The sequence below is a fragment of the Macrotis lagotis genome, chromosome 2, assembly GCF_037893015.1.
Source record: "Macrotis lagotis isolate mMagLag1 chromosome 2, bilby.v1.9.chrom.fasta, whole genome shotgun sequence".
NCBI classification, from domain to species: domain Eukaryota; kingdom Metazoa; phylum Chordata; class Mammalia; order Peramelemorphia; family Peramelidae; genus Macrotis; species Macrotis lagotis.
Genome location: NC_133659.1, coordinates 289,610,607 through 289,680,277, shown reverse-complemented (window position 1 = coordinate 289,680,277; position 69,671 = coordinate 289,610,607). Strand labels below are relative to the sequence as shown.

General features: G+C 44.0%; 4 protein-coding genes across 6 annotated transcripts in view; all 4 read left to right on the top strand.

The window, feature by feature from the left end:
* Positions 1 to 3,504, top strand: part of ERBB3 (erb-b2 receptor tyrosine kinase 3) — a 16,757-nt gene extending 13,253 nt beyond the window's left edge. Inside the window, exons 19-28 of the mRNA XM_074226409.1 lie at positions 15 to 113; positions 335 to 520; positions 654 to 809; positions 1,036 to 1,111; positions 1,296 to 1,442; positions 1,595 to 1,692; positions 1,782 to 1,961; positions 2,077 to 2,148; positions 2,343 to 2,631; positions 2,812 to 3,504. Of these exons, the coding sequence (XP_074082510.1) occupies positions 15 to 113; positions 335 to 520; positions 654 to 809; positions 1,036 to 1,111; positions 1,296 to 1,442; positions 1,595 to 1,692; positions 1,782 to 1,961; positions 2,077 to 2,148; positions 2,343 to 2,631; positions 2,812 to 3,344 (1,836 nt within the window). The 3' untranslated portion in view covers positions 3,345 to 3,504. The remainder of the gene's footprint in view (positions 1 to 14; positions 114 to 334; positions 521 to 653; positions 810 to 1,035; positions 1,112 to 1,295; positions 1,443 to 1,594; positions 1,693 to 1,781; positions 1,962 to 2,076; positions 2,149 to 2,342; positions 2,632 to 2,811) is intronic.
* A 1,519-nt stretch (positions 3,505 to 5,023) lies between these two features.
* On the top strand, positions 5,024 to 10,400 carry PA2G4 (proliferation-associated 2G4). Its single transcript, XM_074226410.1, has 13 exons — positions 5,024 to 5,248; positions 6,256 to 6,384; positions 6,633 to 6,738; positions 6,890 to 6,959; positions 7,126 to 7,218; positions 7,994 to 8,057; positions 8,293 to 8,371; positions 8,462 to 8,540; positions 8,665 to 8,798; positions 9,305 to 9,399; positions 9,546 to 9,673; positions 9,800 to 9,853; positions 10,068 to 10,400. Exons 1-13 carry the CDS (start codon positions 5,161 to 5,163, stop codon positions 10,131 to 10,133), a joined length of 1,185 nt encoding a protein of 394 aa, XP_074082511.1. The 5' UTR covers positions 5,024 to 5,160; the 3' UTR covers positions 10,134 to 10,400.
* Positions 10,401 to 18,810: 8,410 nt separating this feature from the next.
* On the top strand, positions 18,811 to 26,774 carry ZC3H10 (zinc finger CCCH-type containing 10). 3 transcript variants are annotated; one of them, XM_074226408.1, is made up of 3 exons: positions 18,811 to 18,917; positions 19,191 to 19,339; positions 20,760 to 26,774. In XM_074226408.1, exon 3 carries the CDS (start codon positions 20,804 to 20,806, stop codon positions 22,097 to 22,099), a length of 1,296 nt encoding a protein of 431 aa, XP_074082509.1. In that variant the 5' UTR covers positions 18,811 to 18,917; positions 19,191 to 19,339; positions 20,760 to 20,803; the 3' UTR covers positions 22,100 to 26,774. The 3 variants fall into 3 exon arrangements, with proteins under 3 accessions (XP_074082509.1, XP_074082508.1, XP_074082507.1); XM_074226407.1 differs by having other exon boundaries at positions 19,191 to 19,412; XM_074226406.1 differs by having other exon boundaries at positions 19,191 to 19,416.
* A 9,366-nt stretch (positions 26,775 to 36,140) lies between these two features.
* Positions 36,141 to 57,172, top strand: ESYT1 (extended synaptotagmin 1). The gene is made up of 31 exons (XM_074226405.1): positions 36,141 to 36,579; positions 38,272 to 38,313; positions 38,542 to 38,676; positions 38,790 to 38,863; positions 39,012 to 39,084; positions 39,260 to 39,349; positions 39,644 to 39,699; positions 45,071 to 45,194; positions 45,307 to 45,483; positions 45,660 to 45,742; positions 45,917 to 45,965; positions 46,300 to 46,386; positions 46,479 to 46,571; positions 46,884 to 46,955; positions 49,348 to 49,434; positions 50,044 to 50,193; positions 50,387 to 50,542; positions 50,995 to 51,171; positions 51,321 to 51,403; positions 51,523 to 51,571; positions 53,257 to 53,346; positions 53,459 to 53,554; positions 53,714 to 53,785; positions 53,877 to 53,963; positions 54,128 to 54,268; positions 54,401 to 54,543; positions 54,752 to 54,850; positions 54,946 to 55,077; positions 55,164 to 55,269; positions 55,375 to 55,424; positions 56,289 to 57,172. Exons 1-31 carry the CDS (start codon positions 36,214 to 36,216, stop codon positions 56,326 to 56,328), a joined length of 3,279 nt encoding a protein of 1,092 aa, XP_074082506.1. The 5' UTR covers positions 36,141 to 36,213; the 3' UTR covers positions 56,329 to 57,172.
* Positions 57,173 to 69,671: the final 12,499 nt, after the last annotated feature.

The following is a 69,671-nucleotide window of genomic DNA, read 5'->3' as shown; positions in this document are numbered from 1 at the left end:
CATCATTATCCCAGGGCATATGGATCCCAGAGGGTGAGTCCATCAAGATCCCAGTCTGCATTAAGGTCATTGAAGACCGGAGTGGACGGCAGAGTTTCCAGGCTGTGACTGATGTGAGTGGGGAGATGGTATGCTGTATGAAGCCTGGGGGTGCCATAAACTCTGGGAAGAGCAGTGTAAGGAAGGCTGATGTCTGTGGGGGAAGTAGGGGGGGTGGGATTGTGGGGTTAGAAACAATGGTATGTCTCTGTTATCCTTATTAATGTTTGAAAATTTGTTTGTGAGAGTCTGGGAGCACATCTGTGCTTTGGCTAAATCACACTCTGTCCTCTAGCACATGTTAGCCATTGGCAGCTTAGATCACACCCACATCGTTCGGTTGTTGGGGCTATGCCCAGGGTCATCCCTGCAGCTGGTCACTCAATTTCTGCCATTGGGATCACTGCTAGACCATGTACGACAACATCGAGGAGCTCTGGGACCACAATTATTGCTCAACTGGGGTGTACAGATTGCCAAGGTGAGAGGTCCCCAGAGGGTACATATCAATTAGATGGGGGGGGGGCGGAGAACGGTTGACTGAAGCCCTGATAATCCTGGGCTGACTCTGGATTTTAGTATCCCTTCCCTGAGATTCCCTTCTGACTTTATAGGGTATGTATTACCTGGAAGAACATGGCATGGTGCACAGAAATCTGGCTGCCCGAAATGTGCTGCTCAAGTCCCCAAGTCAGGTGCAGGTAGCAGACTTTGGGGTGGCTGACCTGCTACCACCTGATGATAAACAACTGCTACACAGCGAGGCTAAGGTAAGGGGTAAGAAAGAGATACAGAAGGCTCTGGTGCCAAGGTAATAGGAAATGGTCAAGAAGCTGTTTACTGTGTGGTGGGCTCCAAAGTGGGTGGGAAGAAGCCCAATGCATCTGACAAAGACTAAAGGGGCATTGATATGGGGGGGGAGGGTGTAAGGGGGAATCTCAGGAGATTGGGGGCAGAGATTAACTGGTAATATCCCTTCCACTCCCAAATCACCAGACCCCAATCAAGTGGATGGCCCTGGAGAGTATTCATTTTGGAAAATACACACACCAGAGTGACGTCTGGAGTTACGGTCAGTACTTGCCCTTCACATAACCATCACCTTTCCCGCACATTTTGAATGTCTTTCAAACTCTCAGAGCTGCCCTGCTAGTCACTTTCTAAAATTACCTCCAGATTCTCATCTTTTGTCATCCATTTCACCATCCTACATGTTTGCCTGCCGCCTCTCCCTGACTCACATATTTTTTGACCAGGTGTGACAATATGGGAACTGATGACATTTGGGGACATACCCTATAAAGGGCTTCGCTTGGCAGAAGTACCTGACCTGCTGGAGAAGGGAGAACGTCTAGCTCAGCCTCAGATTTGTACTATTGATGTCTACATGGTTATGGTTAAGTGTGAGTCATCAGTTCACTTGGGATCTTTGCCCCCCCCCCCCCCCCCCCCCCCGTATCTTCCCTGATGCCCAATCCTTTTGATTTTTGACCTTCTACTGGGATGTTATTAGCCTCAGCTCTTTTTTTATGCTCCCTTTGTTTCTCAATCCAAGGCTGGATGATTGATGAGAACATACGACCTACATTTAAAGAATTGGCTAATGAATTCACTCGTATGGCCCGGGATCCACCACGATATTTAGTTATCAAGGTGAGAAGGCAGCCCTTGGATGGAGATAAAGGGGAGGAAGACTAAAGCCCTCAGTCACTATTAACAACCTATCCCTCAACTTTGAACAGAGGGACAGTGGTTCTGGGCTGCCTCCTGGTGCAGAGCCACCTGCTCTAACTGACAAGGAACTGGAGGAGGCGGAGATGTTGGAGCCGGAACTGGAGCTGGAACTGGAGGAGGAAGAGCTGGCAAACACACTAGGCTCTGCCCTCAGCCTGCCCATTGGTACACTGTCTCGACCACGTGAGGTAAGGCATTATCTTTTCCCCCCTCCCAAAATAGTACAAGTCTATATATAAAGAGAACTGAGGGGTTGTTCACAAGTATTCCTGTTCTGAGATGCCACTCTTATCTTCTCCCCAGAGTCAGAACTTTTTGAGTCCTCCTTCTGGATACATGCCAATGAACCAGAGCAACCTTGGAGGGACTAGACAAGTAAGACTTGGCCAAACAAGTGGAAGTTCATTTGTTTGGGGGAGACTGAAGATCCCTGGAATTTAGCAAGGGTCCATGGAAGAGAAAAAAGACGTTTGACTTTGGAGGCTTGAACTATAACCCCCAGGGGCTCACCAGGTGGCCCAAATCTGTCTTTCCTTTTCTATGAGTTGATGTCTTTTTCCTTCCTTTAGGGGTCTCTCATTCGTGGGAGTGGTGAACAGTGCCCCTGCCCAGTGTCTCTACTCCAGAGTCCACGAGGACGACTTGCATCAGAATCATCAGAAGGCCGAGGGACAAGCTCTGAGGCTGAGCTGCAAGAAGCAGACTCTGTGTGTGGAAGTCGGAGCCCTCGGCCTCGAGGGGATAGTGCCTACCATTCCCAGCGCCACAGCCTGCTCACCCCACTCACACCTCTCTCCCCACCAGGACTAGAGGAAGAAGATATCAATGGCTATGTTATGCCTGACACACACACCAAAGGTACCTGAATTTGGGGGGGAGAAGGGGGTCTTCTGACCATGTGGTCTCTGCATTCTCGTCTGAAATTTTTTCCCTATCCTAGTAACCCTTTTGTTTTTGCTGTATCGGGGAGTTTCTCCACAAATACTCTGGATACCTCTCCCAGCCCTAAATGTTCCTTCACTACTCCTACTATCTCAGGTATTCCCTCTTCCCGGGAGGGCACGCTGTCATCATCTGTGGGCCTCAGTTCCATTCTGGGCACTGAAGAGGAAGAGGATGAGGATGAGGAGTATGAATACATGAATCGGAGAAGAAAGCAGAGTTTGCCGAAACCTCCACGGCCCGGATCTCTGGAAGAACTGGGCTATGAGTACATGGATGTGGGATCGGACCTCAGTGCCTCCCTAGGCAGCACCCACAGCTGCCCACTCCACCCTGTACCCATCATGCCAGCTCCAGGAACCACTCCTGACGAGGATTATGAATATATGAATCGTCGAAATGGCGGAGCAACTGCTGGGGGTGATTATGCAGCTATGAGGGGTTGCCCAGCAGCTGAACAAGGCTATGAGGAAATGGGATCCTTTCAGGGCCCTGGGCACCATGCTCCCTGCATCCACAATGCCCACCTCAAGCCCCTTCGAAGTCTAGAAGCCACTCACTCTGCCTTTGACAACCCTGACTACTGGCACAGCAGGCTTTTCTCCAACACCAATGCTCAGGGGACATAACCCTTCCTCTCCCTGCCCCACTCAGGAGGCTTTTTATGGCAGCTGGCACCTCTCGAGGGTACCCCCTCTTTTCTACCCTCACAGTACTTCCCTCTTCCCAGTGATCCCTCTATCAGATTCTCCTTCTTGGAGGGAGCTTTTTAAATAGCCCCCCCCCCCCCAAACAAAATGTATGTGGTATTGCCAATTCTGCACTTTCTTCTCTGGCTCCTCCTTCAAAAGATCTGGTAAGGGTAGGAGGGTTTCCTCTATACTGTGTGCCAAACCCAGCTCCCTTAGGGGGAATCCCTGGAGATATGAAGAATTAATCTCTGTGTCCTTATTCCTCTGTCCAGATTTTCCAGTTTGGTATTTCTGGGCTCTTAAGTAAGCTTCTGTACAGTGTGGCTACTTGGTAGAGGGGGGGACAATTTATTCCGCAACTACCCACACAAGGCTGGCAAAAGACAGGAGCTGGATCAGCTACTTACTACCTCCCCTATTCAATACACCCAAAGGATGGAGAGAGGAAGGAGGGCGTAAAGAAAACTATGAAGGCAAGAGTGTTTGGAAGTGATTTTTTTTTTTAAGTTTACCATAAGTCTGACCAAAGTCCACACACATACCTGAAGCTGGAGCGATAGAGAAGGCTGAGCTGAAGGGTCTGTGCGCGTGAACATGATTATATCTTCATATAACCCAAAGACCCCGCTACCGAAAAGCAAATTCACAAGATTGCCTTAAAAGTAATTTTCCCGGGGCCATGACCGAACTGGTGATAGCGGGACGCCTCCAGTTGGTCCGGTGGGAGGGTCCCGACTCCTCAACATCCATCTCTTTGGGGAGGGGGATGGAGAATCTCAGGTGAGTCGCTGAAGGAGCTGTAATATTTTTTTTTGGTTTGTTTTTATACATGTTTGAATAAAAATGCCAAAGTTTTACCGTCTCTCTATATATGACTCCTGGGGGGTAAGGAGACCCCCCCCCCTTCTTTCACTTCTGTCCCCGCCCCAAGTCCCTCATAGGGAATCGAGGACATCGATAAGCATGTAGGAACCAAAGCCTAATTTTAGGGCTGGAAGCGCCCACCCCGCTCCCCTTTTGTGCTTTACCGAGATGGGCGTTAGGGTGCGCGGTCCGCAGCCCGCTGGGCCCGGCCTCTGCGGGTCCTTCTCGGTCCGCCTCCTCGGGGCGGGAGCCCGCGGCTTCCAAGGCTGCGAGGTCGGAGGCCTGGGTCGGGGGAAGCGTTGCCCGGGGGAGCTCCGCCCGCCTTTTCCCTTCCTCTCGCGCCCCGAACCGGCCCAGCCGGCCCAGCCGGCCCCGAGGAAGCTCCGGCGCCCGGGCCTCCCTCACAGCCCAGCCAGCCCCGGGCTCGCCCCGCCCCCTCCCGGTCTCCCGGGTTCCTGCAGCGAGGCCCTCTGGGAGTCGTAGTTTTCCTGCCTATCGAGAGGGCGGGGCTCGCCCGTCGGCCTTCCTCCCACTTGCCGCCGGCCGCCCGACTCTTCCCAGCGTGCCCGGCGTGAGGACGGGCATGCGAGGCGAGGCCCTGAGGCCTGACCCGGCGAGCGCGAGGCGTGCCGGGGGTTGTAGTCCCGCCGCCGCCGAGTATCGCTGGGGAGCCGCGGTGACGAAGACTCGCCCTCCCAGAGTGCCCCACGCCGGAGACCGCGCGCTTGCCCGCTCGCTCGCTCGCCCGCTCGCGCCTGCCCGCCCGCCCGCCCGCTCGCGCTTTCTCGCTCGTTCGCTCGCCCTCCTCCCTCACGTACCGCGGGGGGCTCCGGCCACAAGCGGCGGCGGCTGAGCGGGAGGCGACCGCGACGGCGAAGGCGGCGGGAAGATGTCGGGGGAGGACGAGCAGCAGGAGCAGACGATCGCCGAGGACCTGGTGGTGACCAAGTACAAGATGGGGGGCGACATCGCCAACCGTGAGTGCGGCCCGGGGGGGGGCGCCGGGGCGGTTGGGGCGCCGGGCAGTTGGCAGCGAGGGAAGGGCGCGCCCTCTCGGGCTCCCCCGCGGCGCCGGGCACGTGCCGCCCGGTGCCCCACGCGGGGCGCTGCCGCCCCGCCGCTGCCACCAGCTGCCCCGCCACGTGCTCGCCGGGGCCTTTTCTGGCGGGGCCTCCCCGAGGGGCCCCTCCCCCGCCGCCGGCCCCCCGAGACTGACACGGCGGCTGGGGGCTCCCCAAAGCCGCGGCGCCTCCTTTTGTCCTAGGGGCCCCGGTGAGCCGGCTCGCCCCCGGCCCCGCAGCGCTTCACCCCCTTTGGGAAAGTCACTTTGTTTTTTAATTGAATCACAAAAGAGACGGATCCACCCTGGGCTTGGAGCGCCTAAGAGCCTTCTCCAGAAATTTCCCTATCAAAGACTTTTTAAGAACTTTTTTTTTCAATGTGGCAGCTGGGAAATGGAAAGATTAGGGAAGCAGCCCTCTGAAAGTCGCTGGTTCTGCTGAGTACTTCTGACCCGTGTGCCCTCCGCACTCAGCTTCTCCCAGCTTCGGCTTGGGCAAGTTTTGTGAGTTGTGATTCGGGAGGTGGGAGACGTTTAACAAGGCATCAGTCTCCGTTTTCAGCTCTGCTTTCCTTCTGTTCTTGATGCCTATAAACAAGCTTCTGGCGTGCTTTTCTTACACAAAGCTTTTCCTTGGTTAAGTTCATAAACCCTGTCCCTACTACATCAAAGGTACCACCTTCCCAACGTGGAGGAGGAGAGACTATTGCTAGAGTTATTTCTGCATCTGTTCTGTTTTGACCAAGAGCTGAGAAGGGAGCTGTTTTTCCTCAGGAAAGGGATATAACTTATTTTTTGAGGAGTGTGTGTGACCTAGAGGCATTAAAAAGGCTCAATATCCAAGTTATTTTACTAGGGTTGTGCCCAGGGCTTATACAGCTGAAGTGGTCAAATTCTAAGCAAGGTACTTATCTATCCTACCAGGAGTCCTGAGGGTGGTGGTAGAAGCATCAACCTCAGGTGCATCCGTGCTGGGTCTCTGTGAAAAGGGTGATGCCATGATCATGGAAGAGACAGGCAAGATCTTCAAGAAGGAAAAGGAGATGAAGAAAGGTAACAAGCCCTTCACTGGTTCTTAAATTTTTCCCACTCATATGTTCCAAAACTTACATAATCATCTCTGAGGTTGAAATGTTTGGGAATATAGGTGGGGCAGGGGACCAGAGACCTGTCTGACTGACCCACTTCAAAGTGGCTAATCCTGGGTGGAGTTTCTGGTGAAGGCTCTTTTCCCATTTGGCTTAGGGTTACTTGCACTAGGGAGAAGCAGCTGCTTGGGTTGACAGCCACTTTTTTTACAGGTATTGCCTTCCCTACAAGCATCTCGGTAAATAACTGTGTCTGTCACTTCTCCCCCTTGAAGAGCGACCAGGACTACATCCTGAAGGAGGGTGACTTAGTAAAAATGTAAGTCCCTGAGTAGTCCAAGGCCCTCCCTCTTCTCAGCTTGGGTTCAGTCTCCCTTGCTGCAGTGCCCCGGCCCATCCTCAACCTGTTTGGAGGGGCTTGTCTTGTGTGGAATCAATGTTCCTAACATTTTGCTCCATCTGTCTTTTAGTGACCTAGGAGTCCATGTGGATGGTTTCATTGCAAATGTGGCCCACAGTTTCGTGGTTAATGCATCTAAGGTGCGTGGCTTGATCTTGAGATTCCCCTTTGGGTGTGGGTAAAGTACCCCTTTCCTAATTCCTTCCTCTGATCATGAAGAAAGAAGCAGTTACTTTTCTCCCTGCTTACTCTAGATAGGCATGGCAAGGTTCAAGAAAAGGTACTGATGGCTTCTCTTATCTGCAGGGCACTCCAGTGACAGGGAGAAAAGCAGATGTGATTAAGGCAGCTCACCTGTGTGCTGAGGCAGCCCTGCGCCTGGTCAAGCCTGGAAACCAGGTAAGGGAGGGTGTTTTTTTAATACAACTATAGGGAAGTTTGAACTTTGCCCTCACTCCCATAAACTTGAGTCCCAATATGAATTGGCAAAATTTCCTAAACCTAAAAAGGGCTTGTTACTTTTTTTCATTTCCTTTTCCTTCTAAAAGATCATTCCTGTCACCTCCATGATCATGATCATTATTTTCTGTGAGTGTGTAACCTATTAACAGCTATTCTTTTGTCTCTCTTCCCTCTTCTCTTTTCCTTCCTACTACCTTCATCATTTACATTGTATTCTGTTGCTTTTGCTTTCTTTCCTATCTTCTTCCTTTCTATAACTGAAATGGTTGAGTGAAGAAATTGATACTTTTATTCTCCCTTCTGAGTGGCATGAAAAGTTTAATATGAATGTAGCTTTAGGATATAAGGCTGATAGGTAAGAGAATGAAACAATTTAAAAGTCATTGTTCTAGGATAGTAGTTTTCAGTATGGTCCCCCATAGCCTTTCAGGAGTCTGTGGATCAAAACTTTTCATAATGATACTTAAAACATTTTTGTTTCCAATATAGTAGATGTCAATAGATAATATCCAGATAAACAAAAGTTCTTTGAGACCTCTTGAAATACTTGAGAGGGTAAAGTAGTTCTGAGATCAAAATAGTTTGAGAATCAAGTCACCCTAGAGGGGTTCCCATTTTTTTCCCCTTTCTAGGGGGAAGCAGGGCTGCAGTGGTGATTTTTGACTTGTAAGTTTCTGCTATCTTATCCTGATTTTGATCTTGTGCCTTTTAGAACACACAAGTTACAGATGCCTGGAACAAAGTTGCCCATTCATTTAACTGCACACCAATAGAAGGTGAGGTTGTGAGTTGAAAGATCTGTATGTCCAGAATAAATGTTCACCCAGGAGATAAGATTCAGAGAATCTCTCCTGGCCCAGAGCAGTGAAACCTAATTCCTGAATTCAGGATCAGGCCTCCCTTTGTTGTCTGCTCTGTGGAGCTTCTCTTAGAAACTGAGGGAGGTGGGTTTTGACAACTTCCTTGTGTAGTAGGTACCAAAGATTAACTCCCTCTCTCCTCTATTTATAGGCATGTTGTCCCACCAATTGAAGCAACATGTCATTGATGGAGAGAAAACCATCATTCAAAACCCCACAGACCAGCAAAAGTAGGTTCAGATCCCTTAGCTAAATCTTTCCATATTCCTTTTTAGTCTCCTTAACCCCAGTTATAAATCCTCTTTTTTTCTTCTCAACAGGAAGGACCATGAAAAGGCCGAGTTTGAAGTCCATGAAGTCTATGCTGTGGATGTTCTTGTGAGCTCAGGAGAGGGCAAGGTGAGCTTTCTCCAGGAGAGAAAAAGGGAAGCAAAAGTTGGAAGGAACATGATTCCCTTCTCAGGAAGTAATCTTTGTCTGGAGAGCCCAACGAGGGACCTGTCTCTTGTTTATTCCCTGATAGGCCAAGGATGCAGGACAGAGAACTACCATCTACAAGCGAGATCCTTCAAAACAGTATGGTTTGAAAATGAAAACTTCCCGTGCCTTTTTCAGCGAGGTGGAGAGGCGATTCGATGCCATGCCATTCACTCTCAGGTACCTGTCTTGGTGGGGACAAGTCTGGGACTGGGAGTGACTCAGCCATCCTGCACACACACACACACACACCCATCCTTCCTTGTATCCATGACCTGCCTTGACTTGTCTCCCCCAAGCCAAAAGTATGTGGAGTAGGTGCATATTTAAGGATGGATTCTTAAATTCAGAGAAAACTGTTAGGAGCTGATGTTAGTCTACAACTCTTTCTCTAAATCTTTATTCTCAAGGTTCAGCTCAGGTGCCACTTCCCTAAAGCCTTTCCTGATCTTCCCAGTATAATCTTCCTCCTCAAATTGCCCTTGTGTTGATTGTGTCCCTGTTGTCATCTATATTCTCTCCCCGCCCTCATATAAGCGCTTTGAGGACCAGTAGGATTTTTATTTTCTGAATACTCAGGACCCAACTTAGTACCTCAGATAAATTAGATGAATAGATAGTTGAATTATTGAAATCACAGACAGGATGGTGAAGAGGCCTAAATCCCCAAATCTTCTCAAATATAGGGCATTTGAGGATGAAAAGAAAGCCCGGATGGGTGTGGTGGAATGTGCTAAACATGAGCTACTACAGCCATTCAATGTTCTATATGAGAAGGAAGGTGAGTTGTGGCATGGTGTGGGGTGTTCCGTTCTTGGATCTTACAGCTTGACTTTGGAGCTGAGTAACTCCAGGATGGGGGCGCTCAGCAGAGGAATCTGACCTTCCAGCCCCGCAACCCTCTCTTCCCTCTTCCCTCTTCCATAGGGGAGTTTGTTGCCCAGTTCAAATTCACAGTACTGCTCATGCCCAATGGTCCCATGCGGATAACCAGTGGTCCCTTCGAACCCGAGCTGTACAAGTCTGAGCTAGAGGTCCAGGATGCAGAGCTAAAGGTAAGTAGTGTTTGGGAGGAAGGATCCAGGAAGGAAAATGAAGGAGAAAGGCCTAGGGAAGTTCAGAATAAGAAGTAGTGAGTTTTTTCCCTTATACATCATCTGCTTTCTTTTCCCTTCCTCTAGGCACTCCTGCAGAGTTCGGCTAGTCGGAAGACCCAGAAAAAGAAAAAAAAGAAGGTTAGTTATAATTCTCATAACTTGGGTACATAATTTTCATGCTGGTTGACAGTTCTCAAAGACAAGTAAAGATGGGGATGGTGGAGGGATTCAGACTCTTTAGTTGGCCCTCATATACAACATTTGACAGGTTTCTTTTCTGCCCAATCCCCCTAAATTGACCTAGACACTAACCCAAACTGTTAGAGGTTTTTAGTTGTCCTTTCCATTCCAGGCCTCCAAGACTGCAGAGAATGCCACCACTGGGGAAACAGCAGAAGAGAATGAAGCAGGGGACTGAGATGGTTTCCATCTCCCTAACCCAGTACTCCTCCCTATTTCCCCTCCTACTATACCCTGGGCTCCACAAAGAGCGGTTCATCTTTTCCACCCAGGACCACTGGCAGAGCGGGGAACCTCTCCCCTCATCCCAATCCCTACAACCAACCCTCCTTCCAATGATTACCAGCTCCAACTGACTCTGGCCTTGGGATGCTAGGACTCCTGGCCATCGCAGACTACTTAAAACAGAAAAAAAGAAATTGAATAATAAAATCAGGACTCAAAACTTGTCTTCAATCCCCTCTTTCTAACCTTTTTGTATTGCTCTCTGCTTGGTCAAGGTTGATGGCCTAGCTCTACAGGGAGAGGCAGATGGCCGATCTAGCTTATGCACCGCCACCACCTTGCCTAAAATTTTTTACTCTCATCTTTCCTAGTGGTCAGTATCTTACTATTTGTCTGGGGCATCAGCCCCATTCTGCCTCTTCAAGTCTTTGTTCTGCCTCAAAATGGGGTTGGGGAAGTGTCTTCCTCTATTTTCTCATTTTGATTCTTATGTAGCAGAATCCTATTCAGATCCAGACTGTCTGACCAGGCCCCTCCCATTTTGTAGGAGCTGGAGCCTGTAATTTTGGGATTCTCTTCTGTTGTATGGATCCTCTTGCTTAAATTTTTAGTTTTTGCAAGGACAGGATCTACTTGTTTTCTCAAAGAACTATAAAGAGATGGCCCTTCTCAACTCAATCTGATTCCTGGAATTGCCCATAGTTCCCTGACTAGAACTGAAAGCCCCATCTGCCAGTTTGGTTCCTGTGTGTGGTGCTCTAACATCCCTCTTCTGAGAGAGGGTAGGAATCAGGGGAGCAGATTGACTCTTAAGGAGGGCTCCTCCTTTCTGAAGCTCTTGACTTGGATTGTACAGATTTTTGGGGCTTTGTGGGTTGTTGTGGGAGGGGCATTTAGTAAGTGGGGTCTTGGGGAGCTGGGGCTCCCAATAACTCATGGGGTTTTTAAACGCACCAAGTTTGCGTCAATAAAAGAAATTGGATTTGCTGATGATTTTCTGATGTGCCATTTGTAATGCTGCTCAATTGGTGATGGGGTGGGGGTGGGGGGGATGGGGTGGTCATGGTAGAAGATATGTCTTGAATAAGCAAATTCCAGTAAACTGGAATAGGTTCCCTAGGATATGATAGCTACCTACTATCCTAACATGAGGGTCATTGATACTATTTTAAGTTATATTCTGTCCTCCTTGGGAGCAATGAAAGAATAAAAATCTCACCAATTTCTCTGGATTAGAATTTAACTTGTCAGTAGGAAGTGGGAGATTTATGGTTTAATTTTTCTGGAGTGGAAATGTACCTCTTGCAGAGTCCTCTTGTTCAGAATAGGATACCCTTCCCCCCCGGGAATGTTCTGTTATTTTTTAAAAATAAAACTGATGAGTAATATTTGTGTTGAGTGTGTGGATGGATTTGGTTGGAGGGAGGGCAACAGGTAGATGAGTCTGGGAGTCCCAACATGTTTACTGCCAATATGAGAGTGCCTTGGATCTTCATGCCAAATCCTGTTCTGATAGCATTAATAGCTATGATCTGAGTAAAAGCACATAAAAACTTGAGAAACTGGGAAATATAATTGTTGAGTGACAGAATCTGGATCCAAAAGGATCTGTTATCTACAATGATCCTGATGTTTCCTCTAATAAGAATAACCAGTGCCATATTTTCATTTGGTAGTTGATTTCTTCACCTAAATATGACTAGGGAAGATGCAAATAAATTTGATGTGCTACACAAGTCCATTGTACCCAGATGCAGCTTGAGGTTCATGAGCTTAAGTTCCACTTCTAATACTGTTCATCATTCAAATGGAGAGTTCAGTTGTAGGTTGATAATTTTGGAAAAGCATTCAACTGAATTCTGTCCAAAGGACCTTAACTATAATGGTGAGAAACCTGGTGATGTGAAGAAGAGTTGAATCGACAGAAGAAAATTAACCTAGGGAAATCTTATAGCAGAAAGGAGAATCTGGGAATCAACTAGAGTTTAAATTCTGCTATTTAAGAGTCAGGAAGATGAGTTCAAATCTGGTCTCAGGTGCTATTTATGTGACCCTCAGTAAGCTTAACCTGTGAAGTCCTTGTCTCTAAAAGGAGCTAACAATAGCATCTACTTCCTAGGATTATGAGGATAAAATAAAGTAAGATAGTGTTTACGAAATGCTTTGCAAACATTATATGTATACATATACATATGTATATATATGTATATACAAATAATGCATACATATAATTATAAGTGCTAGCTAGCATTTAAAGTCTTATTACCTGGGCCTCAGGATTTTGAAATGGAACCTTAGGGATTATTCATTTTCTTCTGTCTGTAAACTAAGGGATCTATCTTTAAGGTCTCTTAAAGCTCAAAATTCTATGAAACTATGAAGTATTTTAAGTATTCTCAGGAGATACTTAGATTTATTTTTCCTGACCCTAAGGGGCACCACTAAAAGCTACAAGTTGAAGAAGATGGAGAAAGGATGAATGGCCCAAGTAATCCAAGTAGCAAAGAGATTCCCTGGTTATAAAGCCAATACTCTGCACACCAAACTGGCTGGTTCTGGGTCAAAATGGGAAACTACCTCAGGACCAGAACATTCCATTAAGAGGAGTGAGCTATTAAGTTCCTAATTAGAAGAGATCTTCATGGATGCCTATGTGCTGGGGGACATTTAAGGAGTGATTCATGCCTCAGGAGGCTGGACTAGGTGATCATTTGTTTCTGTTTTGCAATTCTAGCTTTGCCAGTCAGAATTTCTTTTCTTTTGTAGAAGGGTATTTAGTTTCTATTCTGAGTTTAACAAATACAATGACCAACTTGCCTTTTTTAATCCTTTGTTTTGCTCCTAAACTTCAAGTGGTTAAGATGAATGAATGGATGAAAGTAACTGATAAATAGCAGTAAGAGTGATAGAAATACTAATTCAGCCCAAAGAAATACTAATTCAGCCCATCAATGTGTGAAGAGAGGGGGAAGTAGGGGACTGCTAAGCACTGGTTTCTGATACAAAAATGGAAGTTGAAAGACAAAATGAAAACACATGCTATATAAATAAAAGCTATATAAATGCTATATAAATAAAAGCATCATTAAAATTGTCCATTCCTTTTCAGAACTTGTTTTCCTGTCTTCCTATTTACCTTGGGGAAGATGATTTCCCTTTAAGTTTCTCCTAAACGTTGATCTGCTTCCTTCCAATAATTAAACTTTGAGAATGCTCCTAATAATAATTGAAATTTATATAACTGGTTTATAATTTAGATAGCACATTACTTATTTTGTGTCATGTGACTTTTGCTAATCATACCTGTGAAGGAGATCTCTTTTACAGATGAGGAAACTGAGGCCTAGAGAATGACTTGCCAAGAAGGCTCTGTTATGTCCCTTCTTCTCTGGACATACTCTCATTTATCACATTGATTCTCTACATTCATCTCTCTTCTCTCTCCTGAGCTACAGTCCTGCATCACCAGAGGTCTACCAGAAGTTTCAGATAAACTGATACCTGTTTTCATCTCAAAATCAACATGTCCAAAGCAAGATCCCAAAACTCCTTGTCTTCCACATTTCTATCAAGTGCACCACCATCCTGGTCATTAAGAGTCCAAACTGATATTCTCCACACCTCAATCTCTCTCCCCATCCAATGCAGATTTTGCTTTGTCCACCTCTATTACAACTCCTTGGTCCACTCCCTTTTCATTCACACAATCACCACCCCAATTCAGCACTTCAGCACTTCACCCTACTATAGTAATACTTTGGATCTATTTCTCAAGCCTTTCCCCTCTAATCCACCCACCATAGAACCCTCAGTGCATCTTTCCTAAACTAATGTCTGTCAATGATTATTAATGCCAATATTGTGCTAAGCACTGGGGACAGAAAGACAAGCCTTTTTCTCGAGGAATTTACAATCCTAATGAGAAGACAACACACAGAAGATTAAAAAGGTGGGAAAGATAACTTTGGGGGGAGGGGAAGATAAGCAATGTAGGAGAAATTTGAAGTACAGCTAGAACAGAATGAAGAGATGGCTGGCTTGGGCACCCTCTTTAAAAGGAAGCTTTAGGAGGAGCATGCCACTCCTCCCTCAACGGGGGCCCCCAAGAACTCATCAGAGGGGACTGATGAGTGTATTTCATAAATTTTGATGGCTCCTTATCACCTCTTAGCAAATAGAAACTCATCTGTTTGTCATATAAAGCTCTTGACATCATGCTACATTTCCTGTCTCAGTAGACCATCATCCCCTGCCCGCCCCCCCCAACCACCACCATTCATTCTAGTCCTAGCCCTTTTTGAAGTTCCTCATACATAACAATCGTGACTGGAATGCTGTTCTTCCTCCTCATCTTGTCTTTTAGAACACCTCCTGGTCTCCCCAGCTTGTAGCTCCTTCCCTGCCCACTTCCAATATTACCACATATTTAAGAATGTGTACTCTTTAAGTAAATTTCTTGACAGGAAGTACTTAGCTTTGGTCTTTATAACTACAACACCTATTAGCACCATGCCAACTTAGAATTCCCTACTTCCAGAAGTGAACCATCTCAAAAACAAAACAAAAAAACAAAAACAGAGGGGCGGCTAGGTGGCACAGTGGATAGAGCACTGGCCCTGGAGTCAGGAGGACCTGAGTTCAAACATGGCTTCAGACACTTAATAATTACCTTGTTATGTGACCTTGGAGCAAGTCACTCAATCCCATTGCCTTGCAAAAAAAAAAATGAACGATCTACTGGGATAGGGAGGAATACACCAGGCTTTACAAATAAAATAGTGTGTAAACAAAATAAAAAAAAATAATTTAGGGAAATCAACTGCAGGAATCAAGAAAGATCTTTTGAAGGTTGTGACAATTTGGCCAAGCTTTAAAATCATCTTGCAATTCCAGGTAGAAGAGATGAGGAGGAAGCAGAGATTACAAAGTCAAGGAGGCAGATGGTGGTCTATTGGACATTATAGCAAGTAGACAGGTCATTTTGATTGGAACAGAAGGGGAGAAATGTGTAACCTGACTGGAAAGATGGGCTGGAGAGCCAGATTGTAAAAGGATTTAAATGTCAATCAGGATTTAGGGTTTTCTCCTAGATGTAACAGAGAAACTTTACCAACAGAGAAGTAATGTCAGGACTATGCTTTAAGAAAATCCCTTTGGGAGCAGCTAGGTGGCACAGTGACGCACTGGCACTGGAGTCAGGAGGACCTGAGTTCAAATTCAAACTCAGACACATAATTACCTAGCTGTGTGACCTTGGGCAAGGAACTTAACCCCATTGCCTTGCAAAAAAAGAAAAGAAAAGAAAATCCCTTTGGCAGCCATGCGGAAGATGGATTGGATAAAGGAGATAGGAGGCTGTTGAAATAAAATGGGCAAAAGATGTGAGAGATGATTCTGAGAGAGAAGATAGGAAAGATATTGAGAAGATGGAATTAAATAGCCAAGGCAGGGCAGTTAGGTGATGCAATGGATAGAGCATCAGCTCTGGAGTCAGAAGGACCTGAGTTCAAATCCAGACTCGGACACTTTAATAATTACCTAGCTGTGTGACCTTGGGCAAGGCACTTAACCCCATTGCATTGGGGAAAAAAAAAGACGAGGGGATTTGGGGAAGATGGCTGAGCCTTCCTCTCATGTGAACTGGTCAAAGGAAGTATGCACATACAGTTGGGTGCGAAACTAAAATTCATCAGGGAATGAGAAGAGAGAATTAGTGGCAGAGAGATGGGAGGGAAGGGTTAGACTCAAGTAAAAAAAAAAATCTAAGAATGGGCAAAAATATTTGTATCTCCTTTTGACACATCAAAAGTGGAAATGTGAGGGGAAATCTGGGGAATAACAAGTTATAGTATATAAATGTGAGGGAATATTATTGTACTGTAAAAAATGGAGATGGTTTCAAAGAAACATGGGAAGATTTGTATTGACTGATGCAGAACTTATAGACCCAGGATAACAGTGCATTCAATGACAGCAAAATGTCTAAATGACACCAAAATTCTAAAGAATTAGGAATTATTATCAGCGTATTGACCAATCACATTTCAAGAGGGCTGATGATGAAACATGCTTCCCATCCCCTGACAGAGGGTTGAAGGATTCAGAGCACAGAATGAGACATTTTTCTTTGTCATGCCAATGTATAAATTTATTTTGATTAATTATACCTGTGCAGAACAGAAGTTTTCTTTCATTCCCAAATCGGAAGAGGGAACCGTTGGCCGGTAGGGGAGTGGGGAAGCTGGTTGTGCGGAAAGGGGGAAGAGATGGCACATTTTTCTGATTTTAAATATCTACGTATAATTTCTTTAAAAAAAAGGATTTGAAAAAAAAAGAAATATTTGTTAGTTTTGGAAATTTTTTTTTTTTAATTGTTAAGTACCAAGGACTGAGACTGAAACGCGATGCAGGTAACTTCTGCCCCTTTCTCTCCGCGGTCCCACGTTACTGGAGGCTGGACGCCTCTCCACGTGAGTTAGGACCATTCACGGTAAAATGGCGGGTAGCTACAACGGACTACAACTCCCATGAAGCAACGAGATTGAGGGCGGAAGTGACCTCTCCTGACCCCAAAGGCGGGCTTGGGAAACGGCAGCTGCTCCAGTATCGGAATAATGGGGAAAATCTGGATAAGGACAGCGAAGGAAAAAAAAAGGTCATTGCGCCTAAAAAGCTGGTTGAAGCGTTTGCGGCCACTCCTGAGGGAGTTCTCTAAAGATTTTCCGTAGGTTCTTGGGGTAATCGGAGTCCCACGACGCTTAAGGGAAGCGAGTCCGCCGCCATTATCCCTTGCCGGAGAAACTCCGCCTCCCCCACGTGAGGGTTTTCGGAAGGAAGTGACGACACGATCGCTTTGTTAAATAAGACGCGCGAGCGGCGTTCTCTCTCTCTTCTTCTTAGCGCCATTTTGTCGAGTGAGTGCTTTCCCATTTTTCCTCCCTCCGAAGCCGGAGTTCACAATCCGCCGCCATCCGGACTCGGCGTTTGCCGCCCGCACTCCATTCTAACCTTGTTGTTTTCCTCTCTCCCCACAGCTTCCTTTGCGCCATGAGAGCCAAGGTAAGTGGGGCTGCCGACGCCTCTGGGCCAGATTAGTTGGTGTCCGGGAAGGGAGGCCTGCTTGGCCTTAGTGGAGAGGCGGGGAGGAGCGACCCGTAGCTTGGCGCTTTGCCCTCGGCCCTCCAGTGTCCCAGTGGCCGGGAGCCTGGGTGAGGAGCAGGGAAGGAAAACCTTAGTTTTCGAGGTAGGAAAAGGGGGGCAAGTAGTGGCCGGGACAGGTAGGGGAGCACTGGGTTTTGTTGGACCTGCCCAGCCTCCAGATACGGTGCTTCCTGAGTTGCCTTCACGTTCTCCAACAGTGAGGCGAAGTGACGAGAAGATAAATGTCATGAGCTTCCCCGGGTGGACACGGTTTTAAGCAAAGAATTATTTATTTTAGCAAAGGTTTAGAAAGGACTGCTTTTGTTTTGGAAAATATAGGTATTGAACTCAAAAAAAGCGAATTCAGTTGCTTTCTTTGGGGACTTAAAAATTCTTACTGGTACTAACTGACTCTTTTATTTCTACTTCGGTTTGTTTTGGACTCCCAAGTGGAGGAAGAAGCGAATGCGTAGGTAGGTAGAGCTGCTTAAGATGGGGGTTTTCCGGTGGGGGTAGTGGTTGCAAAAAACAACTTTAATCGTTCATGAAACTTTTTTAAATCCTGAAAAAAGGAGACAAAAACTGGGTTGGTTTTTATTGCATTTTTTAAAAAATGCTGTTGGAATGATTGCTGTCACTAGGATCGAAAGTAATTCCATCTAAAAGCAATCTCCACATACCTCCATTTTTGAGTTGCACGCTGACTGCCTCAGAAAAGTTTGGGAGCTTTAACTGCTTCCCCTTTACAGGCTGAAACGCAAAAGGAGAAAGATGAGGCAGAGGTCCAAGTAACCAGCCGCTACCAGCCACAGGAGCAGAGATGGAACGGCCTTTGGTGACATTCTTGGGAAGGCAGAATCCTTCAGGAGACAGACATCATCATCCGCCCTACTAAAGACTCTACAAGCTCTGCTATCTGATAAAGGACTCTATTTGACACACCTCCCTGGCAAAAAAGGACATACCATCTTTTAATGCAGATCCCGCCTCCCTGCCTCGTGATTGTGCGCTTATAGGACTCTTGTCATTCCGGACTGGTTGTTTTCCTTGTGGCTAAGTGTAGCACATCTGTATAATAAATCCTCAAAACTTTGAAAAATATGAGCTTGTGGTTATTTTAATACCTTGTTCCCTAACCTCGATGCTAGTGCTTCCGAGGGATATAAAGGGCACTGACGGGATTGAAGGCTGATTGGAGGGCAGGGCACAAAGAGGTGCGGCTCTGCGAGGAGCCCTAGCGGTGGAGCCAAATGTGGGAGATTTAAAAGAGGGTAGTTGGGAGCAGCTCTTGGAAAGGAATAAACCGTGGGCGCCTCCGGGCACTTTGGGGGGCCGCCGGTTAAGATGGAACCGGGTTCGCGTTACTTCCTGGTCGCCGAGACGCGGAGCGTCGTGTTGCCATGGCAACGCGCGGGGCCTGCTGGGAGCTTCCTGGGCCCGAGGTCGAACGAGTCTGGTTCCGGGGCCGCTTCCTAGAGCGTCGCCTCTTCCGGAGGAAGCGGAAGTGGCTCTTGGTGGGCGGCTCTTTGTCAGAGTCGGAGGAGCCGGCTGGCGGTACTGGTGGCTTTGGCCGGGACGGCGGTGCCTCCGGGTGCAGGTGAGGGAGGGGAAGAGCCGGGACCCGCCTGCCCCGGCTCGGCCCGCTGCGGGCCGTGGGGCCGCCGGCCGAGGCTTCCTGGCCACGAGGACCCCCCCCCCCGGCTCAGCGCACCCCTTTCCCCCGCCGCGTGACGTCACGGGGCCCCTGAGCAGGGGTTGCAAGGCCCTCGGGGGCCCGCCGCGCAGACTCCTCCCGCCCCGAAGCCGTGGCTCTCCAGGCCCCGTCCGGCCCCCGCCCCCTCCCGCTCTCAACCTCACTTCCCTTTGGCAGGTAGCAGAGGACAGCCAGAGACCCTGGAGCCCGAGGAGGGAGCCGCCCAGGGCCCTCCGCCCCGCTGGACGCCGCCACTCGTCTCATGGAAACCCGCGGGGCCCCACGGAGGCCCTGCCGCCCGCCCGGGGCCCGCCAGTGATGTGCAGGTGGACCCCGCCGCAGACCCAGGCTTGCCCTGAGCTCCCCTAGGTCTCCGTCCCGGGACGCTTGTGACGGGAGGCAGGTAGCAGCTCCCCTCAGCTTCCAGGACCTCCTTAGCGCTTCTAGCCGCTGTTGACATGAATTCTCACTTTAAATGCAACCATTCAATGAAATGAAATACCACTGCCCTTCACCTGCTGCACCTTGGCCCAGTTACAACCTTATCCACCTATCTGGAAGAGGGTTAAGGAGGGACCAAGTTAGACTATTGGGACTAAAGGCAGGAGAGGCGGCCCTGATTCAAGGGAAAGAATGATGGTGCTGCCAGCCCTGAGCAGCAGAGGGGGCCTGAGCATCACATGGAAAATACTCGGGGTGTAAGACATGGCAACAGAGATGGCAAACCTGGGCCAGAGGGTGGGGCAGGCAGTGGACTTGATAGTGCAGATGTCCCTTGAGGAAAGAAGAAGATTTGAGAGGATTTTATAGAGTCTATAAATAAATCAGAACTTTGTGAGCGTGAGAAGTCGCCTGGCTTAGTGTTAAGTCAAACCTCTCATAAAATCCATCTGAGCCAGGGTGGGGTTTTGATGAGTAGGAGGTGAGAAGGGGTATTTGGTGGTGAAGGAGGAGGGACTGAAAGGTTTCTCTGGAGTTGACAGGGTTCAGATTAACTTCCTCCTCCCATTTTGGCCTTGTTTACCAAAAAACTTTTTTCATCTTCAGGGTAGGGAGACAACAGCTGCCGAATCTCTCTCCTCCCCATGTAATAGACACCCAGAAACATTTAGGGGCATCCCAAGCTGGTGACATATCTCCCTTCTTCCAAGATTCCAGAAAGTCTGGAGATTTGGAATATAAAAGCTACCACCACTTTGGGAAAAGTCCAGAGTAGGTCTGAGCACATAAATGCGCTTATTGTCCTTTTCCCTGGTGTCCCCAGCATCCTGTCTTCAACTCTTCACACTCTTCCCTCTTCCTCCCCGCCCCCCCACTTGTTCAAACTCTTATGAAAAGTTTTGATTTCATTCCAGTGACTTTAATAAGGTCAGTGAGGAGGGAGGCAAAATCCTACCTTACCTTCCCTCTTAGGCTAGCCCTCATTAATCAGCAGATGGGTAGCTTAACCCTCTCCTGATCCCCCCCCCCCCCCCTTTTTCCTTCTCCTCTGCCCAGAATAAGCAAGGAAAGTGAATCATGCCCTACAAGATCAAGTATACCAGGGTTAGGCAAGTCCTCTCCTGAGGACTTTTCATGTCTAGGGGTGGGCAGCAGTTGCCATCTTTAAGAACAGTAGGCACAGAATCTACTAGCAGCCCCTTGGACCAGGCTCTCACTGTGAAGATCAGAGAGAGGCCGGGTTTTTTCCCAGGGATCCCTTTCTCTGACGCTACTCTCCTTTTTTTCCTCCTCTTTATCCCCAAGGGTGGCAGAAAAGGAAGAAGCCACTCATTTGGAGTGGGACCAGAATGCCTGAACGAGACAGCTACACCAATGGCACGGGGGGCAGTAACGGCAGCTCTGGAGGTGGGGGCAGTGAGGAAGCCGGCGGAGCCGGGGCAGGAGCTAATGTGGGCAACTCGGATGCCATATGCCGGGACTTTCTGAGGAATGTATGTAAGCGGGGCAAGCGCTGCCGCTACCGCCACCCGGACATGAGTGAGGTCTCCAACTTGGGTGTGAGCAAGAACGAGTTTATCTTCTGCCATGACTTCCAGAACAAAGAATGCAGTCGTCTGAACTGCCGCTTCATCCACGGCTCCAAGGAGGATGAGGATGGCTACAAGAAGACAGGTGAACTCCCCCCACGCCTACGGCAGAAAGTGGCAGCTGGCCTGGGCCTCTCCCCAGCAGATCTCCCCAATGGCAAAGAGGAGGTTCCCATCTGCCGGGACTTTCTTAAAGGGGATTGTCAGCGTGGTGCCAAGTGCAAGTTCCGCCATCTACAGAGGGATTTTGAGTTTGAAGCTCGGGGTGGGGGGGGCACTGGTGGAGGGGGATCTACAGGGGCAGTGCCCACCAGCCGTCGCCATGATCTTTATGACACATATGATCTATCAGATCGGAGCTTTGAGGACCATGAGCCATGCCCCAAACGTCGTCGGGGAGGGGGTGGGTGCCCCTCAGATGGTTCCCACTTTGAGACATTTGAGTACAGCCTGGCCCCACCTCGAGGACTGGAGTGCCGGTTGCTAGAAGAGGAGAATGCTATGCTCAGAAAGCGGGTAGAAGAGCTAAAGAAGCAGGTCAACAACTTGTTGGCCACAAATGAAGTCCTGTTGGAGCAGAACGCCCAATTCCGTAACCAGGCCAAGGTCATGACCCTGAGCTCCACAGCGCCAGCTACAGAGCAAACATTGGCACCCAGCGTGGGCACTGTCACCAACTATAACCATGGCATTGCCCAAACACACACCACACTCAGCAGCCAGGCCCTGCAGCCTAGACCTGTGTCCCAGCAAGAGCTTGTAGCCCCCACAGGTGCACCAGCAGCCCCACCGACTAATGCAGCACCTCCCACAGCCCCACCACCCCCTCACTTGAATCCAGAGATCACACCGCTCTCAGCTGCCCTGGCCCAGACAATTGCCCAAGGCATGGCCCCACCTCCAGTTTCCATGGCCCCTGTGGCCGTGTCTGTAGCCCCTGTGGCTGTTTCAATGGCCCAGCCACTGGCAGGAATCACAATGAGCCACACCACTACCCCCATGGTGACTTACCCCATTGCCTCACAGAGCATGCGCATTACTGCCATGCCTCACTGACAAGGGCACTGGACACTTCTCTGATACTGCCTTCCTGGCAGAGGGTGGGAGCAGAGGGCTCATTCTTCTCTTCATGTGCATGGAAGAGAGCTCATGAGAGAATGAAGAGGATAGCAGACTTAGGAGTACTGGGTGGTTTTTCTCCCAGAAGAGGTGAGGGAAGGTTAGATTTTCCCCAGCCTTCTAAGAAGCACACCTTTAGAACTTCCCTCCAGCCCACCCAGAGGGGCCTACGAGGGAACCAGAACTTCAGGCTGCCGGAGAGGCAGGGATGACTGAAGGGCTTTTGTCTTCCCAGAAAGACTTAATCAATGGGATGTTGAGCTCTCCCAAACACTGCCCTCTCCTCCTGTACCTTCACAGACTCCAGCACTGATATTTGAAAATGAACCCAAACCCTATAAAGGGTGGGTGATGGGCGAGCAAGGAGAATCAGAATTCAGAGCTTTCAGAGGCGTTGGTCCATTCTCAATATGAGGATTCCTCTGGACCCAGGGTTGGGGAGAGTAATACCAGGAGGCTCTAATGTTTCAGGGCAGTGGGCTAGGGAATTGTTAATCCAGGTGGGGTTAGGAGTCCACAGACCAGGGCCCCACCATTTTCCAAAGAAATAAAATAATTATTTTTAACAAAAAGAAGGCAATGGAGACTTTCTGGGAGGTTCTGATTGGGAATCCTATTTTAACATCTGAACACAACCAAATATGGGCAGTGTGGAAATGGCTTTTTTAGGGGATAGTGAGATGAGCTGTGGATCCCAGAACTAAGGTCTCTCTGGATCTGTAAAGATTCAAGTTGGAGGTAAAGGGACTGACAACACATGGTAAGGTTTAAAAATAACCTGTCTGTATCTTGAATGCAGTGTTCTTCCCAGGCAGTCTTGCTGACCAGGGCTCCTAGGGTCATTGGTGGAGGAGGGGCAGTGAAAGGTATTGCTGGGAAGCTGGGATGGAGTGTTCATCTAGCTGACAGATTCTGCCCTTTCCTCCCTGACTTTGAAATAGCAGGTGCTGGAGAAGTTGGGTGGGGGAGGGGGGTGATATCTATGGCAGATGGATTGTATGTCACACAAGGTTGCATTCCCTCGCCCACTGCATCTGTGAAGTTGAATGACCACTCTACTTCAAAGGCCAGTATTTTAGGCTGTAAGACCTTGAGCAGTATTGTGATAGGTCATTTCTTAAAAGATTAGTGTCCACTATTCAGAAGAGAGTTCTGTCACCTGTAAGGAGGACTAAGAAGGGGGCCACTGGCGAGTTGAAGCCTCCATAGTTGGTTGAACCAAGGGGAAAAAAATGTAAGTGTCCTCTCATAAGACATCATATTTGTTAACAGAATTGGTTGAACTTTCCTGCGGTAACCTTTAGAACTTTTAAACTAGACCAGAACCCCTGATTTCTTCCTTTCTCTGGTTGTTGTCCCCATGATCACACAGGTCAAAAGCCAAAAATAAACAGAGATCCCAGAAGATTGGAAATTGGTCAGATATTCCAAAAGTTTTTAAAAATAATAGATTTTGGAAAGTAGACCAGTAAGCTTGGCATCAATCGCTGGAAGAATTCTAAAAATGGATTATTAAACAATTGTTTATGAGCACTTGAAAAAGAATGTGGTGTGCACTAGGAGCCAACATGGGCTCATTGGCAGGGTGATGTTCCTGTCCTGTTAATCTCTAACCCTGGCTACCCCCTATCATTTGCCTTCTCTTCTGCTCAGAAGCAGGGGAGTTTCTGGAGGAAGTCACAAAACTAAACTGACTGTCTCCCCCACAAAATTTGTATTCGACTCAATTTTCACTACTTCACACGCACACCAATCCTTTCACTTATTTCTTTTTTTGCTTGTTCCCTCAAGCATCTGTTCTAAATCTCCTAGTCCTTCCTCAAAAAGTGCACCTTCTTTACAAACATCACTAAGAAGACTGAAGCCATCTACCGAGCACTCCCTCATCTCCACAATTTAAAATATTTCTTCTGTTCTCTGTCATCCTTTGAGAGTATAAGGGCCTTGAGAGCAGGAATTGTTTATTTTTTGTTATTTGTATTCCCCAGCACTCTGGACTATAGTCACTTAATGTTTGTTGAATGTTGTATTCCTTCTAGAAATGAGGTACATCTTCAGTGGTCAAAGCCAACTCCTTTATGCCCTTTTCCGCGTTCCCTTCACTCTCTTCCAGGACCTTGCTGCAATGACCCATCTCTTCATTGTTTCAGTGTCATTTTCATTTCTCTAAACATGCTCAGGTATCCTAATGAAAACCCTCCTTCACCTGTACCCTATTCAGTAAACTGCCTTTCTGTCTCCTGTTCCATACTAATCCAGGAGAGAAAAAAATACTGACCCTTCTTCAACACGCACTCCCTCCTCAATCTGCCTTCCAGTTGCATCTGAGGTATTGAAACTGTACTCTCTAAGGTCACTGGTGAGCTAATTGCATAATCGAGTAACTGTTTCTCAAATCTTTATTTTTCATCCTACAGCTTTTGACATTACTGATCACTCCCTCCTATTTATTCCCTAAACCTTTCTCTTCTGGGTCATTACTCTCTCATAGTGGCTCTTCTACCTTTCTGGTGTATTTTTGTGCTTTCTTCAATACTTCTTAATCTTTCACCCTCTTAAATGTTTATAGCACTCAAGATTGTCCTTGGTTCCTTCTTTTTCTACTATCTCAATCAGCAAATTTGACTCCTAGGTCTTACAATTACTGCTTCTATGTGGACGACTTCACTTCTTGATCCTCATTGTACAAGAAGTTTACCTAGACTCCCTTAGCTGGAAATAATTACTATTTCCTAAATCAAGAATTCTTAACCTTTTTGTGTAAATAAACACCTTTGGCAATATGTTGAAGGCTACTGACTCCTTTTCAGAGAAGTATTTAAAGGCATTAAATAAAATACATAAGACAACAAAGAAAAACAATTATATTGAAATAACAGTTGTCAAAATATTTTAAAAACAAGTTCTTGACCCTTCCAAATTAAGAAACCACCCCATCATGGGGCAGCTAGGTGGTATAGTGGATAAAGCACTGGCCCTGGAGTCTGGAGTACCTGGGTTCAAATCCGATCTCAGACACTTAATAATTACCTAACTGTGGCCTTGGGCAAGCCACTTAACCCCATTTACCTTGCAAAAACCTTTAAAAAAAAAAAAGAAAGAAACCATCCCATCTCTTCCATGCCCCTCTGACATCTTCGATGTTTTCAATCATTTTCTTCCTGGTATTATATATACTTGTGTAAATGCCTCACCCTGTCTTATTATACTAGAATACTCCCCTTGAGTGTGGATACTGTAATTTCTGTTTCTGAGCACCTAGAAAGCACAGTGCTTAATCAATGATTGTTGAATTGAGCTAAAAACAAGTCCCAATAAATTACTTTTATTTTTTCTTTTTTAAAATAGGATTACCAGATTGGTAGAGCAGACACAGTATCTTGATTTTATGAATGCATTTGATAATCACAATAGTCTTGTGGATAAATTGGAGAAATAGGAGCTATACATAATATTATTTAGTTGAGCATAACCAAAGTGTTGTTTTTTGGCCAAAATGAAGGCATTCTTCAGGATTGAAGTGACTTAGATAAATATATTTATTAGTAACTGTGTGAATGACACAGAAGGAATTGCTAATTTGTTACATGACAGAATCAGAACTAAGTTTTTTTTTTTTGGTAGGCTAAAATTCTGGGCTCTATCTTTTTATCTAGTCCCCTGTGACTAGAATGTACTCCTTATCTCTGACCCTTAGAATCTCTAGTTTCCCTTGAGGCTCAAATCAATCCTCATCTCCTACATAAAGTCTTTCCTGTTTTCTTAGTTGCTGAGGCCTCTTCTCCCTCCTTTTGCCCCCCCCAATTACTTTTTATTTCATAGTACACACACACACACACACACACACACACACACTTAGCAGGCATATTTTGTCTGTAATCCTTGAGGAGCAGGACAATTACATTTTTTGTCTTTGTATGCCACACACACCTTGCAAATATTTGACATGTTGGGTCTGATGCTTTTGATTGCTTGAGCCAAAAGATTAAATTTCATAGGAATTCATCGATTAAATGAACATTTACTGAACATCTCTACTGTGTGTAGAAACTAATGGTAAGTCCCTGAGGATGTATAAAACATGGTCCCTCCTCTTGTTCATTTTATGGTCTGGCTGTGTGTCACAAGTTTCTAAAATAATAATGGATATATATGAGAGAGATGGAAAAGTCCTACCAATTAAGGGATCAGGGAGAAGATAGTTAAGTTGAATTTTAAAGGACAGAGAGATTTTTAATTGAGGTGGGGAAAGCAGCATTCCATATTCTGAGAACACTTTGTACAGACAGGAAGATACCAACCTCATAATGAAGGTGGCAAGGTGGTTTGATTAGAATATTCTAGTAGAGAAGTACCATTAGCCAATTGGAGATTCAAGTCTGTAACTCAAGAGATGCCAAAGCAAAAGATAGAGATTGGGTAGTTGTATATGTAATAATAACAAGTACTTAAGTGCATTTTTGTTCATGTATTCCATGATAGCTAATGCTTTGGGAGCAATGTGATTGCCAGGTGAGAAAGAATAGAACCAAGATAAACTTTGTAAAGTAGCCTTCTTAACAAATCAGGATGAGGAAAAAAGACAAGACTGGTTAAAGAGGTAGGGAAATGAAGAAGCTAAATGATGATCCAGAAAGATGAAGGGATCATAAATGTCAAATACTAAAGAAAAATCCAGAAAAATATACCATTGTATTTCATATGATAATTTTTTTTCAGACCAAGTCTTCCTATCTTGTCAGTAACCACTCACTGATGGACCCCACTTGCTGATCAGCATGAACATTTTAGCTCTGTGAATGAGCTAGACTGGCTTGCCTTTCCTGAGGCAGCTTTGTGTCCCATTCTTTTTTTTTAATTTTTGCAAGGCAAATGGAGTTAAGTGGCTTGCCCAAGGTTACACAGTTAGGTAATTATTAAGTGTCTGAGATTGGATTTGAACCCAGGTACTCCTGACTCCAGAGCCAGTGCTTTATCCACTGCGCCACCTAGCTGCCCCTCCACTGCACCACCTAGCCACCCCTGTGTCCCACTCTTCAATTAGTGTAGACATCTATGATCTTTTCCCTACTGCACTTCAGTTTTGAGTCCCCCATAAAGAAGTGATACAAGTATGTTCCATCATGCCTTTGATGACTGTAGTTTTTATGGAGTGGTAGAAATGGAAATCAAGTCACAAGAGGTAGTAATAAAATGACAAGTTGAAGTAACTTTAAAAAATTTACTATGATGGAGAGGATTTTACAGCAGATGGATGGTTTGAGGAAAGATTTTAGGATATTTGTAGGAAAATCAAGAGTTAAAGAGCTTAAAGATTCATGAAAAGGCAACAGGCAATGTGAAGTAGAGAAAACATTAAACCTTCAGTCAAGAGAGATCTTGGTTTGAATTTCTTGCAGTGTGATCTTGGCAAGTCACAGACTGTTTGAAACTCAATTCTCTCATCTGCAAAATTGAGATAATAAAGTGCCACATAAATATAAGCTATGACTATGAGATGAATTCTGGACAGAGTCAGCAGGAAGAGATTGAAATAAAGGGTGGAAAGATTATGCTTAAGAATTTGTTCTGACAAAATACAACTCTTCATCACCCTGTTTGGGGTGTTCTTGGCAAAGATATTGGAGTGGCTTGCCATTTTCTTCTTTAGTTCATTTTTTTTTTGCAAGGCAATGGGGTTAAGTGGCTTGCCCAAGACCACACAGCTAGGTAATTATTAAGTGTCTGAGATCGGATTTGAACCCAGGTACTCCTGACTCCAAGGCCGGTGCTTTATCCACTAGGCCACCTAGCTGCCCCTTCAGTTCATTTTACAGATGAAGAAACTGAGGCAAACAAGGTTAAATGATTTACCCAGGGTCACATAGCAAGTATTTGAGGCTAAATTTGAATTCATGAAGATGAGTCTTCCTGATTCCAAACCCAGTACTCACTATGTCACCTAGCTACCCCCTTCCTTTGATACAGAGAAAAGAATGGTTGAAAATAATAATACACAAATAAATTTATAAATAATAAATAAAAAATAAAAGAAGAAGGATGAGGAAATTTAGACAGCCTCCCATTTCTCAGAGTGAAATAGGAAGCAACCTCTATCTCTTGTAAACGTGAGGGGTGATTGGAAGTTTGAGGAGAGAAGGAAAAGTTTAGAGCAACTCCTATTGGAGTAGTGAGAGGATAATAAGAATAGAATAAAATGACTGTCAGGCAACAGGGCCCCATAGGAGCTTTTGCACTATAAATTTGAATGAAATAAAATTCTTATGTTACATTTTGTAAGTTCCATGTGATGCTTTGTATGTACACTACATAGCACATTGCAGCAAGGGCAGTCCAAATCAGCTCATACTTCAGAAAGTCAATGTGTCACCATGCTCATTTTCTAAATTGCCCTCGGAGTGGCACTTTTCTTGAGTTTCAAGCTAGCCCAGTAACTCTCTCAAATCCTCTACCCTGTATGTCTGTAGTCTTCCTACAAGCTGTGTTATCCTCACTGACCACCAGATGATGCTCAGCCTACAAATGCCTAGGGTGCTCCTCCTAGGAGGAGCCACCACATGTCCCTTCAAGTAAGGCCAAGCAACATTAAGACCTAACATTGGTGGAGTTCAGATTTTAGTCCAAATGACAGAAATTTGAAATCCATGACTTGATCTGCCACCCCCTATCCAAAAATCTCTTTTCTCAATCATCAATACCTCCACTCCAGTTGACAGTGGACTCAAACTATATGGCTAAATAACCTAGGGGAATAAGGTAAAAATGAAAGTAAACAGATTATGCACTCATCTCCCAATTGCCATCCCAATTCTGCAGGGAGCTGGGGGAAGTTCTCAAAACACCCACACTTATTAAGAGGTTGTAAGGGATGAGGGGGCACATATGTGTCTAACCTGGAGAACTTCTAGTCTTCCCCACTCTAGTTCTAGTTCCATAGTACAGATCTTTTGCCACCTCAGTTTTCTGAGGCTGAAGATTCAGAGGAAGGATTAGTCATGATTTTGCCTCTTCTACTTTTTCTTTTTCCAGTTCTACTCACCAGCAAGAAGTCTTAGATCCCAGTAACTTTTTCACATGATGTAGCTCTAGTCTACCTCATAGGAATTCTAACATTCTCAATTTGCACAGGAAGCAGGAAATCCAGAATCCCAAAGACAACAGAAAGGTTTCTTTCTAGAACTAGTCAATTCTGGCCCCCAAGGTCCAATCTTGTCCTTTCCACCTTCTTGTCCATTTCAAATATAAGATCCGTGACTTTCCTAGGAAGGGGAAAGGAGAGGTCCTTAGGGTCTGCTTCAAGATGAATCTTCATCCTCATGAGCCAAAAGATAAATTATCAGGGCAGATAGGTGGCACAGTGGATGAAGCACCGGCCTTGGAGTCAGGAGTACCTGGGTTCAAATCTGGTCTCAGACACTTAATAATTACCTAGCTGTGTGGCCTTGGGCAAGCCACTTAACCCCATTTGCCTTGCAAAAACCTAAAAAAAAAAGATAAATTATCATATGAGTACAATACATGGGATGGCTGGTCACAGGTCACATAAAACTTTCTCTAATAGTAGCAAGAGTAGAAAAATCACATCAGGAATTTATCCGGCCTAAAGATCTCAAAAGCCAATGTCATTATCTGGGAGAGGACTGTGTGACAATTTTAGTTCTGTGACTTAGGATGGTTAATGTTTCATTAAAGTTCGTTAAAGACAATGTACTCAAGATAGCATAGAAGCAAGTCAAATTGAAGTCAATTTAAAGTGGGTCAAAGGATCAGAAGGCACAATGAGAAAAAAAAAGTGAAGACTTCCCAATCTATCCACCAAATCAATTGTGCAAGTCTGAACTTCTGATGAAGGTGGGGGTGAGGGAAGGAAGAGAAAGTCCTGTCCTGAGAGCTGTTCATGTGAAAAAGACAAGGGACAAAAAGACAGGTTCAATATTAGTTAGCAGTATGGTCTGTCTTATAAGCTAAGTCATTCTTAAGTAGTATTCAGGGAAGTAGAGGGTTGTTAAGATCACAGACTTAAAAATGTAAGGAATCTTTGAAATCATCTTCTGAAACAACAGAGAAGCTTTAGCTTAACCTTGGGTCCGAGTGGAGCCAGGATTTCAACCCAGGTCCTTTGATTTCAAATTCAGGACTCTTTTCATTATGCCACTATGACCTAGTGAAGGTATTTGAAATCATGTCATGAGAATGATTGATAGACCTGGGGAATGTTTAGCTTGGAGAAGATAAATGTGGGAGATGGTAGGAAGAGTCCTATTAATAGGAGGTGATAGTCCTAGTGTCCTCTGCCATGGTCAGACTGCATCTGTGTTTAACAGTGAATTCAGGATTGGGTCCTAAATTTAGAGGGGAATTGTAACAGATGTAAACTCCTAGAAGGCAAAAACTACCACTTTTGTTGTACTTAGTTGTTGCTTAATGAATTCTTATTGACTGATAATCAAAAGAGCATGTTAAAGTGCACCTGATCCCAGTATCTGCTGTATTTCCTATCACTGTCTTAACACCAGATTATTTCCTTAGAATAATACCCTTCATGGATTTTTAATCTTATCAACATGGGTACTGTGGTCTTCTGACCTGATTGCAACCCTCATCCACCCATAGCTTGGTAAATGGTCTTCAAGAACTGCTTGTGGCTGAAACATTTATCAGCTTCTACCTAACTGATAATAGGAACTTCTCTGAAAGGGTCCTCAAGACTACAGACATTCCAGACTTACATTCAAAGCTCTGGTGATGTGATCTTCTCCTTCAGGAACCTAGGATAGGGGCAGTTAGGGGGTGCAGTGAATAGAGCACCAGCCCTGGAGTCAGGAGGACCTCAGTTCAAATATGATCTCAGACATTTAATAATTACCTAACTGTATGACCTTGGATGAGTCACTTACTCCCCATTGCTTTGCAAAAAAAAAAGAACCAGGATAATCTTCAAATTATAATGAGGCATTGGAGAATGGTTTTAGTGTCAGTCACAGAATCCTATGTAAAGTATGCCCCCGTAAGATGTTTTTGCTATGGGTTGTTTAAATGTAGCTCAGAGGATTACCACAGAGGTTGCTATAGAGCTCTAGAGTTGGAAGTATTTCAGAGACTCTCTTGTCCAAGCCCTTCTTTTTACAGACAAAGACCATGACTTGCCCAAGTTCATACAGATAATGAGCATCAGATATACTTATTAAATTATGAATTAATTTTCACATAATTATATAACAATTACAAATCAAATGTTGATAAATTATATCTTAATAAAGTTGTAACTCTAGGAATCTCTTCTTCAATATCTTCTTTGCCCCACTCTTTAGAAATGATACAACTGGTAAATAACCCTTCCCTCCTCCCTTCTCCCTTCCACCTTCCCAATCTTTCCATTACCTCCAATCACCACCAGATGGCACGTAGGCAGTAGGGATGCCAAGGAGAGACAGGAAGATGAGGTGTTTGTGTACCAGATGTCTGCATTGCAGCTTCTGGGCTTGGGTACTTCTTAGTTCCAGTTGGGGGAGGGGACTTGAAGGATCCAGGCTCTCTGTCCCTTTTGCCCATCATGGACCTAATTCCGATGCTCAGATGTGAAGAATTAGGGAGCCTTCAGAGGACACTTTATCCTGCAGATAGTCAGTCTGGACTAGCGAGTGAATGAGTGTGTGTAGGGAGGGTTGGGGGATGAGAGAGACTGCCTCTTTGTTGGGAGGTCTTCGAGGAATAGAATATTCCTGGCTTCACCCATTGCTCCAATGCTTAGTATCCCTTACCTTGAGTTTCTCCCCACCTGCAACAAAGCTCTTTCCTTTTGGAATGAAGCCATCAGTACGATGCAGCCTCCCCCATGACCCTCCTCCCTGTCCTTCCCTCCTACTCCCACCTCACTCTCCTTGGGGATGTGGAAGGATGCATGACAAGAGATAGGAAGATGGAAACAGTTTGAGTCCTTAACAGATCTTGCAGACCAAAATGTTCACATGCAACCAGTCTAAGGGATTTAGAAAAAAAAAAAAAAAAGGAAATAGGAACCCCAGATTAGAGAATTGAGGTTAGGCTATTGGGTGGAGACAAGTTCTAAGCAGCTCTGATGAAACACTGCCAGGGGCTCAGAATAGAGGAGTAGATGGCAGATAAAATCCACACCCTGAAGAGCCAGATAAATTATCTGCCAGGGGTGCATCTTCTCTACCATCTATTTCTCCTTCACAGAGATAGGGAGGGGCTCAGACTCAGGGCTGTGCCTAATGTGCTCTGGCATTACCATCTAATAATGAAATTTGTGCTACAAAGACCTGTGACTTCCTTAGTGAGGGTTCTCTCTCTCCATAAATATCTTCAAAACTAGATATCACTTGATAACAGTTTTCAAAGATTACTGTTAAAAAGAAATTATCAGGAGGGTGGCTAGGTGGTGTAGTGGATAAAGCACCAGCCCTGGAGTCAGGAGTACCTGGGTTCAAATCCGGTCTCAGACACTTAATAATCACCTAGCTGTGTGGCCTTGGGCAAGCCACTTAACCCCCTTTGCCTTACAAAAAAAAAACTAAAAAAAAAAAAAGAAATTATCAGTCATTAGTCAACAGGTCAATGAGTCCCTCAACTAGGCTGGCCTTCAATCTACAGGATGAGGACTTTAGCTCTACTGTTTCAATATATCTATCTGTGGTTCAATTATGGGATATTCTTTCCATCTGTGCAAATCAAAATCCATCCACATTGTTTACATCCAGAGTCTTTGTTGTCCCACAGGTCCTCCATAAAGGATCTAAATTACCTTACATTTCATGGGTACCTGGGCAACGTTTTTAACTGGCCATCTGTTATGCCTCACTCTCACTCCATAAGAAGCCCACTTCTTTTTCTGGTCTTCCTTTTCTTTAACAACAACCTGCAGTCTAAATAACTGACATTCCTAGAGTTTTCTAAAGTACCTACATTATCCCATTTGGCTCTCCTAAACAACACTGAGAAATAACCTTCATAGGGTTGCTGTGAAACAAGTATGAGCGATTAGCTTCATTTTATGAAAGAGGAACTGGAGGAGTTACACAATTTGTTCTGAGTTACCCAGCTAATAATCTTCAGAATTGGCATGCAAACCCAGGTCTGTCCCTGACTTCAGATCCAGAGATCACACAAAAGCAAGGTTCTCATGGCCTGGCCTACTTGTCCACAATCATCTTTCTCAGCTTTCAAAGAACCCTCAATTCTCAAACACAAACACACATACAGAGAGAGAGAAAACAAAACAAAACAAGTCACAATTTTTTTCCCAGGACCTGTGGTTTTACTAATGTAGGAAATTCTTAGGAAATTTTCTCTACCAATAAGATGAGTAATTTGCTTTATGTATATTTATTTGTATATTGTCTCTTCTATCAGATTGTATACTCTTGAGGGCAGAAATTGTCTTTTGCTTCTTTTTGTATTCCTAATGCTTATCACAGTGCCAGAAAATTGACAGTAGATATGTATATATATATATATGTATTATGTTTTATATATATATATGTATGTATGCATACAAATAGTATTTAACAAATGTCTATTTGTTATTGAGTTTGTCTATTGATTTGTTTGGTTCTTCAAGTTAGTCTTAGAGAATGGCTGAAGACACTGAGTAGTTAAAATGACCTGTCCAGAATCACTCAATTAGTCCATGTGAGAACTGGGAGTTGAATCCAGATTTCTTGACTCGAAAGTGTTCCCTCTACTCATCTTCCCCTCAACATTAGGAGAAACATCTTCATCATACTACCTCCTTCAGTCCATTTGAATGACAACTGAATTCAGTATGCCTTTTTTAGGTTCTTAGAGACTAAACTTTATCTAAAGGAAGCATTACAACATCTTTGAGTCACTCAATGTGATGTCTATCAATTCCAGAACAAGGTATTTTTGCATTGTAGGAGAGATTTGGAAGAGTTCATTTCCTTTATATGAATACAGTGCTCTTAAAAATAATTCTTTTGTACCAACAAGAATGGTACCTTTGGCCAAATATTGATATCTAATAATCAATTTTTATTGATTTTTCTGTTTTGTCACTTAGATTTCCCCCTCTAATGCTATTTGTACCCCTTCCCAGAGAGCTAAGAAAAGTTTTTTAAAAGAGAAAAAAAATATGACATTCTAAGAAATGTTGTAAATCCATGAATGATATATTTCTGTTAAAAGTGGGAGGAAGTGTATTCTCATATCTCTTCTTTGGGACCAAGTTGGTTATAATTTCAAAACATTCTCTGAAAAAGATATTTTTGTGGCAATATACATTGTTGCAACCATTGTGTGTATTGTTTTCGTCTCTGCTTATTTCACTTTTCATCAGTTAAGTCTTTCTAAGTTTCTTTTCATTTATCATGATCATTGTTTCTTATAGCACAGCAATATTCCATATTATAACTATATCACAATTTGCTTAACCATTCATTCCAGTTATTTTTTTTTGTTTAGGTTTTTACAAGGCAATGGGGTTAAGTAGCTTGCCCAAGACCACACAGCTAGGTAATATTAAGTGTCTGAGGCCGGATTTGAACTCAGATACTCCTGACTCCAGGGCCGGTGCTTTATCTGCTGTGCCACCTAGGTGTCCCCCAATCCAGTTATTTTCAACCAGAAAAAGGGTGCTATATATTTTGGAGCCCTTCATTTTATCAAAAGTGTTTTAGTCACTTTGTGTGTGGGGGGATGGGGATTTCCAGAAATATAACAATTCACAGCTCCTCCAATAATGCATTAGTATGCCTATCTTCCCACAATCCTACAACATCAATTATTCCCAATTTTGGAGGGGGAGGGTACATCTTTTTCAATTTGTTGGGTGTGAGGTGAAACCTCAGGGTTGTTTGGATTTGCATTTCTCTTACTTTTGGTGATATGGAGAATGCTTTCCTATGGCCTGAGATTCATCTTTTGAGAATTCTTTGTCCACCTTTCTTTTGGGAAAGAGTTTTAAGATATATATATATATATTTTTTTATAAATTCATATATATATATGAATTTATAAAAAAATATTACTGGAATGCTGTTTTCTATCATGCTTCACCCATAATTCCACCAGTGTTTGACATATAGTAGAAGCCTAATAAATATTTGTTGATTGATTTAATTCATCTATATCTCCCCCTGCCTATTATCAAAGACAAAGATTTAACTAATTCATCCTTTCCTGTTGCAAGTTCATTTCTTCCCTAAATGTCTATGGCAGAGACAGAAAGGACTTTTCTCTCTATATAAAGTAACCCTTCAGAGATTTAAAAAGACCATTTTTTCAAGAGCGGTCATGTCCGCTGGACTGTCCCAGCCCTTCATCCTTTCTTCTTGGCCTTGACATTGAAACTCTCCCAGATTTGAGATAATCTAGGGCTAACCCCTTCATCGGACATCGGAAGTCACAGAGGTAGCAAACAGCAAGATTGCAAAATGCTACGAGTTGAATTGAGGGTGAGGGGCTTCAAATCCAAGGCTCTCTTTCCACGGCCTCCCGCTGACTGACATGCCCATGGGGTTAATGGAAAACGAAGATGGTGGCAGGCCCCCTGGAAGCAACGGGTCAGCATGCCCAGCCTAGCCCTCCTCACCGAGCCATATTTGGGGGTAGCGGCGCTCCCCAGCAGCCACAAAACTTGAGCTGGGCCAAAGGGGAGCAATAGCGGGAGGGGAAGCTGGCCTTGGAGTCGCACATGAGCCCCACCCATCCCACGTGGGGACACCGCCTACTCCGGCCTCCCCTCTTTAAATTGTGCGCCACGCCTCCTCCTCGCCTTCGAGCCAATTAGCGCTTTCCTTTCCTTATCTCTGTGAGTGTCCCCGCCCTGGTGTTGCGTCGCCCAATCAGAGAGGGCTCTGCGCCTCTGAATTCCACGCCTCCCCCCCCCTCTGGAGGGCGTGGCCCGGCCCCGTGACTCCTCCCCAATCTTGGACGAGGGCCAATGGGCGCCACGCAAGGGGCGTGGCCTAAAGTCTCCGCCCCGCCCCCGGGGTTCTGGGCTGGCTTGGGGGATCGGGGCAGCCAGGCGGGGCAGCGCGGAGCTGGGCTCCAGTGCGGGCGTTGGCACCATGGAGCGGCCCGTTGGAAAGGGTCCCGGCCCCGCGGGCGGCCCCGCCGACCCGCTGCCCGAGGCGCCGGACAAGCCGGACCCCAAGCCCGCGGGGCCGCCGCCGCCGCCCGGGGCGGCGGGCGAGGCGCTGGCCGTGCTGAGCTCCTTCGGGCGGAGGCTGCTGGTGCTGGTGCCCGTTTATCTGGCCGGAGCCCTGGGGCTCAGCGTGGGCTTCGTGCTCTTCGGCCTGGCCCTCTACCTGGGCTGGCGCCGGGTCCGCGGCGAGAAGGAGCGGAGCCTGCGGGCGGCGCGGCAGCTGCTGGACAACGAGGAGAAGCTCACGGCGGAGACCCTCTACCTGAGCCACCGCGAGCTGCCCGCCTGGGTGAGACGGCCCCCGCCCCGGCGCCTTCCCCAGACCCCCTGCACTCTTGCGGGATCCGGATCTCCAGCCGCCCGCCGCGCTCCCGCCAGGACTGGCTTCTCCCTTTCCCGCGTACACCCCCCGGGGCCCCTAGCCCTCCGGAGCCCCCCGCCCCGCGCGCACCCTTACCTGGCCCAGACCACCTCCTGGGACCCCTGCCGCCCAGGGCGCCACCTCAGCCGCTCCCGGTGTGGCACCGTCCTCCCTTCCCCCACGGGCATCTCCGTCATCTTCTCCACTGGCTCTACTCCCAGGGATTTCCCTGTCCGGCCCTTCTTCCCGCCCCTCCCCCCCTGCCCTGTACCTCCCACCCTCTACAGCTCCCAGGTGCCCAGAGCTCAGCCCCCGGGGCATCGACTTGGCACCCTCCCCTCCCTCTCTTCTCCCTGGGCATCCCTGACCCCCTGAATGGACCCTCTTCTGTACCTCCCCCAACCTGGACTGCGGTAGTGGTTGTGATTGGTTGCAGGACAGGCGGGGAGAGAGACAGAGAGAGGGAGAAAAAGAGAGGGAGAGAGAAAGAGAGAAGGAAAGAGAGAAAGAAAGAGAGAGAGAGAGAGAGAGAGAAAGGGAAGAGAGGAGGGGGATGTGTGCAGATGCTGCAGTGTCTGCTGTCCACACCCTTCCCCCACCTCCTGACTTCAGCCCCACCCAGGTCTTCAGACCCCTGGACTGGAGAGGTCTGGGGGTCTGGGTGGGGAAGGGTGGGGACTCGGAAATCTTCAGGGCTTTCTCTGCAGTGTAGGAACAGACCGGATGTAGTCGTACAGGCCAGGAGGCATTAGCGGGAAACAGAGCCCGAGCCCACAAGCAAGCTGGGCCCCTCCCTTACACCCCCCCCCCCTCCAACTGGGCTGCCTGGTCTGGTCTGGAAGGGAATGGCAACCAAAGTGGACTCTGGGCTCCTCAGAGTGGCTCTGCTCTGGGAGTTCAGCGCCCGCTCCCCACCCCCTCTCCCAGTCTCTGCCCTGGAAACTTCTTCCCCCCCCCCCCCCAGGAAAAAGGGGCCTCAGCCAGGCCAATTCCCTTATTGTGTTTAGGTTAACCCGTTAGCCTCCCCAGGTAGGATCCAGGGAAAGTGTAACTTCCAGGTATCCTCTAGTGCTGCAAGGACCGCTGTCCAACGGGGAGGATTCCTCCTGCTCAAGAATGTACCAGCATCCCTCAGCCCAGCAGCTGTGACTGCCACCTCCCACGCAAGGGAGCCATTAGAACACAAAGGGGCTCCTGTGCTGCCCCGGCCTTGACTTGGTCCCCCTCCTAGCAATCACCCCTAGCATGGCCTACCAGTAGTCCTAGTGGAAGTGAAACTCTGTGGCCCCCTGTCCCCACCCTAACTCAACCCCACCGACAAAACCTTCACTGCCAGTGGGCACCCTGAACGTAGGCAAACCAAGCGTTTCCTGACCCACACCACAGGCAAAACCGTATACCACAGACGGAGGAGAGATCTAATTCTAGCATTCTTAACCCAGGCTCCACCACCTTGGAGGGGGGAAATTGTGTCTTTATCTCCATGCACTTGGTTTTCTTTGTAATCCTATGTATTTTACACATTTAAAACCATTCTGAGCAGAGCTACACCATGATACAGAAGAAACTTAAGACTCCCTAGTCTATAGGGTCCAAACGGATGTTTTTCTTTTCTTCCAGGTCAGCTTCCCTGATGTGGAAAAGGTTGAGTGGTTGAATAAGGTGAGTTTGCAAGTGGGTGGGGCAGATCCTCTCTGACCAGTGGCTGAGACTTTTATTCCCCAGGCAGCCAGGAGGGGGTGTTGACCCCATCACTCCCGGATCAAACCTAGTCTTGTCCCCAGAGTTTTTTGGGGGGAGGGGCAGAGAAGGTGGGTTCTCAGAGAGACCCTGACATATAAAGAAGAGACAGAGTGATCCTCCCCATGACTCCTTCTCTGTCATCCCAAGATTGTGGCCCAGGCCTGGCCCTTTCTGGGTCAGTATATGGAGAAGCTCTTGGCAGAAACAGTGGCCCCAGCTGTTCGAGCATCCAATAATCATCTGCAGACTTTCACATTTACCCGTGTGGAACTAGGTGAAAAGGTGAGGTGGATAGTTCAGGTCATGAGGATAGGGAGGGTCCAGTTTGGGGGTCAGTTCACAGGGACACCACCTTACACCAAATGTCTGTTGTCTTCCACCCATTCTCTTCTTAGCCTTTACGTATCCTGGGAGTCAAGGTTCACACTGGCCAAAACAAACAGCAGATCTTGCTTGATCTTAATGTCAGGTACCTTCTTCCCCATCACCTCACTCTGTTTTATCTATTCCTGGTTTCACTCTTCTCTTCCTAAGCTCACTTAGCCCTTTTAAAACTTAAACTTTTATTATTATTTGTTTTCTTCTGCCTCTTCCCTTCCTCCCCTCATCTCCCCCAGTTATGTAGGTGATGTGCAGATTGATGTGGAAGTAAAGAAATATTTCTGTAAAGCTGGAGTCAAGGGTATGCAGGTAAGTTATATGATAATAACCTCTCTGTTAGGGTATCTTAGCTCAAAGTTGTGAGAAGCTGGGAGAAAATAGAGGGTTGGAGTTGGGGAAGTCCTAATTAAATATTTTGCATAGAGGCAAGAGGTATGGTTAGGTAAAGCATGATGGGGAGACTGACCTTCTCTCGCTGTTCCAGCTTCATGGCGTCTTAAGAGTGATCCTTGAACCACTTATGGGAGACCTTCCTATTGTTGGAGCTGTTTCCATGTTCTTTATCCGCCGTCCAGTAAGGAGAAATTGGAGGGTAAAGGGTAAGGGTGGGCAGTGGGAGGAGAAAAAGACCCAGGAGAAAGGTGATGACTCACAGCTCTGGGGAAGTGGACAGCCCTAGGACCTTCTTTCCTCCAGTATGCATGATAAAACTAACTGAAGAAGATCCCAGGGGAAACAAGATCTAGGAGAAAGGGAATTGCCAGCTGTGGGGGAGAGGGGACTGGGTTGGGGGAGGGAGGAAAGAGTTGAACAATCAACTCAGAGTTCCACCTAAAAATATGATATATGCCTACTCTTTTCTTTTCAGACCTTGGACATCAACTGGACAGGGATGACCAATCTGTTAGACATTCCAGGTCTCAGGTATTAGTTAACAAGTATTTATTGTTACTTTCAAAATACTCTGCATTGTGCTATGGATGAATAAGGTATGCAGAGAAGCATAGGAAGGCCATTCTACAAAGAGGAGATAAGATAGAGGAGGCTTTCTGGATATGATCCTGCAATTATGGAAGTCACTGAAAGTCAGGATAAGTGTAGATTTCATCTTGTAGACAGAGAATTCCCCCTCTTCCTTCAAGTCTCAACTCAAGTACTACCTTCTCCTGAACCCTATTTCCTCATCTTTGAAATGACTAGACTCTAAGTTTCCTTCCAATTCTTGAATGATCTTCTGATTATGGAGATCTTTGAGCATCAGAATAAGTTTAAGCATTAACCTATTGATAAGGGTTCCATGTAGGATTCTAATCAAAGGAGTGATATGATGAAAGATTAAATTGAAAGGAGATCATTCAACTTATTGCATGAGCCTAGGTGTGAAACTTTCCTCGTCTCAGAAATGTGAGGGACTATGGATGTGGAATGTTGGATATACTGTCAGAAGAGATCTTGCTGATCTGTTCTTATACTTGTATATATGGGAGGATCATATATTGGGGAGATAGTTGTGATGCCAAAAAAGTATCAGTAAAACATTATAATGGTAGTCTAAGTAGGAGTTGATAAGACTTAGTGTGCAAAGGGAAGTGTGGCTGCAAGGAAGGAAGAATGAAGAGGTCTCCCTGATGGAATATGAGTATTGCAATCACCTTTTGCCATTCCTTTGATCACACAGTTCTGGTAGATAGCTAGACCAGTATTATTTCTCCTTTTACATGTGAAGAAACCAGGGTTCAGAAAGATGGAGTGATTTGCCCATAGGCACAGGCACAGATCTAATGTCAGACCCCAGGCTTGTACCCAGGTTTCATCTTTCCCTCCATTATTATGTCAACACAAAAGAAAAAGGATGATTAAAATAATCCTTTTGTTTGTTTTTTTAAAAAATTTCTCATTGATAAATTTTGTTTCTTCACTTCCATCTTAGAATCTATGAACTTATTTTTCATTACTAATATTTTGATATTATCTCAGTGCAATTGTTTTCCTTTGTAATACTTTGTTTTATGCATTTAAAAACCTTCTGGGGGGCAGCTAGGTGGCTTAGTGGATAGAGCACTGACCCTGGAGTCAGGAGTACCTGAGTTCAAATCCAGCCTCAGACACTTAATAATTACCTAGCTGTATGGCCTTGGGCAAGCCACGTAACCCCATTTGCCTTGCAAAAACCTAAAAATAGTAACAACAACAACAACAACAACAACAATAATAATAATAATAATAATAAATAAAAACCTTCTTAGAAGAGATCTGCAGGCTTGCCAAAGTGGTCCAAGACACAAGAAGGTTAAGAACTCATCTTAATCTATACATTTAAGCATATATATGTATTTATATGTGTGTATATATATAAAATATATACATATATACAACACATACATATATACATGTATATATTTATGTATTCAAAATGTATTATATAGATATTTACATCTAGGAAGATATAGATAAATACATAGAAATTTTATATTTAGATATTATATATAGGTATATTATTATCTACAGATGATATCTACAGATAAAGTATAAAATGTGCCACCTTTGATTCTTATTCATAGAAGAAAAAGCCTGAGCCAAGGAGTCTTCTCTATTCTGACCAGTTGCCAAGTCCTGTCCACTCTACCTCCATAAGACATTGAAGGCAGTCTCTTTCTCTCCTCTTTTGTAGCCACTGCCTCAGGCCAGGCCTTCATTTCTTCTTTCCCAAACTCTTTGTTATAATAAATAGCATTCTCAGGGGTCTGCCTGGCTCCATTTTTTTTCTTCTGGTTTTACTTTCATGCAACTTGAATGCCTCTTTGGAAACAGCTGCCAAAGTCTTCTTTCTAAGGCAAGTTCTGACTTGTCATCCCCTTGGACAAAAATGTTGCTCCTGTGATAAAATGCAGATTCCTTTACCTGACATTTAAAACCTCTACAGCTGAGCTTTTGTCCACTCTCCCAGTCTTTACCTTGTGCTATTCCCCCTCACAAATTCTGCATTCCAGCCAAACTGGTCCTTTGTTATTCTGCTCTTGCCTCTGTGATTTACACAGAAGGACCCTCATACCTGCTATTCTCTCCCTCCTGGACCCTTGCCCTCTAATAGAATGCCTCCTATGAGAAACCTTTCCTGTTCCCCCAGGTGCTAATTGTTATATCCTCTTCATCATTTATCATGTGTGTATATGTATGTGTGTGTCTAAGTATATCTATACACCATACATATACATATATGTATGTATGTATGTATATAGTATATTTGTATGTGTATTCTAGATGCATTATAGAGATATCTATATCAGGGTGTGTGTGTGTGTGTGTGTGTGTGTGTGTGTGTGTGTTGCCCCAAACAGAACCTCAGCTTTTTGAGAGCACACGCTATTTTTCATGATGTTTTCTTTATATCTAGTGTAGCTTTCTAAACTGTGGAGTTGATAAGAAAGTAATTATTGGTCCAAGGTCTCCCACTGCATCTGTTGACATCTCCAGGCATCCTGATTTATATCTTGCCAGATGGCTCCAGAGGAAAGAGTGAAGCTGGTGACTTTGCACAGCCCTGCCTCACTCAAATCCACTTCACTTGCAAGTCATGACCTTCCCAATGTCATGGTCTTCTTTGAGAACAAGGACAAATGACAACATATCTAGTGCAGTAGCTAGCTTGGCCCTCTGCCACATAGTAGGGTCTTATTTAGGAGGTTTTGTTCATTTTGTTTTTTGTTTCCATTTTGGAGTAAATAAAACCAAAGTGGGGGAGAGAGACACTCTGAACAAAGAATCTATGGAAACAACCCAAAGGAGTGGTTGATGGGGAGGGGTCACACAACCCTGGCCTAGTCTAGCTGGCCAAAGAGTCAGAAACGCCTGGGTTTAAGCCCCAGTTCTCCCACATCCTGGCTCTGTTCCTCTAGCAATTCCCGAAGACTATCAATTGCTAAGAAAAGACTGATTGGCCTTGCTGAAGGAAATTCCTTGCCAGAAGCTTCCCACACTTATAAAATTATAGGTTCAATCCAAAAAAGGAAAAACATACACACACAGTGGATTCAAATGATTGTGCAGAATGAGCTTCTCCTCCTGTTATTAACCAGTGTATCAATGAAGACTATGAGCATCCACTTTAACAAAGAATACCAATTACTACTAACCACTCTGCCCAGCACTATTAGGGACTGGGGATTCAAAAAAGCTTTGTTTTTCTAGGGAAAAATCAGAGGTACCTCACAACTGGAAGGATCTGGAAAGATGTCCAGTAGGAAGGGACATTGAAGTGGAGCTTGGAAAGGAGGCAGGGCCTCCTAGGGGGGGGTGGAAGTGAGAACTTTAATGAATGGGAGCAGCAAAGAGCCCCATGTGACTGGAGAAGGGAATAGTTACCCTACATGTAGAAGAGGAAAGCTAGATTGATGTCAGATTGTGAAGAGCCTTATGTGGCAGCTGGAGGAGTTTGCGTTTTATTGTAAAGACAATAGGCAACCATTGGAGTTTATTGGTCACAGAAGTGATACTGGTTACTGAATATTGCTGGAAATATCCATTTGACAGCTGAATGCACTTGGAGGGGATGCAGGAAGACCAATTGGAGTTTATTTTGACAAATCAGAAGAGAGGAGAAAAATATCTGGGAGTGGTGCTGTGAGTGAAGAGTTGATGAATGGAGAGTGGGAATATTCTCTATCGATGAGACTCAGGACAGCCCTGGAAGTTAGGGAATGAGGAAGAAGGGGCCCACAAAAATTCTAGGATTGGCCATCATGTTTACTGAGAGTTTTGTTGCTGTTTGAGAGAGAGAGAGAGAGAGCTAGTCTGAAAGTCAGGAAGACCTAAGATCAAATCCTTCCTCTGACTCATGATGTTGCTTGCTCAGTTATCTTTCAGTCTTGAGGTTAGCTCTCAAAGAGTATAAATCAGAGAAAGACTTGACCTGCTTTGGGAATTGCCTCACCGGAGAGTTTCTTATACTAATGAAATCACAGGTCTGATTTCTGTCCCACACCCTAGCCTCAGACTGAAATTTCTAGACTAGGGAACTGAGAAGATGGAGGATTTCATGCACAGACAAAAATAGACAAGTAAAAAGGGAGGATTGACTGGAGGATGTAGACAGGGAAACTTTTTGTTTATAGTATCATGCAATCTTTATTTTAAAAACACAACACATACCAAGGAGGGAGTTTTGAAGTTGATTTCCTCAAATGTTAAACTAAATGTTGGATCTGCGAAAAAGAAAGTTCTTAAATTAAGAGTCGTCAATAAATTGAGTATAGGTATAGATAGTGAACTGATCAAATGTGGAGAGGACACAGAGCTGACTGAGATTGCTACTAAGTTGGGAGTTCAATCCTGTCAGGATACTGTGGTGTAGGGAAACTTAATTTAGTTTTAGATACATTGAATTTGAAGTAACATTTTGTGAAAATATCTACCTGTCATTCAGAGGTCTGAAACCCAAAATGCACTACTTTTCTTACCTCTTAGAAACCTTCAAAATTTACCTTAGAAGCCACTTCCTACTTGAGAGCTTTTCTGTTCTCCACTCAGTGCCTATCCTCCCCTCACCCTCAGCTTCTAGCCTTCCCCTGGAACTAACTTACATGTGTACATGTTGTCTTCTCCCTGTATTTAGAATACTGGGGATAGAGGGGTGGAGGAAAGGGAGGCAGGGATAGCTTTGTAAAATTGTTAGAAAACAAATGTGTAACCCCATTACTGTACTTTAATGCTTGTTGATTAAAGATTGAGAGATTTTAAGGCCAGAGATGAAATTAGAGATAATGGCATAGGCCAGGAATTCTTTACCCTTTTTGGACACAAATTGTTAAAACCTCTGAATAGGTTTTATCCTTTTCAGAATAATTTTTTTAAATAAAATAAAAATATATTGTATTACAAAGAAAACCCAATTATATTGGAACATAGTTATCAACATTAAAAAGAAAAACAAGACCACAAATATGAGATTAAGAACCTCTATCTAGCATGGAGGCAAAAATGGAAATCATAAGAATAGGATGATTGGATTGCTTCAAGGGAGAGAGAAATCTTGGAACAGAACTTTGGAAGAAATGTATGGCATGAGAGCTAGAGTAGAGGAACCAATAAAGGCATCTCTTCATCAAAGGAGAAATCAGAAAGAAAACCTGAAGAGAAGCAGGGAAAGTTAACATTGATGAGGACAGGATGGGGCTAAAAGGTTCCTTCCCTTTTCAGGCAGGTGAGAGGTGCAGCTGTTGAGGGTGGAGGGGGACCAGAGAATCAGGAGGCCAAGACAGGTACTGATGCCCATCTCTCCTCTCTGTTCCTTCCTCAGCTCTCTTTCTGACACAGTGATTATGGACTCTATTGCTGCTTTCCTTGTCCTGCCCAACCGTCTCTTGGTACCTCTTGTTCCAGACTTGCAGGATGTGGCCCAACTTCGATCTCCACTGCCTCGGGTATGTTTCTTCCCCTCCCCACCCAGATCCCCTGCCCCAAGAGATCCTGTTTCCAGAAGGCTCTCCTTTGAGCCCTGAGATACTTCATCTTAGACCCTCCCTTCCCTTCCAGGGTATTGTACGGATTCACTTGCTTGCTGCCCGGGCTCTGAGCTCCAAGGACACCTATGTCCCAGGTTTGATGAAAGGCAAATCGGATCCATATGCCATAGTTCGAGTGGGGACCCAGGTGTTCTGCAGCCGTGTCATTAACGAAGACCTAAACCCTCAGTGGGGAGAGACCTATGAGGTAGGAAGCTGGGGAAGTGGGTCTTGGGTTAGAGGGATGAGGAAAACCTGGAAAATTGGGGTAGTAGATTTAGGACAGAAGCTCAGGAAGAGAAGGGCCTCACAGTAGTTAGGGGATAGTTTGAGAGTCTCTAGCCACTCAGAAAATACTCACTGAAAGTTTCTCCCCCTCCTTAGGTGATGGTACATGAGGTTCCGGGACAGGAGATAGAAGTGGAAGTGTTTGACAAGGATCCTGACAAAGATGACTTTCTGGGCAGGTGAGAACTGGTGGCATCCCCAGTGGACTCTTGAAATGTATGTTTTTGGACTCAGTGGCATTCATTGCTCCCCTTCCTGCCTTGTTCCCATCCCCCATTTATTTGGAGGGGCAGAGTTTGCTGACTTTCTGAAATAATAATGGCATTCTCCTCTCCTTTTCCCCTCTCCTTCAGAATGAAGCTGGACTTGGGGAAGGTGCTTGAGGCTCAAGTGTTGGATAATGTGAGTGAGAAGAGCTGAGTGGGAAGGGTTGGGTCTGTAAGTCTCATTCATTGAGCATTGGAAAATAAACAAATGGCTAATTTAAAGGAGGTGAATGGGGGTGGCTAGGTAGTGCAGTGGATAAAGCATGGCCCTGGAGTCAGGAGTACCTGGGTTCAAATTTGACCTCAGACACTTAATAATTACCTAGCTGTGTGGCCTTGGGCAAGCCACTTAACCCCATTTACCTTGCAAAAACCTAAAAAAAAAAAAAACCTTAAAGGAGGTGAATGTCTGGGAATCTGGCTCCATTTCTACCTCATCATCTCTCTACTATGTTTCCTCTTACCTCTAGTGGTTCCCCTTACAAGGAGGACAGGGCCAAGTGCACCTTCGACTAGAGTGGCTATCATTGATGCCAGATGCCGATAAACTGGACCAGGTAATGGATAAAGATAGGGAATAGGTACCTGGAGGGGAAGGAACCTGTAGTAAAGAGAGTGGAATTCTATTGTTCCCAATTTTTCCTCCCAGGTACTGCAATGGAATAGAGGCATTTCTTCCCGACCAGAACCCCCTTCAGCTGCCATCTTGGTTGTCTACTTGGACAGGGCCCAGGATCTACCTGTGAGTTTGGGGATTGATTGGGTGTAAGCAGGGAACCTGGGCTATAAGGGAAGTTGTATGTGTCAAGAGAGAGATGGGGTGAAGATTTCAGCACTCACTTTCTGACTTTTTCTATTCCCAATAGGTGAACGAAGGGAAAGAGTGATGGTTATACAGAGTCCTTTGTCCTGCTCCTAATTAATTCTTACCTGCTTGTTCTAGAAGCTGCAGGAGGGAAGCTAGGACATACATGGCTGGAATTTCCCCTATCACACCCCCAGCCTACCTCTCTTTATTCCTCCTGGTTAAAAGATTGCTTTTCTTCCTTCCCAGCTGAAGAAAGGGAACAAGGAACCCAACCCAATGGTGCAGCTCTCTGTTCAAGATGTGACTCGAGAAAGTAAGGTGAGAGGGTCAAGAGACATAACAGAGAGGAGATACCTGCTGATCTGGGAAAAGTTCCATTTCAAACATGTTGCTTTTTTTTTTAAAGATTTTATTTGAGTTTTGAGTTTTACAATTTTTTCCCAGTCTTACTTCCCCACCCCCCACAGAAAGCAATCTGTCAGTCTTTATTTTGTTTTCATGTTGTACATTGATCCAAATTGAGTGTGATGAGAGAGAAATCACATCCTTAAGGAAGAAACAAAAAGTATAAGAGAAAACAAGATCAAATGATATGTCTGTCCCCCCCCCCCCCCAAATTAAAGGGAATAGTCCTTGAAATTTGTTCAAACTCCATGGCTCTTTATCTGGATACAGATAGTATTCTGTGCAGACAGCCCAAAATTGTCCCTGGTTGTTGTGCTGATGAAATGAGTGAGTCCATCAAGGTTGAACATCACCCCCATATTGCTATTAGAGTGTACAGTGTTTTTCTGGTTCTGCTCATCTCACTCAGCATCAGTTCATGCACATTTCTCCAGGCTTCCCTGAATTCCCATCCCTTCTGGTTTCTAATAGAACAATAGTGTTCCATGACATACATATACCACAGTTTGCTAAGCCATTCCCCAATTGAAGGACATTTACGTGATTTCCAATTCTTTGCCACCACAAACAGGGCTGCTATGAATATTTTTGTACAAGTGATGTTTTTACCCTTTTTCATCATCTCTTCAGGGTATAGACCCAGTAGTGGTATTGCTGGATCAAAGGGTATGCTCATTTTTGTTGCCCTTTGGGCGTAGTTCCAAATTTCTCTCCAGAAAGGTTGGATGAGTTCACAGCTCCACCAACAATGTAATAGTGTCCCAGATTTCCCACAACCCCTCCAACAATGATCATTATCCTTTCTGGTCATATTGGCCAGTCTGAGAAGTGTGAGGTGGTATTTCAGAGAAGCTTTAATTTGCATTTCTCTAATAATTAATGATTTAGAACAATTTTTCATATGGCTATGGATTGCTTTGATCTCCTCATCCATAAATTGCCTTTGCATATCCTTTGACCATTTGTCAATTGGGGAATGGATTTTTTTTAAATATGACTCAGTTCTCTGTATATTTTAGAAATGAGTCCTTTGTCAGAATCATTAGTTGTAAAGATTGTTTTCTAATTTACTACATTTCTTTTGATCTTGATTACAGTGGTTTTGTCTGTGCAAAAGCTTTTTAATTTAATGTAATCAAAATCATCTAGTTTGTTTTTAGTGATGTTCTCCATCTCTTCCTTAGTCATTAACTGCTTCCCTTTCCATAGATCTGACAGATAAACTAGTCCTTGATCTTTTAATTTACTTATAGTATTTTTTTTATGTCTAAGTCCTGTAACCATTTGGATCTTATCTTGGTAAAGGGTGTGAGATGTTGGTCTAATCTAAGTTTCTTCCATACTAGCTTCCAATTTTCCCAGCAGTTTTTATCCCAATAGCTGGACTCTTTGGGTTTATCAAACAATACATTATTATAATCATCTCCTGCTTTTGCACCTAGTATATTCCACTGGTCCACCACTCTATTTCTTTTTTTTTTTTTTAGGTTTTTGCAAGGCAAATGGGGTTAAGTGGCTTGCCCAAGGCCACACAGCTAGTTAATTATTAAATGTTTGAGACTGGATTTGAACCCAGGTATTCCTGACTCCAGGGCTGGTGCTTTATCCACTGCGCCTCCTAGCTGCCTCCACCACTCTGTTTCTTAGCCAGTACCAAACAGTTTTGATGACTGATGCTTTATAATATAATTTTAGATCAGGTAGGGCTAAGCCCCCTTCTTTTGTACTTTTTTTCATTAAATTCCTGGAAATTCTTGACTTTTTATTTCTCCATATGAATTTACTTACAATTTTTTCTAACTCATTAAAGTAATTTTTTTGGAATTTTGATTGGTAGGGCACTAAACAGGTAGTTTAGTTTTGGTAGAATTCAAACATGTTGCTTTTTTAAAAAATAGATTTTATTGATTTTTTTCCCAAGAGGAAGAAGTAGGCAGATCAAACTGTGGCACCATCCTATTTAATCACCTTTATAACCAGTTATCTCTGTTGCAGTCAGGTTAGTCTCTTTTTAAGAATTATTTTTTTAAAAGAGGAAGAGAAATAGGATTCAGCAGAACTGATCATTGATAAAATTCTGACATTATGTGCTATTTTCCATACCTATGGACTGCCCACTCTCCCCATCTCTGCAAGGTGGGGTAGGGGAAAGAGAGTGGCATTGTCTTCTCCAAGCTCCATTTTTGGGGCCAAGCTTTGCTCACTGTCATTTCAAATCCTCTTCTAAACCGTTTCCTGGCAGCAGGTACAAGGACCTTTGGATGAAGACTAATGTAAACACTCCCTTCTACCCTTCCTCTCCCAGGCTGCCTATAACACCAACTCCCCAGTTTGGGAAGAAGCTTTCCGATTCTTTCTACAGGACCCAAGAAGCCAGGAGCTGGATGTGCAAGTGAGACAAAGAGTTATGAGGCTCAGGCCAGGGGGTGGGGAAGAAACTCTCCCTTAAAACAATCAATTATTGGAGTGCCCATTACAAGCGCTTCACCCTGAGGAAGCTTAGCTTTGGGCGGGGGGGACAATTTAAGAAGAACGAAGTGCCAAACTGTGGGGCATAGACTCTAAAGGAGGTCAGAGGAGGAAGGGAGAGAGTGATGTATAGGTGACTCTAGCTTCCTGGAGGAGAGTGTGCTTGAGCTGGACTTTGAAGGAAGGGTAAGATTTGGATAGGCAGAGAGGAAGGAGGAGATGCTGTGAAGATGACAGTGTTACCAACCTTCCAGCCTGCTGCTGCTACTTATTGACTTAAAAACCAAAAATTAACCTTATCTATGTTGTATTGAATTTTTAAACATTTTCCAATTATATATTATTTATATACTACATATATTATAATATGTAATTATATTTTGTTCTGATGTTCAGCAAGCCAAACCACTTGGAAAGTAGTGGGAAATAAGAATAAGGAAGTAGAGCAAGACCAGAGTATGCTCTTCTCCCTTCATCTCCTTCCAAATTTTTCCCTTTTTCCGGTGGCTCCTCCACTGGCATTTCCCCACAGGTGAAGGATGACTCTAGGGCCTTGACCTTGGGAGCACTGACCCTGCCTGTGGCCCGTCTGCTCACTGCTGCTGATCTCACCTTGGACCAGTGGTTCCAACTGACTAGTTCTGGCCCAACCTCCCGAATCTACATGAAACTGGTTCTGAGGGTATGGAGGTTCTTTGGGAGGGTTTGGGGTGGCAAGAGTGGTTTGCTGCTTAATAAATGCTTGTCTGATGGATGGGACTGATGGCAGAGCGGGGGGGGGGGTATGCCTAGACACAATTTGCCAGGGGAGGAGGCTGGTCATGGGAATAGCCCTGCTGGCTGAGCTGACATTGTATCACCATTGCCCTCTGCAGATCATGTACTTGGACACATCAGACCTGCACTTGCCCACCATGCCAAGCTCTCCCAGTCTCCTGGATACAGTCAGTGAGAGCATCCAGATGGGTAGCAGTGTGGATGTCCCACCCCGCCCAAGCCATTGTACTCCAGACAGCCAATTTGGGACTGAGGCAAGTGGGAATCCTGATCAGGGACCAGGTAGTAATGTTGGGTCTTGTTGGATCATAGATTTCAAGTCAGTAGAGACCTTAGAGTTCATGGAATCCAACCATTGCATTTTATAAATGAGAACCTGAGTTAAATGACTTGCCCAGGACCACTTGACTATTAAGTCTTTTTTGGGGGGGAAGTGGGGAGGAGGCAATTAGAGTGAAGTGATTTGCCCAAGTTCACACATTTAATGTGTCTCAGACCCTGGCACTCTATATACTGTGCCATCTTGCTGTCCTGTCTCCTAGTCTTTAAGGTGGGATTTGAACTCAGGATTTCCTGATTCTGATGTCCTAGGATGCCATTTGTGTAGCTTTCCTGACAGTTGTTCATAGGTTTACCTGCCCAAGTGGCCTAGAGCCTTTCCAGAACTAGCTGTGGAGTAAGTTTCTCCCTGTTTGTTTCTTCACAGAGTGTGCTCCGAATCCATGTCTTAGAAGCCCAGGATCTGATTGCCAAAGACCGATTCCTGGGAGGACTGGTGAAAGGCAAATCAGATCCCTATGTCAAGCTTCGGCTGGCTGGGAAGAGCTTCCGGAGTCGGGTAGTACGGGAGGAACTCAACCCACGCTGGAATGAGGTCTTTGAGGTCAGGATTCCAGCTTCTCAAATCCCAGACCTGCCCCGTTTTCATCCCCCCCCTTCCCTGACATCAAGGAAATAGTTCAAGGGTGAAGATGTTTTTGTGCACCTTTGGAAAGAGCACCAATGGAATCTCTCTCCCTGCTTTCCCAATAGGTGATTGTCACAGCCATTCCTGGGCAGGAGTTGGAGGTGGATGTCTTTGACAAGGACCTGGACAAGGATGACTTTCTGGGCCGGTGAGGGGATGGCTGGCTGAGCTGGGGCCAGGGTGGGTCAGTCAAGCTATTCCTGGCTCCGAGGTTAGGAAAGCCCTGCAGCTCTGCTCTACCTTTTTCTTCCTCCTGTCTCCCTCCAGGTGTAAAGTCAGCCTCACTCGGGTCCTCAGCAGCGGCTTCATCGATGAGGTGAGCCCAGTCAGTCAGTAAATAGGACCATGCTAAGGACTAAAGTTACAAAAAGAGACCAAAGACAGTCCTTATCCTCCAGGAACTCACAATGGAATGCATGATGCAGGCAAACAAATATAAGCAAAGCAAGCTAGGTACAAGGTACATAGGAAAAAATTAACAGAGGGGAGGCACTGGGATTAAGAGGTGTTAGGGGAGGCTTCCTATAGAACAGAATATGTGAAATCATTTGATCTGGCTCAGACTGGAAATTCAATAAATCTAGGAGCTTTTTAGGGGTGATTTTTGGTTTTTGTGTAAGGTTTTGAGTTTTACATTTTTCTCCCTCCCTTCCCTCTCCTAAATTTGTTTGACTAAATATAGCAGGCTAATTTTTAAGTTAATAATTTTATATGGCACATGAATGATGTTTTAAATATCCAGATGGCCCTTTCCCAAACTCTGCTACAGAAGGTGGATTTTTGATTGGGGCTTAAAAGAGACCAGAGAAATTGATAAGTAAAGTTGAATATTTTAGGCATGACAGTCAGCCAGAGAGAATGCCCAAAGGAGGGTTTTGTTCCTGGAATAATCAGGAAGCCGGTATCATTGGAATGAAGAGCATATGTTCAAATCTAAATTCAGATTCTTACTGTGTGACCCTGGGCAAGAAACTTAACTCTAATTATCTCTTCCCCCCCGCCCCAAGGAAGAAGAAAAAAGACTAAATTTGCTTTTGGTTTTGGTTTTTTTTGGAAATTTGAATACCATAGAGTTTTGATTTTGATCCAAGGGATAATAGGGAGCCACTGGAGTTTATCAGAGAGTGACATGATCTTTAAGATCATGAGCTTTAAGGAATGATCTGGATGAGGTTCTGGTAAAGGAGGTGAGACAGGAACCAGGAGACAGTGATGTCCCAAAAACCTAGAGAGAAGAGATATCAAGGAGAAGAAGAAGCTATTGGAGATAACAGTTTAAGGAGAATAAGTTCAGAAGCTGAATTGAAATGGGTCAAGAAGAGAATGAGAGGGGTCAGTCAGTAGTATAGTGGATAGAGCACGACCCTGGAGTCAGGAGGACCTGAGTTCAAATCAAGCCTCAGGCCACTTAATAATTACCTGTACGAACTTGGACAAGTCACTTAACCCCATTGCCTTGCAAATATCTCCCCCCACCAAAAAAAAAAAGAGAATGAGAGGAAAGAAAATGGAGGCATCTATAGTAGATGTGGAGATGACCTTTTCAGGAGTTGAGCTACAAAGAGCAGAGGAGGTATAGGAAGAGAATTAGTGGGAATGGAAAGATCAAGTTGGTTGGTTCCTATCCTTCATTATCAAAGAAGACCAAAATGGCCTCACTATGTTAGAGACAAGACTCAGTGTATCTGACTGTGATCAATCCGATCAATAGGAGCTCAGAATGCTTTACCACAGGTCCAGCACAAATAGCCTGTATGAACACCTGGGATGGGTACTCCAAACTTACACATCTCACATTTCCTTTGAGCTGCTTCTATTCTTCCTCTCATAGAGTGCAGCACCCTCTCTGATGAGGGCATGCCATGCAGGGTGGTCTTCTGCCAGTGTCTCTCATGCTGCACAATCAATTCTAGAGCTCTTAAGAGAGACTTTCAATGTCCCTTTTTCTGACTTTGTCCTGTGTGAGTGTTCCATAAAATAGTCCATTTACCTCATTTCCAGTGGCTATCCCTGGAGGATGTCCCATCAGGTCGCCTGCATCTGCGCCTGGAGCGTCTGACACCCCGCCCCACTGCCACAGAGCTGGAGGAGGTAAAGGGAGAGCTCAGGGAAAAGGTTGGAGAGGGGCCAGGGGAAGGCCTCACCTAAGGAAAATTGCCTGCCTTCTATTCCTCAGGCTTTCTCAACCACTTTCTCCTTCCAGGTGCTGCAGGTGAACAGTCTTATCCAAACTCAGAAGAGCGCAGAGCTAGCAGCTGCCCTTCTCTCCATATACCTCGAGCGGGCAGAAGACCTGCCAGTGAGTGTTCTCCCTCCTGCCCTGGCCTAGTTTGCCTCACTCCTCCACTCAGAAGCCACAAGGGTTTTATGGAGTGCTGGAGGGGGAGGTCCAGTGGCTTCCTCCAAGCTAGGGAAGGCCTGGGGAGGCCTTCTGACTAATGATGGATTTCCCTCCCAGCTCCGAAAGGGCACCAAGCCCCCAAGTCCATACGCCAGCCTCACCGTGGGGGATGTCTCTTACAAGACCAAGGTAATGGGTGAGGGTGCCAGGTGAAAATGTAAGAAGGAAGGTCTGTGAGAGTCTTTCTATCCACTGATGAAAAGCTCACTGTCTCCTCCAGACTTGCCCTCAAACCTCAGCCCCAATATGGGATGAGAGTTTTTCCTTCCTCATCAGAAAACCAAACATCGAGAGCTTGGAGCTTCAGGTACTATTTATTCCTTCTTAGTTCTTTGAGTCCTTCCTTTCACTCCTGGGGAGGAGGGAAGCCCCTCACCATCACCATTTCTAGTTTCAACCAACTCAGTCCAAAATGCTAAAGGTGACTCACCCATCATGCCTACCCATGACCTTTGCTCCCTGGCTCTCTAGGTACGGGGAGAGGGGACTGGTACTCTGGGCTCAGTTTCCTTGCAACTCTACGAGCTCCTTGTCGCTGACCAGCTTTGCCTGGATCAGTGGTTTTCTCTCAATAATGGACAGGGGCAGGTGCTACTCAGAGCTCAGCTGGGGGTAAGTATCTGGGTTACTTGGGGGGTGGGGGTGAAGAAGGGGCCAGAAAGAAGGAAAGAAATGGAAAACAGAGAGTGATAAAGGGGGTTCTGCTCTGCAGCCCAGCTAACCACTCTCTGCTCCCCACCCCAGATTCTTGTATCCCAGCATTCAGGGGTGGAAGCTCACAGCCATAGTCCATCTCCCCTGAATGAGGAGGTAGAGCCTTGGGGGATGCCGCTGCTTGTCACCTCCTCAGCCCCTGAACTCCGACAACGATTGCCCCACAGTGAGAGGTATGGATGAAACCCTGGATGGGGAGGGCTTAGAGGGGAGGGGGAGGCATTTATAAAGTGGGTATGAAGGTGGGCTTCTGGTCCCTTTCTCCCCACACATTTCTCTCTCTGTCTTTGTCTATCTGTCTCTCTGCCTCTCTGTTTATCTCTCTTTCTCTCTCTGTCTTTGTCTATATCTCTCTGTCTGTCTTCCTGTCTCTCTCCACAGCCCATCTGAAGCCCCCGCTGGGCCTCTTGGCCAAGTGAAGTTGACTGTTTGGTATTACAGTGAGGAACGCAAGCTGGTCAGCATTGTCCACAGCTGTCGGTGAGCCCCCAATTCCTTCCATCTCCCCATTTTCATGCTCTGGGCTTCCCTGTTGCCTCTCCTCAAGTCTCTTCCTTTTACCCTCTTTCTTGTAGGGGCTTGCGTCAGAGTAACCGAGATCCTCCTGACCCCTATGTGTCCTTGCTGTTGTTGCCGGACAAGAACCGGGGCTCCAAGAGAAAGACCTCCCAAAAGAAGAGAACTCTCAACCCTGAGTTCAGTGAGAGGTGAGAAGGCATTGGGCTGGGATGCTGGTGAGGAGAGTGAAGGAGGGACCCTGCTCTCTCTTACTGATCCCTTCCCCCCCCCCCAGGTTTGAGTGGGAATTGCCCTTGGATGAAGCCCTCCGAAGGAAGCTGGATGTCTCTGTGAAGTCCAATATTTCCTTTATGTCAAGGGACCGTGAACTGTTGGGGAAGGTGAGAGGGGACTGGGTTGGGCCAGGCAGAGGGAAGACCTTCGGGGTCCCTGGTGCCCTACCCCTAGAGGAGGGCTCGAGTGGTAAAACCTGCTCTTCCTGACAGGTGCAGCTCGACCTATCGGAGACGGACCTGACCCAGGGTGCTGCTCAGTGGTAAGTCTGTGGATGGCTTCAGAGGGTGCTAGCTAGCCACAAGTTTACTCCAGATATGTGGTGGTTTATGAACCCAACTAGAGAGAAAGAAGACTTCATCTTGGGTGGGAGGTTTAGAAGGTGGGAAATCTTGGCTGTAGACTAGAGACTTTAGTCTAAAGAACCTTAGAGTGGAGGTGGAAAATATGTCCCTTAAGGACAGCATCCTACTCAGGTGCTACTTCCTTCCCAACAATAGGTGGGGAAGCAAACAAACAAACAAATAAATAAATATATGACACAATAGGAAAAGCGGTGAAGTCAGAAGATGGGGGTTCAAGTCTCTGAGCCCTTTTCCTTTTCTAGAAAAGGGAGGCCTTTTCAACTTTGACTTTCTGTGATTCTCAGACACTTTTGTACTGACTACTTCATGGGCTCATTTTTCTTCAAAGCATGAATGTTATAATTATAAAATAAGAAAAACAGATAGGGGCAGTGAGGTGGCATGGTGGATGGTCTGCTGACCCTGGAGTCAAATCCAGACCCAGACACTTAGGAGCTGTGATCCTGGGCAAACCACTTAACCCCAATTGCCTCCAAAAGCAAACAAATAGAACAAGATCAAAGCTCAAAACATTAAGATATCCCCATCTAGTCTGTCACCTGTAGCACCATTCAGAGGAGAGATTTATGCTCTACCCAAAGAGAATAGAACTGCTGGAAATGATTTATCCTTAGCTCCTAGCATATAGTAGGAGATTAATAAATGCTTGTTCACTGACTGAGATGAGGAAAAAAGTGAACTTAAAGTGCTATACAAACATAGATAGTTGCTACCATTATCCTTAGGAACCCAGAAACTCATCCCTTTCCTTGCTTTTACAGGTATGACCTCATGGAGGACAAGGATAGGAACAGCAGCTAGGAGCCAGGAGCTACCCCCACCCCAGACTATACCCCTGCCTGACTCTCTGCATCACCGCCTCAATGTGAAGAGCCTAAAGCTGGGGGCTGAGGCTGAGCCCCCCAGACCCTTCCCCATTTTCCCCCATTAGGCCCAGGCTGAGGGCCATAGCCTGACCAAAGAGAAGGACCACACCATACGTTACTCCCCCACCTCCCTCTGCACGGCCTGCCCTTCTTTCGGGCATTTGGAGCAGGTACTCGAGTTGGCTGCTCCCTGACCCACCCCACCCCCACCCTGCACTATCATCCCTCTCCACACCCTCCTCCTCCTCTCCCCTGGGACCTACATACCTGTGCCTGGCCATTGGCAACACAAGCCAAGGCATTAGCTTATGCCAAATTCTGCTTTTTAAAAAAGACCTCTTTGTTTTTAATTTAGGCAGCTTGTCACTCCCTTCCCTGCCCTAGGTGGGGGCTGGGGAGATGGTGGGTCTGCAAGTCTTGATCGGCTTCCCCCAAGACTGCTGCATGTGGGGGTCAGATTCCACCAGCCCTCTTTGTCCTCCTACCGTCCAGCCTTTTGGGGTACTGGGGCCAATCCCTTTGTGACAACTGAGGAACTGGGGACCCTTGGAGTCTATCCAAGTCTCTGAGCAGCAAGTTCACTGCTGTCAATCTTGAGGCCTCCATCAGGTGAGGTACCAGTTGAGGGCCTCACTAACCCTGCGGTATACACTCTGGTTTTTTGTTTTTGTTAAAGTGCCTGAGCTAATGACTCAACAACCAGATCTGCTTCTGGTACTTTTTTTGTTTGCATCGACTCTGCCTGTCTACTGTATCTTATATTAAATACCAATAATATATGGCATGGCCTTTTCCTTGAGGGCAAGAGTGGGCATCATCTGTTTCTTCGGTGATGTATGGGGAGGGAAATGGAGTTAGAAAGCTTGACCCAGTCCAGTAGATGCAATTTCCAAATTTAAATAAATAATACACATCTGTTCTCCTCATCCCTAGCATCAAGATTCCCTTTTTTGGTGTATTAAGTTCTGGCTCAAGCCAGTTTCAAAGCACTTAGTCTAAGTGGGATCCAATTGAAGATTTAAAGCTTGTCTAAACCTAAGATCCTTCTGGTTCAACCCTCTCATTTCAGATGAGAAAACTAAGTTTCAGAGAGGTTAGTGACTTGTACAATGTCACACAGAGTCAGGGTTCAAATCCAATTCACTGCCATTTTATAATATGATGCTATAATGCTACAGACCCTCTGAAGTACCTGATGCAGACACCTGGGTGAACTAGCAATTGTTACAGTTGATAACCCTCCACAACCCACTATTCCATTTTTTTGAATGTGCTTAGAATAGGGATTCTAAGTCAGCCAGTGTCCTTGTTATCAGGGTGTCTTGGCCACAGTCAGAAAGACAGCTGATTAAGCCATTTATAACATTGAGAGTCTCTCTCTCTCTCTCTCTCTCTCTCTCTCTCTCTCTCTCTATCTGAAACCTGGCCCAAACTTTCCTCTCCAGGGAGTTCTTTCTGAAATTCATAGCTAAGAACAGCTGTTTTGTATGTTCCCCTGAAGGCAAATGAGAGGAAGAGGCATGATCAAAACATCAGGAAAAACATGCTGGGCCTCTGGCCTGGAGACCCTTTGAAGCAAACTTCAGAGAAAACAATTATGGGTTCTCTTCAAATGGGCTTTGGTATCAACTGTCAGACGCTGTGGAGAGTGAACTGCAGACACCAATGGCTGACTCATGATGTCAGAGCTTATGTTCTCAGCCATGGACTTGTACTTTTCCCTGGAGAGATAAATTCTGGGAGGCTTCCCTGGTAAAGTGAAATAACCAGGGCCAGGCTTGTTTCAAGTGATTGTGAGAGTCCAGAGAGAAGGAGCACTGGCTTTGTAGTCCAAGGATGAGGGTTCAAATCTCATTTTTGTTGTTCATTATGAACTTGAACAAGTTGATGAGCCTCAGTTTCCTCTCTCTTTAAAACAAGTCACCAGCTCTAGATCCATGATTCTTCTATGAGAATTTAAGCCCATGCAACAGAAAAAAAACTACCAATAATTTTTAGCTTGAAAAATATTCATCTTCTATTGCTCCTTCAATGTCTATCCTGCCACATAATGCAGACTCGACATACAGCCATAGTGGCAGAAAAATACACACGTGTATATATAAAAACACATTTGTATATCTACATATATGTATATATGTGTGTGCATATGGTATATGTATATATTTTATATATAAATACCAAATATATATTTGTACATATATAAAATGTGTATATAAATACCATTTATGCTATTGCAAATATACTAGCTTCCTGCTCTCTTCCAGAGTCATTGCAGACCAGCTGCAAGGCATAAGTCAGGACAACTGGCAATGGTCCTCACTGTGTATATTTGAGATACACACACACACACACACACACTCTCTCTCTCTCTCTCTCTCTCTCTCTCTCTCTCCTATCTCTGTTGCTCTGGCTCTCTATCCATACACATAAACACATGTGTGTGTGTGTGTGTGTGTGTGTGTGTGTGTGTGTGTGTATACATAAACAACAGGCAGAGACACTTCTCAAACAATAATATTAAACAATTATATAAGATATATATATAAAATGATAAATAAATTTAAGATTTGCAAAAATACTTTACATATATTATTTCATTTGAGATTTACAACAACCCAGTGAGGTAGATGGTATTAATATGTCCCCATTTTACAAATGAGAAAATAAAAAAAAGAAAGATTAAGTGATACCTAGGTTTATACAGGAAGTCTCAGGTCAGTTTTTTTTTTACATTTAATTTTTTTTCCCCTTAATCACATGTAAACAAAAATGTTTAACTTTCATTTTCCCAAGGTCAGATAGTGAACCTAGGCCTTTCTGACTTCACTCCAAATGCTTCCAAATGCACCTAGCTCTCATGTTTGATTTTTTTTATTGTTGTGTTTTATTTTTTAGGGTTAAGTGACTTGCCCAAGGCCACACAGCTAGGTAATTATTAAGTGTCTGAGGTCAAATTTGAACTCAGGTCCTCCTGACTGCAGGATTGGTGCTGTATCTACTCAGCCACCTAACTGCCCCAGATTTTTTTTTTTAAACACTGGGCATTGCACACAAGACTTACTTATTAAAAATTATTTTTTTGATGTCTTTTGTTTTTCTTTGTTACATTCATTTCTGAATATATCCTTTCTCCAAACCCTACCCAGTGAGTCCTTGTGACATAGTAAACAAAGAGGAAAACACAATTCAGAACTAATCAACATGTTGATCAATATCTGACAGTACATGCAGGATTGCATACCCCTGTTCCCCCACCTCTGCAATGAAGAGAGAGAGGTGTATTTCTCTTACTCTTCCTTTGGGATCAGATTTGGTCTGGAGAGGTGAGCTAAGTCAGTCATTTTAAGTTCATAGTAATAAGATGTAGTTTTGCTGTTAACAAACAAAGAACTGTTTATCCCACATTCATCTTTATAGTGCTTCTGTTTGGTTTCCTGATTTTGTTGACTTCCTTCTGCATTCATTCTCCTATGCTTTCCCGTAGTTCTCCAAAATCATAATTTTCATTGTTCCTTAAAGCACTGTAATACTGATGTAACACAACTTGTCTAACCCTTTCCAACTCAATGGACTTTATTTACTTTATTTCTAGCATTTTGTTATCACAAAAAATATAGCTATGACTACTAGAGTGTATTTGAGAATGATCTTCCAGTCTTTGATATCTTTGTGAATATAGAAGGCTGAGTTTTTTAGCTGGCATCAGATAAGCCAAGAATCTTAGCATCCTCAAGTTCAGAACCTTTGTGTTCATCACTTCAGCCAAAAAACCCTCTAGGAAGTCAGCTAAAGTTGGCACAAAATCTCCCCTCTCTGCATATTCCTCTATTTCAACATTTTCCCAACCTTTTCCAATGTTTGGCATATATCTGTGAACCTGCTAGGATTGACTAAGGTTGTTCTCTCTTCTTGCCCCTCCCCTCACAATCCATCTATCTACTATCAATATAGTCTCTTTTTTGTTGTTGTTGGGGTTTTTTTTTTTGTTTTAGGTTTTTGCAAGGCAAACGGGGCTAAGTGGCTTGCCCAAGGCCACAAAGCTAGGTAATTATTAAATGTCTGAGACCAGATTTGAACCCAGGTACTGCTGACTCCAAGGCCGGTGCTTTATCCAACACGCCACCTAGCCGCCCCTATCAATATAGTCTTAGGAACACAGAGGAAGGAAGGGAGGGAGGGAGGAAGGAAGGAAGGGAGGGAGGAAGGAAGAATGGAAGGAAGGAAGGGAGGAATGGAAGGAGGGAGGGAGGGGTAAATGGAAGGAAGGAAGGGAGGGAGGAGGAAGGGAAGAATGGAAGAAGGGAAGGAGGAAGAGAGGAAGGATTGGGAGAAAGAAGGGAGGGAGTGGGAAAGGAAAGAAAAGGAAGGGAACACTAGAAGGGAAAGAGGGAAATGAAGAGAAGGAAGGAAAAGAAAGAGGAAGAGGGAAGTAGCAAGGAAAGAAGAAAAGAAAAGGAGGGAGAGAAAGAGAAGAAAGAAGGTAATAATTATTGCTTAAGTATCTACAATGTGCAAGACACTTGACAAATAGCTATTAGCTCATTTAATCCTTACAATGACCCTGAGAGATAGGCTTTACAATGGAGGAAACTGAGACAGAAATCAAGTGACCTGTTGAGGATCTCACAGCTAATAAGTGTCTGAGACTGGAGTGGGACTCTTTTATATTTCTTATATTTCATTTTTTTTTTAGGTTTTTGCAAGTCAAATGGGGTTAAGTGGCTTGCCCAAAGCCACACAGCTAGGTAATCATTAAGTGTCTGAGGTTGGATTTGAACTCAGGTACTCCTGACTCCAGGGCTGGTGCTCTATTCACTGCACCACCTAGCTGCCCCTTATTTCTTTTTCTTATACAAATAGTATTTCACTTTTTCCAATTAAATATAAAGACAATTTTCAACATTCACTTTTTATAAGATTTTGAATTCCAAAATTTTCTCCCTCCCCAAGATGGCAAGCCATCTGATATAGCTTATACATGTGCAAAAATGTAAAACATATTTTCACATTAGTCATATTGTAAAAGAAGAAATAGAATAAAAGGGGGAAAAGCAGCAAAAATCCCCAAAGAAAGTGAAAGCAGTATGCTTTGATCTATATTCAGAATCCATAGTTCTTTCTCTGGATGTAGATGGCATTTTCCATTATAAGTCTTTTGGAATTGTCTTGCTGAGAAGAGCTGTTTCTATCATAGTTGATTGTCACACAATATTGCTGTTCATGTGTAATGTCTCCTGATTTGGTTCACTTCACTTAGCATCAATTCATACATATAAGTCTTTATAAGTTTTTTTGAAATCTGCCTACACATCATTTCTTAAAGCACAAAGTCTCATATTTCTGTTTGTTTGTTGGGAGTTTTATGGAGGCAATTAGGGTTAAGTGACTTACCCAGGGTCCCACAGGTAGTGTTAAGTGTCTGAGGCTGGATTTGAACTCAAGTTCTCCTGACTCCAGGGCTGGGGCTTTATCCACTGTGACACCTAACTGCCTCCAAACTCTCATATTTCTGACTCCAGCACTCTCTGTATTGTACCTCCCAGTTTTTAGAATGACTGTCATTTTTTAAAAAGTCACTATATGATCACATACTCATTAATATAAATGTTATGTTGTTTTTTAATTTTTTTTAACATTTGAACCCTTAACCATCAGCATCTCTCAGGGTTATGAGAGATCTCTCAGGAGAGAGATTGCACAGAGATTTTTTCCCCTAATGTTTGTAAATGTCCAAGATACAAATTCCCTTATACCTCAGGATGTTTTTCAGTTTTAGCAAGTTTAGACTTTCACCATTCTTCACTAAAAGAAATCCCCTACTGGATGATGCCCTGTGATACCCATCTTCTCCAATCCAGATTCTGTGTTGGAGGTTATCACCTGTCCTTTAGGGATGGTGCTCTCCTGTCTCTCAGAACAGACTGTATTTGTCTCTGTTTTTCTGTTTCTGTCTCTGTCTTTCTGAGTTCCAGAGCTCACAATGGGAAAACTCTTTCACTATGTCTTGCCTAATAAATATTTCCCTATACTGTGAAAAAAAAAAGAAATCCCTGAGAATTGTAGGTAATCCAGAGAGAGACCTATTCAATATTTTAATCATAGGTCTCATCAAGGAAATTTAAACTACCCAAGTGAAATCAAAATGACAGTGTGTCATTGTAGGAATAGTTGATTAATACTACCATACTGTTGCAGATAGGGTAAATCAAGAGTTCTTAACATTTAAGGGTGAGCATGCTTTATTACAATTCTTATCAAAACAAACCAAAAAACCCCTTCAAAATAAAGACCCCCAGAAACCAAGATCCAAGGTCATCAAGGCTAGGAATGATGCCTCCCCACATGTTAATACCAGGTCAATCAGTTGTTGTTCAAGGGTTATATGAGGATGTGTGTTAATCCACTAGAAAGATTTATGCCTATTCGCTTGTCCCCAAGGATGAAAGAGCAGAGTTGTTGGCTCAAAAGAATGCGTTGCAATAAACGGAAGTTTTGTTTATTTAATTAAAAAATATTTCACAAAGTAAGCAGAGTCAAGAAAACAATATCCATAAATATTACAACAATGTAAACAGAATGAACAACCACAAATGAAAAAAATCAGACGGAAATGTTGCAAAATTACAAAGAACAAGCTTGGTCTCTAAGAAAAGATATGAGAAGATCCACCCACTCCATTCCTTAGCAGGATTAGGAAATCCCCCAGTATGGAATACTGTGTCTACTTTCAGACATTTTTTTTTTTAGGTTTTTTCAAGGCAAATGGGGTTAAGTGGCTTGCCCAAGGCCACACAGCTAGGTAATTATTAAGTGTCTGAGACCAGATTTGAACCCAGGTACTCCTGATTCCAGGGCTGGTGCTTTATCCACTACGCCACCTAGCTGCCCCCTACTTTCAGACATTTTTAACATAGTAATCTGTTTTCTTGATTTTTTCCTCTCTTGCTTTTTTTCATTTTCTTCAAAATTTTTTTCTTCTTTCAATACATGATTAATATGAATATATGTTAACATGATGATACACATTTAACCTATGTTAGATTGCTGTCTGTCAGGAGGGAGGGAAGGAGAAATATATGAAATACAAAACCTTACCAAAAATGATTGTTGAAAGCTATCTTTGTATAAGTTGGAAAAATAGTATTGAATATATATTTTTTTTTCTATGAAAAGTGCTCTGGGAGGGATCCTGTAAGAAAGTCTGTTGAGGTAAAAAGCAAAAGATGATATTAAAAATCTATTTGGAAAAAGAAAGAACACTCTACACAAGGGGAACTGGCAATTTGTATCATCTTTAATCAAACACATTGAATAACTTAACAACCATATTCTTTAGGGCAGGCAATGTAGGGGGTTGATTGGGTGAATGAGGAGTACCCTAGGGAAAAACTCACCATCACTAATGCTTCAGTGGTTATTGATTTTATGATCTTCCACCATGTGGTACTTCCAGTAGTCACCATTTTGTCTTAAGAACTGTATATTTCTGGGGCAGCTAGGTGGCACAGTGGATAAAGCACCAGCCCTGGAGTCAGGAGTACCTGGGTTCAAATCTGGTCTCAGACACTTAATAATTACCTCACTGTGTGGCCTTGGGCAAGCCACTTAACTCCATTGCCTTGCAAAAACCTAAAAAGAATAGTATATTTCCAGGTAGACTAAGGGCACGTCATCATCAAATCTTAGACTTAGTGAAGGAAAGATTCTTAGAAGTAATCTAGTTCATGGCCCCAAATTTACAGATGAGGAACCTTTAGGGTTTGTGTTTTGATTAGGTCACACAAATAACAAGTAGAAGAAACAGGATTGGAACCTAGGACCTTTATTCTTAAAGTCAGCCCTCTTTTCACTGAGCCTTGCTGCCTCTCAGGAGTATAATACTTCTGCTGCCAAATTCACTGTCTTCTAGGAGTCCAACATTTTTGCTGCCAAACTGAATGCATTTAAGCATTTCCAGTTTTTCAATACCATTTTTAAAAAAATCACAGTTTCATCTTTACCAGCATTAATTAGTAAGATTTTGGATGTCTAAAATTATATTAAAGATAAAAGCAATTACCAACACAAGATAAAATCAAATTCACAATCTTTCTATGTAGAATGGTTAACAACCTATGGCTATGATAGCTTTTGCCATATTATGGATGTGTATACAGATACAGGATGGCATGTATAACAACAATTAGAAAAGCCTTAAAGAATATCTTGTCCAATCCCTGCATTTTACCAAAGAGGAAACAAAGGCCCAGAGAGATGCCTTATCCAAGAACTGCTGAATGATAAAAAGAAGTACAACTGAAACTTAGCTCCTCTGACTGAAAGTCAGCACAACTACTACAACATGTATTATAAGCTTGGTGACCTTTTTATGCACGTTTCAGGAGTGCTTGCCTCAGAAGAGTCTGACTTGAATCCTACATAGTGAACTGAAGCCCCTTCCCAGCATACCTCCTAAACATCTTAGGCTCTCTGTTGGACCAGGTCTGTCTATTTAGAGAGGATTATATTCACTGAAATGGTAATCGATATGTCACTTGGATCAAATGAAGTTGTGTTAAACCTTTGTCTGATCCAGTTTCCATTACTACAGCAATGGAAATATTGAAGGACATAAAATTTTAAAAATTTACAGAAATATATATAATCTCTATTTTCCTTTTAATTCTTCAGTTACTTTTAAGCCTTTATATGACTGTCACCTGAAGACTAACCCAGCTAAGGTTGGAGAAGTTCATCATTGCAAATTTTTTTAATGTTATTTTATTTTATTTTTTCCAATTATATGCCCAGATCGCTTTCAACATTCAACTTTTCGTAAGATTTTGAGTTCCAAAAATAAAAAAAAAAGATTTTGAGTTCCACATTTTTCTACCTCCCTCCCTTTTCTCCCCTATTCTGATATAGGTTACACATGTACAATCATGTTTAACATATTTCTATATTGGTCATATCGTGAAAAAAGAATCAGAATTAAAAGTGAAAAAATGAAACAAGATATAAAACAAGTTTTAAAAAGTGAAAATAGTATGCTTTGGGGTCTGCATTCGGATTCTACAGTTTTTTCTCTGAATTCATCACAGCAAATCTTGAAGTTTAGTTACTAAGTCATAGTAGGGTGGTGATCTCCACTATCAGAGGAAGCACTCACACTGATGAAATTACAGATAAATGAGAGAATTCAATCACTCATTCATATACATGGTCCCTGCCTGGTGGGTGACTTCTTGCTGAAAAATTCATAAGGATGCATCCAATCTGATAAAAAAAGGCTATTGTGAACAAGATGGTGTCTAAAGGAGACAGAAAGACTGGCAAAAAAGGTTGTTTTTCAACCTTCTGCCACATTTTTTCCTTCATTGTTTAGCCAGTTGTCATGACTTTGTCTTGCCATAGGACTTCTATGACTGTGGAGAAGAAAAGAAAACTGATGACTTTTGCATAGTTCTGTCTTAATTAAAGTTTATAAGCAAATCAAGATATTACCCTCATGACATCATTCTTAGAGAAAGAAGCACTAGCAACAATAGCATAAAGGTTCTAAGCAAAACTCAGTATATGAGAATCTAGATTTACAAAGTAAACATTGAAGTAAATTCTTTGCTTCCTTCTCTTGTAGCATCTTTCATTCTTCAGGCATTTAAAATTATTTGGATTTCAAAAATCTGATGTTACATCTTTTCAGGCATACTTGCCATGTAAAACCTTAAAAATTATTTTGTTTTAGTTTTTCATTTCAATACTTAATTATTTAGATGTTTAAACTCTCACACTAGATTTTATAAGCTGGTGAACACTGACAAATTATTTCTTCCACACATTCTCAAAATAGTATAATTACATGATTGAACTAACATTATTACATAACATTAAAAACAAATAATTAAGTATCCAAATATTAAGTTACACAGCTGAAAAGGTTTAACAGAATATTTGTGGTCTGGGGCGGCTAGGTGGCACAGTGGATGGAGCACCTGCCCTGGAGTCAGGAGTACCTGAGTTCAAATCCAACCTCAAACACTTAATAATTACCTAGCTGTGTGGTCTTGGCAAGCCACATAACCCCATTTGCCTTGCAAAGGGAAAAAAAACCCAGAATATTTGTGGTCTGTTCAATTCATAGCAAGTACCCTTCCCCCCCACCCAGGAGGGGGAAGAGAAGAATGAGGAAAGAGAGGGAAAAATCACTTTCAATGAAAGCAATAGTTGCTAAAGAACTTTCAATGGGTACAGCAAAAGAAACTGTAAAATTTTCAGAAATTTTTTGATTAAGAATTACTTTAACAGGAGATGTAGTGGTGTAGTAGATAAAGCACCGGCCCTGGAGTCAGGAGTACCTGGGTTCAAATCTGGTCTCAGACACTTAATAATTACCTAGCTGTGTGGCCTTGGGCAAGCCACTTAACCCCATTTGCCTTGCAAAAACCTAAAAAAAATTACTTTAATAGCCTCTGATAAGGAAAATATTCATTTCCATTAAAGAGGTACCATCTTCCCAAATACATTCTATTCCTCTAAAAAAGAAGAATTGCTTAAGTTATAATAACAAAGCATCTCAACCTTTTAAAAAATATTTGCTATACCACCTCACACCTCTCAGACTGGCCAATATGACCAGAAAGGATAACGATCATTGTTGGAAAACTGGACACTATTACATTGTTGGTGGAGCTGTGAATTTATCCAGCCTTTCTGGAGAGAAATTTGGAACTATGCCCAAAGGGAAACAAAAATATGCATACCCTTTGATCGAGCAAAACCACTACTGGGTCTATACCCTGAAGAGATGATGAAAAAGGGTAAAAACATCACTTGTATATAAAATATTCATAGCAGCCCTGTTTGTGGTGGCAAAGAATTGGAAATCAAGTAAATATCCTTCAATTGGGGAATGGCTTAGCAAACTGTGGTATATGTATGTCATGGAACACTATTGCACTATTAGAAACCATGAGGGATGAGAATTCAGGGAAGTATGTAAGGATTTGCATAAACTGATGCTGAGTGAGATGAGCAGAACCAGAAAAGTACTGTACACCCCTAACAGCAACATGGGGGTGATTGATGCTCATTTCATCAATGCAACAATCTGGGATAATTTGGGGCTGTCTGCAATGGAGAATACCATCTATATCTAGATAAAGAACCGTGGAGTTTGAACAAAGTTTAAGGACTATTCCCTTTAATTTAGAGAAAAAAACTGATATCTTATTGTCTGATCTTCTTATCTCTTATACTTTATGTTTCTTCCTTAAGGATATGATTTCTCACTCATCACACTCAATTTGGATCAATGTACAACATGGAAACAATGTAAAGACTGATAAATTGCTTTCTGTTGGGGGGGGAAGGAAGTAAGATGGGGAAAAATTATAAAACTCAAAATAAACAAAATCTTTAATTAAAAAAATATTTGCTAAAGGGCATCTTTTATACTTCCTGCACAAAACAAAGGCAATATCCTTTACAGGATTTCCTTATCAAGTTGCACCCCATTAGTGCCAACATTAGGTTGTTAGGCTCATTGTCTGGAGAGAAAGACTTTGTGCTTCTGTACTAAGTATAGATTTTTACTTGTATTTTCAACCAGAGAATTGTGATCTTTCAAAAGGTATTGATAACAGCACAAAATTAAACAAGATTCATAGAAAAACATTAAAGTTTCACTGTATGACTTAGTAAAGTCCAATAAAATGAATTGTTCAAATTCTGATATTCTAGTGTGACTGGAAGATGTAAACATACAGTGAGCAGGCAATTACCACATAGTCCCTACTTATAATCATGAAATGATTGAAAGAATAAGAACCACACAGGGTTCAGGTTACTGTCTTCAACAACCAAGATGTTAACTCTCTCATACTGAAAATATGCAAGCATTGTACTAGGTCTATTGGCACCTAATCTCTCAAAATTTCTTGTTTGCTGCTGAGATTCAAGCATTGGAAAAAGATTTGAATAAGATTTGTAAAACTACATGATTTCAGGAAAATTCAATTGATACAAATGTTAAACATGTTCCAAAGGCTGAACCCCAAGAATTTTTTACTGTGTCTGTTGTTAGTAACCCAAAGATAAAAGCTGCATTTCTACCAAGTTTGTAACCCATTAAAACTTTTAAAATATTCCTATAGAAGCATCATTAGACTTAATCACAAAGCCTTTTTGTTGGCTCAGATGTGTCTAATTTGTCCCAAGTCCTGTCTCCAATTTCTGCTTCTAAAAAATAATACAGGTAATAATAATACAGACTGACTTTCCAACTTCCCCTATACATAAACTCTCTGTCTCTCTCAGTCTCTCTCTTTCTCTCTATCCCCTCCATCACACACACACAAACACACACACACACAAAACACTCAGGGTCCTAACAGCACATGCTCCTGAGGGGAAGTGGTGAACTTCTAATGCTACTGGCCCAAGGTCCCATTACTCATTTGGTGTATTATGAGTTTACATTCAACTGAAATAGCACTAATAATAATAATAATAATAATAATTCAAGATTTAGAAGACAGGTTGGGCTTTGAGGGGATATAATAATCAAAAATAATTAATAGTGAGGGACAGCTAGGTGACAGTGGATAGAGCACTGGCCCTGGAGTCAGGAGTCCCTGGGTCCAAATCCGGTCTCAGACACTTAATAATGACCTAGCCGTGTGGCCTTGGGCAAGTCACTTAACCCCATTTGCCTTGCAAAAACCTAAATAATAATAATAATAATAACAACAATAACAACAATAATAATAGTGAGAGTAGGCATAGATTAGAGGATAGAAAGCTTAGAATCAGGAAGACCTGAGTTCAAGTTCTGCCTCTGTCACATCCTGGCTGTGGGACTCTGGGCAATTTGCCTACTCCTTCAAGCCCAAGGAAAATAAATTTCTGAGCAGATACAAATATGGACTGGTAGGAGCTTCCTCTTCCTGAATTCTTGAAACAATGAAACCAAAGGTTCTGTCCAGAATAAAATTGTAGCAGTTTGTTGAATTTTAACATTTGCAAATTGGGGATCAAGAGGTTTGATGTAATTATTTCCTTTAACAAAGTAACTCATCTTACAGATGAAGAAATTAAGACCCAGGATCATATGGCCAGGTAGAGAGGATAGTGTGTACAAGTGGGTTTTGTTTGCCCATGAAGATCATGTGTGACCATAAGGGGCTGTCTAACTGTGGCTAATAGGAAGACATGAATAGAGCTCTCTAAAGTCTTCTTCATCCATCCTTCTGCAAAGGAGACACTGAGGGCAGGTAGGTGGCATGGTGGAGTCAGGAG

What these genes read in the sequence shown, in the direction of transcription:
- PA2G4 (XM_074226410.1), top strand. Translation starts at nt 5,161, where the DNA reads ATGTCGGGGGAGGACGAGCAGCAGGAGCAGACGATCGCCGAGGACCTG. An exon ending in GGAAAAGGAGATGAAGAAAG is followed by an intron (nt 6,385 to 6,632) that starts GTAACAAGCCCT and finishes CTTTTTTTACAG; the next exon opens with GTATTGCCTTCCCTACAAGC. An exon ending in TCGTGGTTAATGCATCTAAG is followed by an intron (nt 6,960 to 7,125) that starts GTGCGTGGCTTG and finishes TCTTATCTGCAG; the next exon opens with GGCACTCCAGTGACAGGGAG.
- ZC3H10 (XM_074226408.1), top strand. Translation starts at nt 20,804, where the DNA reads ATGCCTGAACGAGACAGCTACACCAATGGCACGGGGGGCAGTAACGGC.
- ESYT1 (XM_074226405.1), top strand. Translation starts at nt 36,214, where the DNA reads ATGGAGCGGCCCGTTGGAAAGGGTCCCGGCCCCGCGGGCGGCCCCGCC. An exon ending in CTGGAGTCAAGGGTATGCAG is followed by an intron (nt 39,085 to 39,259) that starts GTAAGTTATATG and finishes TCGCTGTTCCAG; the next exon opens with CTTCATGGCGTCTTAAGAGT. An exon ending in AAGGATGACTTTCTGGGCCG is followed by an intron (nt 51,404 to 51,522) that starts GTGAGGGGATGG and finishes GTCTCCCTCCAG; the next exon opens with GTGTAAAGTCAGCCTCACTC.